Source organism: Lynx canadensis, chromosome B1, assembly GCF_007474595.2.
Source record: "Lynx canadensis isolate LIC74 chromosome B1, mLynCan4.pri.v2, whole genome shotgun sequence".
Taxonomy (NCBI): domain Eukaryota; kingdom Metazoa; phylum Chordata; class Mammalia; order Carnivora; family Felidae; genus Lynx; species Lynx canadensis.
In genome coordinates, this window is record NC_044306.2 from 4817387 (window position 1) to 4889475 (window position 72089).

Below are 72089 nucleotides of genomic sequence, written 5' to 3' on the forward strand. Positions count from 1 at the left end.
CAAAAATCCTTGGCCTAGGCTCTGCTCCCTGGAGAAGGTGACTTCAGTTGATGTCATAACTGTCACCTCATTTGTCATACTGTTTTATCCCTTGTACTGTTGTTTTCCAATTTCTTGTATAAAAAATACACTTTCTTAGGTTTATCGTCAGCACATAAAAGATTTCACATTGAAAAAAAATCTAAATATTTCTTACGTGTTTCTGAAACTATGTTGATTTCCTTTATTATTATTAAATTCACAAAGAATGGTGTTTCTCTTTCCATCACAGATTAGAAGAGGGTTCTCTTTCTCCCTTAGCCGAATGTCCTGTACCCATGAGGATGAATGGTGGTGACGTTCATCTGTTGACATCTTTCTTGTATGAAGTCATACACTGTAAAATGTTTGAGGCCATATCTTTTGCATATCATTTTATCCTCGGCATTCAACACTAGCTTAATGTACAGTAGCTACTCAATATATATGAATGCCAACATCAGTGAGACTCAGGGTTTCATCAAACTTGATTATTAAATATACACATAAATGCATACTTTACTGGATCACAATAATGTCTATTTTCCAATTCTATTGGAATAACAACTATTTTTGCCTTCAAATATCACTTTGATAATGATATGAAGTACAACTTACCAAGTATGACTGATTCAGAAACCTCACTGATCTAACAAGTGGCACGGTACATGTGGAAAGTCATGTCCACTACAAGTATGTGCAATGTTTTCCACACTCCATATCCATAACTCTTACCCTGCATCTTGAGTTGCATTGGATGACCTATCCTATGACACCTGCCCCCTTCTAGTTCTGATCCTGCTGCCCAGAGGAGTCCTATCCTCTGAATGGATAGAGAGACTGCTTCTTACAGGAGTTTCTTGCTATCTTGAGTAGCATTTTTCATGCCATGAAGGTTGTGTCTGTTCAGTTTTTCTGGTTGGTATGGTTTATGTCATTTTGAAATCAAAACAAAACGAATGACAGATGGGGTGGAGAGGTCCAGTGTGGTTCTATTAGTCCAGATGTAATACAGGTCAAAGCAATTCGTCTGTTATTCCTAATAGCGTTGGAAATTCCAATGCTCATCCATATCTGATTCTTTTCTCCAGTGGAACACATAGGAAGGTTAAAAGTCTTTAACCCTGTTACAAATGGGCAGAGCCATGAGAACAATTCTGGATGATGGGTTTTGGATGAAAACGATATGCTCCCATATGTACTGTAATCTCTCTCTCTTTTGTCCTTGTATGGAAGATCTAGGATCCTAGTGTTGAAACAGTAGAGGCCCAATAGGCCGCAACCAATGGCAAAAACTTATCTAACCCCATGCTCATCCAACATACACTGGAAAAGTAGAATAAGTGAGAAATAAGTTTCTAATTTTTTTAAATTGAGGTATAATTTACACATAACACGATATAGAGCTATATCACATAAAGATCACCTCAATAATCTAGTTAGCATCTGTATCCATATAAAGTCACATTCTTTTCCTATGATGAGAATCTTTAAGATTTATAATTTTAGTACCTTTCAAATGTGCAATATAATATTATTGACTATAATCACCATGATATACATTACATCACTATGATTTTATTATCTTATAACTGAAGTTTGTACCTCTTGACCTCCTTCATCTATTTGGCCCAGCCCAATGTCTCCCCTCTTGCAACCACCTGAATTTTATGTCTACATATATGTGAAATCACATGGTACTTGTCTTTCTCTTTCTGACTTATTTCACTCAGCATAATACCCTCTAAGTCCATCCATGTTGTTACAAATGGCAGGATTTAATTATTATTTTGTGGCTGAGCAGCATTCCATTTGTGTGTAGGTGTGTATATGTGTGTGTGTATGTGTATGCCACAGATTTATACATTCATCCACTGATGGACATTGGAGTTGCTCCCGTATCTTGGCTATTATAAAAAATGCTGCAATAAACATAGGGGTGTCATAGCTTTTCAAATTGGTATTTTTGTTTTCTTTGGGTAAATACCTAACGGTCGAACCACTGCATTGTACAGCAATACTGTCCTATAATCTTGATTTTTTGAGGAAGCTCCATACTTTTACTACAGTGGCTTACAATTTACATTGCCACCAACAGTGCATGAGAATTCTCTTTTCTCGATATCCTTGCCAATAGTTGTTTTCTTTTTGATATTAGCTATTCTGACTCATGGGAGAGGATATCTCATTGTGATTTTGATTTTCATTTTCCTGATGATTAGTGATGTTGAGCTTTTGTTCGTGGGTCAGTTGGCCATCTATATGTTTTGTTTGGAAAACCTGTCTACTCAGATCTATCCATTTTTAAATCAGGTTGTTTGGGGTTTTTGATATTCAGTTGCATGAGTTATTTATACATTTTGGATTTTAAGGCCTTAATGGATATACAATTTGCAAATATCTCTCCCATTTAGTAGGCTGTCTTTTCATTCTGTTGATTGTTTCCCTTGTTTTGCAGAAGCTTTGTAGTTGGATGTAGTCCTACTTGTTTATTTCCACTTTTCTTGACTTTGTTTTTAGAGTCAGATCCAAAATATCATTGCCAAGATTGAATGTCAAGGAGCTTACCCGCTGTTTTCCTCTAACAGTTTTGTGGTTTCAGGTCTTACATTCAAATCTTTAAACGGTGACTTAATGTTTGTGCATGGTATAAGAGAGTGGCCCAGTTTCATTCTTTCGCATGTAGCTTCCCTGTTTTCCCAATGCCATTAATTAAAAAGACCCTCTTTTCCCCATTGTATACTCACATCTCTGTCTTAAATTAATTGACCGATTGTGTTCCATTGATATATGTGTATTTTGTGTGTGTGTGTGTGTGTGCCAACACCATACTGTACTGATTGCCATAGCTTTATAATATAGTTTGAAATCAGGTAGTGTGAGGCTCCCAGCTTTGTTCTTTCATAAGATGCCATTGGTTATTTGGTGTCTTTTGTGGTTTCATACAAATTTTAGGATTTTTGTTCTATTTCTGTGAGAAATGTCATTGGAATGTTGAAAAGGATTTCACTGAATCTCCAGAATATTTTGGGCCCTATGGACATTTTAACAATATTAATTCTTCTAATACATGAGCAAAGAATACTTTCCATTTGTGCCTTCGTCAATTTCTTTCACTACTGTCATAATTTTCAGTGTACAGGTATTTCACCTCTTTGGTTAAATTTGTAAGTGTTTTATTCTTTTTGATGCAATTTATTTTTTTCCTTTTTTTATTATATGAAATTTATTGTCAAATTAGTTCCATACAACACCCAGTGCTCATCCCAAAAGATGCCCTCTTCAATGCCCATCACCTGCCCTCCCCTCCCTCCCACCCCCCATCAACCCTCAGTTTGTTCTCAGTTTTTAAGAGTCTCTTATGCTTTGGCTCTCTCTTCCACTCTAACCTCTTTTTTTTTCTTTTTCTTTCCCTTCCCCTCCCCAATGGGTTTCTGTTAAGTTTCTCAGGATCCATATAAGAGTGAAAACATATGGTATCTGTCTTTCTCTGTATGGCTTATTTCACTTAGCATAACACGTTGCTACAAAGGGCCATCCACGTTGCTACACGTTCCATCCACGTTGCTACAAAGGGCCATATTTCATTCTTTCTCATTGCCACGTAGTATTCCATTGTGTATATAAACCACAATTTCTTTATCCATTCATCAGTTGATGGACATTTAGGCTTTCCATAATTTGGCTATTGTTGAGAGTGCTGCTATAAACATCGGGGTACCAGTGCCCCTATGCATCAGTACTCCTGTATCCCTTGGGTAAATTCCTAGCAGTGCTACTCTTGGGTCATAGGGTAGTTCCATTTTTAATTTTTTGAGGAACCTCCACACTGTTTTCCAGAGTGGCTGCACCAGTTTGCGTTCCCACCAACAGTGCAAAAGGGTTCCTGTTTCTCCACATCCTCTCCAGCATCTATAGTCTCCTGATTTGTTCATTTTGGCCACTCTGACTGGTGTGAGGTCATATCTGAGTGTGGTTTTGATGTGTATTTCCCTGATGAGGAGCGACATTGAGCATCTTTTCATGTGCTTGTTGGCCATCTGGATGTCTTCTTTAGAGAAGTGTCTATTCATGTTTTCTGCCCATTTCTTCACTGTATTATTTGTTTTTCGGGTGTGGAATTTGGTGAGCTCTTTATAGATTTTGGATACTAGGCCTTTGTCCAATATGTCATTTGCAAATATCTTCCCATTCCGTTGGTTGCCTTTCAGTTTTGTTGATTGTTTCCTTTGCTGTGCAGAAGCTTTTATCTACAAGAGGTCCCAATAGTTCATTTTTGCTTTTAATTTCCTTGCCTTTGGGGATGTGTCAAGTAAGAAATTTCTGCGGCTGAGGTCAGAGAGATCTTTTCCTGCTTTCTCCTCTAGTGTTTTGATGGTTTCCTGTCTCACATTCAAGTCCTTTATCAATTTTGAGTTAATTTTTGTGAATGGTGTAAGAAAGTGGTCTAGTTTCATTCTTCTGCATGTTGCTGTCCAGTTCTCCCAGCACCATTTGTTAAAGAGACTGTCTTTTTTCCATTGGATGTTCTTTCTTGCTTTGTCAAAGATGAGTTGGCCATACGTTTGTGGGTCTAGTTCTGGGGTTTCTATTCTATTCCATTGGTCTATGTGTCTGTGTTTGTGCCAATACCATGCTGTCTTGATGATTACAGCTTTGTGGTAAAGGGTAAAGTCTGGGATTGTGATGCCTCCTGATTTGGTCTTCTTCTTCAAAATTACTTTGCCTATTCGGGGCCTTTTGTGGTTCCATATGAATTTTAGGATTGCTTGTTCTAGCTTCAAGATGAATGCTGGTGCAATTTTGATTGGGATTGCATTGAATGTGTAGATTGCTTTGGATAGTATTGACATTTTGACAATATTTATTCTTCCAACCCATGAGCACGGAATGTTTTTCCATTTCTTTATATCTTCTTCAATTTCCTTCATAAGCTTTGTATAGTTTTCAGCATACAGATCTTTGACATCTTTGGTTAGATTTATTCCTAGGTATTTTATGCTTCTTGGTGCAATTGTGAATGGGATCAGTTTCTTTATTTGTCTTTCTGTTGCTTCATTATTAGTGTATAAGAATGCAACTGATTTCTGTACATTGATTTTGTATTCTACAACTTTGCTGAATTCATGTATCAGTTCTAGCAGACTTTTGGTGGAGTCTATCGGATTTTCCATGTATAATATCATGTCATCTGCAAAAAGCGAAAGGTTGACTTCATCTTTACCAATTTGGATGCCTTTGATTTCCTTTTGTTGTCTGATTGCTGATGCTAGCACTTCCAACACTATGTGAAACAACAGCGGGGAGAGTGGACATCCCTGTCGTGTTCCTGATGTCAGGGGGAAAGCTCTCAGTTTTTCCCCATTGAGGATGGTATTAGCTGTGGGCTTTTATAAATGGCTTTTATGATGTTTAAGTATGTTCCTTCTATCCAGACTTTCTCCAGGGTTTTTATTAAGAAACGATGCTGAATTTTGTCAAATACTTTTTCTGCATCGATTGACAGGATCATGTGGTTCTTTCCTTTTCTTTTATTAATGTGATATACATGTTGATTGATTTGTGAATGTTGAACCAGCCCTGCAGCCCAGGAATGAATCCCACTTGATCATGGTGAATAATTATTTTTATAAGCTGTTGAATTCTATTTGCTAGTATCTTATTGAGAATTTTTGCATCCATATTCATCAGGGATATTGGCCTGTAGTTCTCTTTTTTTACTGGGTCTCTGTCTGATTTAGGAATCAAAATAATACTGGCTTCATAGAATGAGTCTGGAAGTTTTCCTTCCCCTTCTATTTTTTGGAATAGCTTGAGAAGGATGGGTATTATCTCTGCTTTAAACGTCTGCTAGAACTCTCCTGGGAAGCATCTGGTCCTGGACTCTTATTTGTTGGGAGATTTTTGATAACTGATTCAATTTCTTTGCTGGTTATGGGTCTGTTCAAGCTTTCTATTTCCTCCTGTTTGAGTTTTGGAAGTGTGTGGGTGTTTAAAAATTTGTCCATTTCTTCCAGGTTGTCCAGTTTGTTGGCATATAATTTTTCATAGTATTCCCTGATAATTGCTTGTATCTCTGAGCGATTGGTTGTAATAATTCCATTTTCATTCATGATTTTATCTATTTGGGTCATCTATTTTCTTTTTGAGAAGCATGGCTAGAGGTTTATCAATTTTGGTTTTTTTTTTTTTTTTTTTTTTTTCAAAAAACCAACTCTTGGTTTCATTGATCTGCTCTACAGTTTTTTTAGATTCTATATTGTTTATTTCTGCTCTGATCTTTATTATTTCTCTTCTTCTGCTGGGGTTGGGGTGTCTTTGTTGCTCTGCTTCTATTTCCTTTAGGTGTGCTGTTAGATTTTGTATTTGGGATTTTTCTTGTTCTGGAGATAGGCCTGGAATGCAATCCTCTCAGGATTTCCTCTCAGGACTGCCTTCGCTGCATCCCAAAGCATTTGGATTGTTATATTTTCATTTTCGTTTGTTTCCATATATTTTTTAATTTCTTCTCTAATTGCCCGGTTGACCCTTTCATTCTTTAGTAGGGTGTTCTTTAACCTCCATGCTTTTGGAGGTTTTCCAGACTTTTCCCTGTGGTTGATTTCAAGCTTCACAGCATTGTGGTCTGAAAGTATGCATGGTATGATCTCAATTCTTGTATATTTATGAAGGGCTGTTTTGTGACCCAGTATGTGATCGATCTTGGAGAATTTTCCATGTGCACTCGAGAAGAAAGTATATTCTGTTGCTTTGGGATGCAGAGTTCTAAATATATCTGTCAAGTTCATCTCATCCAATGTATCATTCAGGGCCCTTGTTTCTTTATTGACTGTGTGCCTAGATGATCTGTCCATTGCTGTGAGTGGGGTGTTAAAGTCCCCTGCAATTACCACATTCTTAGCAATAAGGTTGCTTATGTTTGTAATTGTTTTATATATTTGGGGGCTCCCATATTCGGTGCATAGACATTTATAATTGTTAGTTCTTCTTGATGGATAGACCCTGTAATTATTATATAATGCCCTTCTTCATCTCTTATTACAGCGTTTAATTTAAGGTCTAGTTTGTTTGATATAAGTATGGCTACTCCAGCTTTCTTTTGACTTCCAGGAGCATGATAAATAGCTCTCCATCCTCTCACTTTCAATCTGAAGGTGTCTTCAGGTCTAAAATGAGTCTCTTGTAGATAGCAAATAGATGGGTCTTGTTTTCTTATCCATTCTGATACCCTATGTCTTTTGGTTGGCACATTTAGTCCATTTACATTCAGTGTTATTATAGAAAGGTATGGGTTTAGAGTCATTGTGATGTCTGTAGGTTTCACGCTTGTAGCGATGTCTCTGGTACTTTGTCTCACAGGATCCCCCTTAGGATCTCTTATAGGGCTGGTTTAGTGGTGACTAATTCCTTCAGTTTTTGTTTGTTTGGGAAGACCTTTATCTCTCCTTCTATTCTAAATGACAGACTTGTCGGATAAAGGATTCTTGGCTCATATTTTTTTTCTGCTCATCACATTGAAGATCTCCTGCCATTCCTTTCTGGCCTGCCAAGTTTCAGTAGAGAGATCGGTCACGAGTCTTATAGGTCTCCCTTTATATGTTAGAGCACGTTTATCCCTAGCTGCTTTCAGAATTTTCTCTTTATCCTTATATTTTGCCAGTTTCACTATGATATGTTGTGCAGAAGATCGATTCAAGTTACGTCTGAAGGGAGTTCTCTGTGCCTCTTGGATTTCAATGCCTTTTTCCTTCCCTAGATCAGGAAGTTCTCAGCTATTATTTCTTCAAGTACACCTTCACCACCTTTCCCTCTCTCTTCCTCCTCTGGAATACCAATTATGCGTAGGTTATTTCTCTTTAGTGCATTACTTAGTTCTCTAATTTTCCCCTCATACTCCTGGATTTTTTATCTCTCTCTTTCTCAGCTTCTTCTTTTTCCATAATTTTATCTTCTAGTTCACCTATTTTCTCCTTTCCCTCTTCAATCCGAGCTGTGGTCATCTCCATTTTATTTTGCAGCTCATTAATAGCATTTTTTAGCTCATCCTGGCTGTTCCTTAGTCCCTTGATCTCTGTAGCAATAGATTCTCTGCTGTCCTTTATACTGTTTTCAAGCCCAGCGATTAATTTTATGACTATTTTTCTAAATTCACTTTCTGTTATATTGTTTAAATCCTTTTTGATCAGTTCGTTAGCTGTCGTTATTTCCTGGAGGTATTTTTGAGGGGAATTCTTCCGCTTGGTCATTTTGGATAGTCCCTGGAGTGGTGTGGAACTGCAGGGCACTTCCCCTGTGCTGACTTGAATAACTTGCGTTGGTGGGCGGGGCTGCAGTCCGACCTGATGTCTGTCCCCAGCCCACCGCTGGGGCCACAGTCAGACTGGTGTTTGCTTTCTCTTCCCCTCTCCTAGGGGCGGGATTCACTGTGGGGTGGGGTGGCATGGCCCGTCTGGGCTACTTGCACATTGCCAGGCTTGTGGTGCTGGGGATCTGGCATATTAGCTGGGGTGGATCGGCAAGGTGCACAGGGGTGGGAGGGGCAGACTCAGCTCTTCTCCTTCGGTGATCTGCTTTGGGAGGGGCCCTGCAGCACTGGGAGGGAGTCAGACCTGCTGCCAGAGGGATGGATCCACAGAAGCACTGCGTTGGGTGCTTGCAAGGTGCAAGCAAGTTCCCTGGCAGGAACCGGTTCCCTTTGGGATTTTGGCTGGGGGATGGGTGAGGGAGATGGCGCTGGCCAGTGCCTTTGTTCCCTGCCAAGCTGTGCTCTGTCGTCCGGGGCTCAACAACTCTCCCTCCCATTGTCCTCCAGCCCTCCCGCTCTCTGAGCAGAGCTGTTAACTTATAACCTTCCAGGTGTTAAGTCCCGCTTGCTGTCCGAACACACTCCGTCCAGCCCCTCCGCTTTTACAAGCCAAACTCAGGGGCTCTGCTTGGCCGGTGGGCTGCCCCTTTGCCCCGGCTCCCTCTTGCCAGTCCGTGTAGCCTGCACTGCCTCGTTGCCCTTCGTACCCTCTTCCGTGGGCCTCTCGTCTGCGCTTGGCTCCAGAGAATCCGTTCTGCTAGTCTTCTGGTGGTTTTCTGGGTTATTTAGGCAGGTGTGGGTGGAATCTAAGTGATCCGCAGGATGCAGTGAGCCCAGCGTCCTCCTACCCCGCCATCTTCCCAGAAGCCTTTGATGCAATTTAAAATGGGATCATTTTCTTAATTTCTCTTTCTGATAGATCATTGTTAGTTTATACATACACAGATTATTTTTATATATTGATTTTGTACCCTGCAACATTTCAAAATTCATTGATTAGTTCTAACAGGATTTTTCTGATGGTATCTTTAGAGTTTTATAAACTTAAATCTTGTCATGTGCAAATCTTGACAGTTGTACTTCTTCGTTTCCAATTTGGATGCCTTTTATCTCATCTTCTTGACTAACTGCTCTGGCTATGACTTCCAATACTACATTGAATAAAAGCAGCAAGAATGTGTGCCCGTCTTCTCCCCGATTTTAGAAAAAAAGCTTTCAGCTTTCCATTATTGAGGATGAGGTTAGCTGTGGTCATGTCACACACAAAACCATATGTGACCTTTATTACATTGAGCTCCATTTCGTATATGCCCCTGTGTTGAGAATATTTGTCATATATGGATGTTGAATTCTGTGAAATGCATTTAGTGTATCTGTTGAGATAACCATATGATTTGTCATTAACTCGTTTTGTTAATGTCATTGATCATATTGCCCGACTGGTGGATGTTCCGCCATCCTCACTTCCTTGTAATAAATCCCAATTTCTTATTGTATATGATCCTTTTAGTGTATTGTTGCAATCAGATTCCTAGTATTTTGTTGAGGATTTTTGCAAGTATATTCATCAAGTATATAGAGATATTGGCCTATGATATGTGTGTATGTGTGTGCGTGTGTGTGTGTGTGTGTGTGTGTGTGTGTGTGTGTGAGAGAGAGAGAGAGAGAGAGAGAGAGAGAGAGACAGAGAGAGAAAGATTTGTGTTTGGTTTTGGTATTGGGATAATGCTGCCCACCACCTCCCAAAATAAGTTTAGATGTGTTCCTTCCTCTTCAAGTTTTTGGAAAAGTTTGAGAAGCATAGGTATTAAATTTTCCTTGAATGTTTAGTATAATTCACTAGTTAAACCATCTGGTCCTGGACTTTTGTTTGTTGGAAGACTCTGATTACTGATTCAACCTCCTGACTAGTAATCAATCTATTCAAATTTTCTATTTCTTCATGCCTCAGTCTTAGAAGATTATTTATCTCTAGGAATTTATCCATTTCTTCTAAGTTGTCTGATTTATTGGCATATAATTTTTTCACAGTAGTCTCTTATTATCCTTTGTATTTCTTCAGTATCCTCTGGAATCTTTCATTTCTTGCTTTATTTGACCCCTCTCTAATTTTCTTAGAGAGTGTGGCAAAAATGTATATATTGTGTTTATTTTTAAAAAATAGTTAGATTTTAATTTATTTGATCTTTTCTATAGTCTTTTTAGTCTGTATTTCATTTATTTCTACTGTGATCTTTATACTTCTCTCCCTTTTCCCAACTTTGGACTTTGTTTCTTCTTCTTCTTCTCCACCTCTTCCCCCACCTCCTCCTCCTTGTCCTTCCTTTTTTAGTTCCTTTAGGTATAAACTTAATTGAGATTATTCTTGTTTCTTGAGGTAGTCCTGTATTGCTCTGACCTTCCCTTTTAGAATTACTTTTGCTGCATCTCCCAGATTTTGGTATGTTGCATTTCCATTTTCATTTATCTTCAAGGTATTTTTTGATTTCTCATTTGACTTTTTCAATGACTCATTGATTTCTGAATAGCATCCTGTTTTCTCCTTGTAACTGATTTCTAGTTTCATACCATCACGGTTGGAAAAGACGCTTGATGTGATTTCAATCTTCTTAAATTTTTTGAGACTTGTTTTGTGCTCTAACATGTGATCTGTTCCAGAGAATAATCCATGTGCATTTAAGAAGAATATGTATTCTGCTGCTCTGAGATGGAAGTTTTTGCATATACTAAATCCATCTGGTCCAATGTGTCATGAAAGGCCGGTCCAGTGTGTCAGTAAAGGTTACTTTGTTGATTTCCTGCCTGGATGCCCATTGATGTAAGTGTGGTGTTAAATTTCTTTATTATTATTGTGTTGCTATCAATCTCTCCCTTTAAGTCTGCTAATATTTCCTTTATATATTTAGGTCCTCCTATGTTGGATGCATAAATATTTACAAATATTACATCTTCTTGTTGGATTGACCCTTTTTCAGGGTCATGTAATGTCTTCTTTTTGGGATATTTTATTATAGTCTTACAGTCTTTTTTTCTTTTCTATAATTATAGCTACCCAAGATTTCTTTGGGTTTCCATTTCATGAAATGTTTTTTCCATCCCTTCACTTTCAGTCTGTGTGTGTTCATATATCTGAAGTGAGTTTCCCGTAGACAGCAAATAAATGGACCTTCTTTCATTCACTCAGTCACTCTATGTCTTTTGATTGAAGAATTTAATCCATTTACATTTAAAATAATTATTAATAGTTATGTACTTACTGCCTCTTTGTTCATTGTTTTCTGGGTGTTTTTTACTTCCTCTCTGTTCCTTTCCTTTTTTCTTGCTCTCTTCCTTGTGGTTTCAATACTTTCTTTAGTGTTATGCTTAAATTACTTTCTCATTATCTTTTGTGTATTTACTATCAGTTCTTGTTTTGTGGTTACAATGTGAGTCATATATAAAAGCCTATATATATATAAAACAGTCTATCTCAAGTATACAGAAAATTAAGTTTGAATGTATTCTAAAACTATACATTTTTACCACCCGCAGTCACATTTTATGTTTTTGACATCACATTCTACATCTTTTTATTTTGTGTAGCCCTTAACTAACAGTTGTAGTTATACTTATTTTTACTACTTTTGTCTCTTAATCTACATACTCACTGTACATGTGATTAATATATGACATTTATTATATATTTAGCTTAACCAGAGAGGTTCTTATTTTGACATGTTTTCTTATTAATAATTTACATGTTTTCTTTTCCACTTAAAGAAGCCTCTATAACATTCCTTATAAATCTGGTTTAGTGATGATGAACTCCATTAGCTTTTGCTTGTCTAGAGAACTCTTTATCTCTCTTTCAATTCTGAATGAATCCCTGGCTGGGTAGTTGGAATATTTTTTACATTCAGCACTTTGAATATATCATGCCACTCCCTTCTGGTCTGCAAAGTTTCTGCTGAAAAAAATCTCCTTGTACTCTTGTAAGGGTTCCCTTGTATTTAAAAGTTATATTTCTCTTACTTTTTAAAGATTCTCAACTTATATTTAATTTTTGACATTTTAATTATAATGTGTCTTGGTGTGGATTTCTTTGGGTTCATCTTCTTTGTAACTGTCCAGGCTTTCTGATCCTGGATATCCATTTCTTTCCCCAGGTTAGAAAAGTTTTGGCCATTATTTCTTCAAGTAAGTTTTCTGCCTTTTTTTTTTCTATTTTCTTTCTTGGGCCCCTATAAGGTGGATGTTATTCTGCTTGATATTGTCCTATAGGTCTCTTAAACCAAACTGGCCTTTTAAAATTCTTTATTCTTTTTGCTACTCTGACTGGGTCATTTCCATTGCCCTGTGCTCCAGTTTACTGACCTTTTCTTTTGCTTCATCCAGTCATCTAGTTGGCTAATGGACCACCCAAATGTGTTTTTCAGTTCAAGTACTGTATTCTTCATCTCTGTAACTTTTTATACAGTAGTTTCTTATACTTTTATCTCTTTGTGGAAGTTCTCACATTCTTCCCTCAAGTTTGGTGTGCATTTTTTGGACCATCACTTATCTCTTTATAAGGTAGATTACCTCTCTCTCTTTCCTTAAAGTATTTTTCTGAGATTTTATCTTATTATTTTGTTTGGAACTTGTTCCTCTGTTTCCTTATTTTGCTTGGCTCTCTGTGTGTTGATTTCTACGCATTAGATGAAACAGCTACTTCCTTTCCTGGTGTTTAGGAAGTGGCATTGTGTAGGAGATTAACCTTATCATTCAACCTTACCCTAGATTTAGGTTGTCTTACAAACATTTGTGATTGTGTCAACAGTCTGATTTGTTCTTATTAAGTCCTAGCTGGAGGGTGTGTCAACACCTGTCAGTGTTTCAAAGGGGGGAACTTAGAACCTAGTTTAAGGCTGCTTGGAAGTCTTATGCTCAACACCTTTACAGTATGCAAATATATGCAATCCTGTAGGACTGCAATCATAAACCCTGTGGTCCTTCAGACCAGGCAATCTAAAGGTGTTCCCTAGCTGACAGATGAAAAACTCGGGGCTACAGACTATATTAGCTCCATTCATGGTGAGGTATAATGAGGTAATAAAGGGAGCAAAGATGCTGTGCACTGAGTATGTTCCATGAAAGAACTTCTGGAGCCTCTAGACGTGTGGCAAACCTGAAGATTCCCCTCTCAGAATGAAGCCCCAGGACAAGTACATAGGGCTTTTTCAAGTGCACACTGGGAGTGTGTTTCAGTAGGCCATCTGTACAGTGCCCTGGGGAGGTAGCTGCCAAGAACTGTCTTTTTGATTGTTACAGTCTCCTGGAGCCCATGAACACAAGCCCTCCTGGCCACCAGAATCAGCTGATCAAGAGACATCCCCTGTGTAGACTGCATGAATATGCCACCTTCAGGAAGATCTGCTGGAGAGCCTGGAGGGGCACATCCACCTGTGTTAATGAGGCAGTGGGAGAGCCAGGACCAGGGTGAACATTCTCTTTAGCAGGACATTTGGAGACTGCTGTTACTATGAATGCCCACCTGCACCAGCAAGGCAGAAAAAAAGAGTCGAAGTTGCACCCATCAGCACGTCCATCCCCAGAGAAATCCCAACCCGCCCAGCCCCTTTGCCAGATGCTCTAAGATTAGCAACTCAATCTCCTTGACATGCTGTCTAGGCACTTTTCAAACTGCTGCTCTTATGTTGGGCTTCAGGGCAAATGAGTCTGCCTGCAGACCTTTTAAAAGGAGAATCTCAGTTCCTTGCAGTTTTGTGGGTATTGGGGACACAAGCCGTATTTATTTTCAAAGCCAGGCATTTTGGAAGTTTGTCTCTGGGGTGCACATCCATAGGGTACATGTGCCTGATATAGGATATGAATCCACTGCTCCTCAAGGAGAAGCTCCCTATTTGTGAGTTTCCTCCCAACTGTGGGTTAACAGTGAGAGGACTTCTCTGTCTCTCTTCTCCATCTTGACATGGTCCTTTTATCTTTTTCTCTGGAGAAACGGTTTAGTTTTCTCAACTTTTTCAAAGGGAATTGTTGCATGTGTAGCTATAGATTTGGTGCATCCTTGAGAGGAGGTGAGCTCAGAATCTTCCTACAAAACCACTCATAGATACCTTCTGTTTTACAAGCCCCTCAGATTTCAGGTTAATTTTTCTGCACAGCATAAATGGACTTATATAATCTAAGTAAAATAGGGCTTTTCCAATTTCTTTAAAATAAAAAATATCAATTTCTTTATATTTGATAAGATATAAACAAATTTATAAATAAGAAATAAATAATATACAAGACAAGAAAGAAATGGAAATTGTGGTAAGGCTTAGAGAAATCATAGCTATCCAAATTCCAATCAAAACACCGAAGTTGTGACCCAGGGCAGACTAGATAAATCCTTACTAGCTGAGAAAACCATCACTGTTGATAAGCCTCTTGGGGTAGTGTTTTTCCCTCTTTTGATGTGGAGATAGGCAGGTTGGGGCAAGTGTCTTATATTGTGAGGACTGTCACACACTGACTTTCCTTCCTTCAGGGCCATCTGATTTGATATCTATCAGAGTGAACTAGTAATTTTGAATTTACTCATTTTGTCTTAAGGCTTTCACTGTGGTACAACATGTGCAACATTAGGGTTCTTGTGGGAAAGTCAAGGACAGGGAAGGACAATAGGCATCTTATAGGCAATGCACACATGAGGCAGAGAAGGGGTTTAGAGACAAAATGTGTGCTGAAAATAGAAAACAGCTGGGTAACATTTAGATAAGGTCTTACAAAATGGCCTTATGCTAACAATGACCATAGCAGATATCAATATTTATGTGTAAAATTTTAAGGAGATGGTGGAATTTTGTGTCTATTTTATAAACATAAACTGTAATGTAAGTTTCTTTAAATTCTTTTCATGTGTTTGCATACATTTAAAACTTCCAGTACAGGGGCGCCTGGGTGGCGCAGTTGGTTAAGCGTCCAACTTCAGCCAGGTCACGATCTCGCGGTCCGTGAGTTCGAGCCCCGCGTCAGGCTCTGGGCTGATGGCTCAGAGCCTGGAGCCTGTTTCTGATTCTGTGTCTCCCTCTCTCTCTGCCCCTCCCCCGTTCATGTTGTGTCTCTCTCTGTCCCAAAAATAAATAAACGTTGAAAAAAAAATTAAAAAAAAAAAAAACTTCCAGTACATTTTTAATAATCCTATGAGATTTAATCACAAGATATTACTCACAAGGAGGATAATTGCAGGGTAATTGCAACTGATTTGATATATATTATTTTAGATTTATTTTCCACAACTATATTTGAATCTGCAGAGCAACTGAATTTATTAATTTATTAAACAGTATACATACTCTCCAATTCTCAACAGTGTACTAAAGTTAATGAATTTATATAAAGACAGACCTGCTGGAAATGAAAATATAAAATTGGATAAAGTCTAAAAATAGCAAATACATTATGGCTTATTTCAAAAATGTCAGTTTTTATCAAGCAGAGATGGTCATAGACAAAATAAAATCTATTTAAAAATGGCCAGTCATGATTGGTAAGACATGGAAAAAATAAAATTGTACCAAGACTAAAAATAGTAATAAATTTATTTATTTGAAAATGTCAGTTTTTATCTAGCTGAGCTCTTCAGGCAAGGAAAATTACAATTTCCTAAGTAGTTTGTGCTTCAAAAACAACTTAGCACCCTTTGAATCTATACCAAATTAAATAATCCAAACCAAGATATTTCCTCTTTAGCACAATTGCCCATCACTACTTACACTATCTAGTTAGATCTTAGGCAAATGAAAATTTGACCAAATCATCCCCAACTCTGCAATCTACAATAAAGTAGCAAAACAAACAAACAACCCAGACTTTCTGCTTACTATGAAACAGTAAAACTTCTGACGAAAATCATTTGTAAAAATACTTTTTAGCATAGTGATTATAAAATAACAGTATGGTGATGATGTCAAAGCTCTGTATCTTGGATTTGCGGCACGATCTCTGGATACTCGAGGTTTATTCCAACATTGTAAATGAAAAAAGACATCCTGATTTTCTCATATTTGTGGGCAATGCAGACCTTCCTTGCTTGGAAGTCAAAGGAAAGGTACTCTGTGTCCTAAACATATGCTACCTGACTTTTGAAAGTATCGCTAGTGTTTCTAAGATGGGAAGTGATAGACAGTACACACCCAGTTTTGGAGTGTGGGTTTTTGATTTTCTTGTTTTGGTTGAGAGTGAAGGCACTTTATATTTGTGACAGATACAAATATGTACCATTTACACATGACTAATAAAGTCACTAAATGGAGTAAGCAGACGTTGGATGAAATTTCCAACATTCTTAATCTCTCTCTTAAAACACTGGTGGAACATCTGTTTCTGAGGATATACAAGTATATGTGTTCAGAGGTTTAATTCCTGAAACAGGAGTTCAAGCAACAAATGTACTTTTTAAATTTTTTTAATTTAAATCCAAGTTAGTTAACATATAGCATAATAATAATTTCAGGAATAGATTTTAGTGATTCACCACTTACATATAATACCCAGGGCTCATCCCAACAAGTGCCCTCCTGAATGCCCATCACCCATTTAACACATCCCTGCACCCAACACCCCAACAGCAACCATCAGTTTGTTCTCTGTATTTAAGAGTCTCCTATGGTTTGTTTCCCTCTCTGTTTTTATCTTATTTTTGCTTCCCTTCCCTATGTTCATCTGTTTTGTATCTTAAATTCCACATATGAGTGAAATCATATATTTGTCTTCCTCTGACTGACTTACGTCACTTATTAGTATAATACATTCTAGTTCCATCCATGTTGCTGCAAAGGGCAACATTTCATTCTTTTTGATCACTGAGTAATATTCCATTGTGTATGTATTTACATCATCTTTATCCATCAGTCAATGGACATTTGGGCTCTTTCGATACTTTGGCTATTGTCGATAGTGCTGCTATAAACATTGGGGTGCATATGCCCCTTTGATTCAGCATTCCTGTATGCTTTGAATAAATACCTAATAGTACAATTGCTGAGTCATAGGGTAGTTCTATTCTTTATTCTCTGAAGAACCTCCATACTGCTTTTCAGAGTGGCTGCACCAGTTTGCATTACCACCAGAAGTGCAAAAGGGTTCCTCTTTCTCTGCATCCTCACCAACATCTGTTGTTGCCTGGGTTGTTAATGTTAGCCATTCTGACAGGTGTGAGGTGGTATCTCATTGTGGTTTTGATTTGTATTTCCCTGATGATGAGTGATGTTGAGCATTTTTTCATGTGTCAGTTGGCCATCTGGATGTCTTCTATGGAGAAGACTATTCATGTCTTTTGCCCATTTCTTCGCTGGATTATTTGTTTTTTGGGTGTTGAGTTTGATAAGTTCTTTCTAGATTTTGTATACTAATCCTTTATCTAATATGTCGTTTGCAAATATCTTCTCACATTCTATCAGTTGCCTTTTAGTTTTGCCGACTGTTTCCTTTGCTGTGCAATTTTTATCTTGATGAGGTCCCAGTCATTTTTGCTTTTGTTTCCCTTGCCTCCAGAGACAACATATCAAGTAAAAAGTTGCTTCAGCCAAGGTCAAAGAAGTTGTTACCTGTTTTCTCCTCTAGGATTTTGATGGCTTCCTGTCTTATGTTTAGGTCATTCATACATTTTGAGCTTATTTTTGTGTATGGTATAAGAAAGTGGTACAGGTTCATTCTTCTGCATGTCGCTGTCCAGTTTTCCCAGCACCATTTGCTGATGAGATTGTCTTTCTTCCATTGGATATTTTTTCCTGCTTTGTCAAAGATTAGTTGGCCATACGTTTGTGGGTCCATTTCTGGGTTCTCTATTCTGTTCCACTGATCTGAGTGTCTGTTCTTGTGCCAGTACCACACTGTCTTGATGATGACAGCTTTGTAATACAAATTGAAGTCCGGAATTGTGATGCCTCCTGCTTTGGTTTTCTTTTTCAGGATTGTTTTGGCTATTCAGGGTCTTTTCTGGTTCCATAGAAATTTTAGGATTGTTCTAGCTCTGTGAAGAATGCTAGTGTTATTTTGATAGGGATTGCATTGAGTGTGTAGATTGCTTTGGGTAGCATTGACATTTTAACAATATTTGTTCTTCCAGTCCATGTGCATGGGATGTTTCTCCAGTTTTTCGTGTCTTCAATTTATTTCATAAGCTCTCTATACTTTTCAGTGTATAGATTTTTAATCTCTGTGGTTAGTTTTATTCCTAGGTATTTTATGTTTTTCAGTACAACTGTAAATGGGATTGATTCTCTGATTTCTCTTTCTGCTGCTTCGTTACTGGTGTACAGAAATGCAACCTATTTCTATACAACAAACAACCAATATGCTTTTAAATAAATAGTTCAAGAAAAATCCTTTAAACAATCTATGGTCTAAGCACAAAAAGGAGCTGGATATTCAATGTTAGCAGGGTCCTGAGGAAGGAGATGGGGACCCAACTAGTCATGACTCTAGAGGGAATGCTCTTGCCTACGGTGGGAGACAAAGCCTTGGGCTCACCCATGTCGTGGAGTTTGAACTCCAAAGAAATCCAGAAGTGCAAGAATGATACTGTGAGTGCAGACATGGAATACAAAAACATAAGGTATGCCCACTAACCATACGCATATGGGAGAAATGTCTTGGCTCAAGAGCTCTGGCAAGATATTTTTTAAACTTAAAACATTAAAATAAGTCTCTTGCCCTCATATGAAACTATGGGTCCAATGTATCTACAGTGTGGTCTGGCAAAATATTAATCTGAGAAAGTAATTTAGATTATGATTTTTTAGTGTTCTGTAGCACTGAATGAATTTTCATAGGGAAGCCCATCCAGGCCCCTCAGGATTTTCACAGGTATAGCCCGACCACATATGAGTTCACAATGCAAATCTACAAAACACAAAAGGAAATAAGCTACTACAGGTGAATACAGAAATTTAACAATAAGTAAATAAACAAACAAATAAATAAATAAAGATGGCCATAAAAGCCCAGGCATTAAAATTATGGAAATCAGACTCTAAAAAGAGAATAGTACTTTATTTTCTCAGTTTTAAAAGTTCTTATAAGCTCTTTCCTAAATATATCCTTCATTAGGTTTTGAAATCGTCTTGTTCCTTTCTTGTGTATTACAGTTGTTCCTTGTACAACATAGGCTTGAACTGCACAGATCCACTTACATGTACATTTTTTAAATAAATGAACCACAGGCATAAGGAGAGAGGAAGATGGTGGCATAGGAGAATGCTGGGGTCACCTAGCGATGCTGATCACTTAGATTCCACCCACATCTGCCTAAATAACCCAGAAAACTGACAGAAGACTAGCAGAATGGACTCTGTGGAGCCAAGCATAGACAAGAGGCCCATGGAAGAGGATAGGAAGACGGGAGGGAGCCAGGGCGGTGGAGGGGCAGCCCACCAGGCAAGACAGAGTCTCCTAAGTCTGGCTTGCAAAAGCCCAGGGGCCAGACTGCATGAGTTCTGACAGCCAGCGGGACTTAACATCTGGAATATTAAAAATCAGCAGCTCTGCTCTCTGACAGCGGGGAGGGCTAGAGCACATCAAGTCCTCCCTCTAACAAGACTGTGGGACAAAAAGCCCACAGGGTTACCAGCTGGAACCACAGTTTGAAAAACACCTGGGGCCTATAGGAGGGAGAGGTGTTGAGTCCTGGAAGGATAGAGTTCATGGGGATGAGGGAATACTATAAAAAATTCTATGCCAACAAACTAGACAACCTGGAAGAAACGGACAAATTCCTAAGCACCCACACACTGCCAAAACTCAAACAGGAAGAAATAGAAAACTTGAACAGACCCATAACCAGCAAAGAAATTGAATCAGTTATCAAAAATCTCCCAACAAATAAGAGTCTAGGACCAGATGGCTTCCCAGGGGAATTCTACCAGACATTTAAAGCAGATAGTACCTATCCTTTTCAAGCTGTACCAAAAAATTTAAAGGGAAGGAAAACTTCCAGACTCATTCTATGAAGCCAGCATTACTTTGATTCCCAAACCAGACAGAGATCCAGCAAAAAAAGAGAACTACAGGCCAATATCCCTGATGAGTATAGATGCAAAAATTCTCAACAAGGTACTAGCAAATTGAATTCAACAGCATATAAAAAGAATTATTCACCATGATCAAGTGGGATTCATTCCTGGGCTGCAGGGCTGGTTCAACATTCACAAATCAATCAATGTGATACATCACATTAATAAAAGAAAAGAACCATATGATCCTGTCAATCGATGCAGAAAAAGCATTTGACAAAATTCAGCATCGTTTCTTAATAAAAACCCTGGAGAAAGTCTGGATAGAAGGAACATACTTAAACATCATAAAAGCCATTTATGAAAAGCCCACAGCTAATATCATCCTCAATGCAGAAAAACTGAGAGTTTTCCCACTGAGATCAGGAACACGACAGGGATGTCCACTCTCCCCGCTGTTGTTTCACATAGTGTTGGAAGTGCTAGCATCAGCAATCAGACAACAAAAGGAAATCAAAGGCATCCAAATTGGCAAAGATGAAGTCAAGCTTTCACTTTTTGCAGATGACATGATATTATACATGGAAAATCCGATAGACTCCACCAAAAGTCTGCTAGAACTGATACATGAATTCAGCAAAGTTGCAGAATACAAAATCAATGTACAGAAATCAGTTGCATTCTTATACACTAATAATGAAGCAACAGAAAGACAAATAAAGAAACTGATCCCATTCACAATTGCACCAAGAAGCATAAAATACTTAGGAATAAACCTAACCAAAGATGTCAAAGATCTGTATGCTGAAAACTATACAAAGCTTATGAAGGAAATTGAAGAAGATATAAAGAAATGGAAAAACATTCCGTGCTCATGGATTGGAAGAATAAACATTGTTAAAATGTCAATACTATCCAAAGCAATCTACACATTCAATGCAATCCCAATCAAAATTGCACCAGTATTCTTCTTGAAGCTAGAACAAGCAATCCTAAAATTTGCATGGAACCACAAAAGATCCCAGTAGCCAAATAATATTGAAGAAGACCAAAGTGGAAGGCATCACAATCCCAGACTTTACCCTTTACCACAAAGCTGTAATCATCAAGACAGCATGGTATTGGCACAAAAACAGACACATAGACCAATGGAATAGAATAGAGACTCCAGAACTGGACCCACAAAAGTATGGCTAACTAATCATTGACAAAGCAGGAAAGAATATCCAATGGAAAAGAAGACAGTCTCTTTAACAAATGGTGCTGGGAGAACTGGATAGCAACATGGAGAAGAATGAAACTAGACCACTTTCTTAGATAATTCACAAAAATAAACTCAAAATGGATGAAGGACCTGAATGTGAGACAGGAATCCATCAAAACCCGAGAGGAGAAAGCAGGAAAAAACCTCTCTGACCTCAGCAGTTTCTTGCTTGACACATCTCCAAAGGCAAGGGAATTAAAAGCAAAAATGAACTATTGGGACCTCATGAAGATAAAAAGCTTCTGCACAGCAAAGGAAACAATCAACAAAACTAAAAACCAACTGACAGAATGGGAAAAGATATTTGCAAATGACATATCGGATAAAGGGCTAGTACCCAAAATCTATAAAGAACTCACCAAACTCCACACCTGAAAACCAAATAACCCAGTGAAGAAATGGGCAGAAAACATGAATAGACACTTCTCTAAAGAAGACATCCGGATGGCCAACAAGCACATGAAAAGATGCTCAATGTCGCTCCTCATCAGGGAAATACACATCAAAACCACACTGAGATACCACCTCACGCCAGCCAGAGTGGATAAAATGAACAAATCAGGAGACTATAGATGCTGGCGAGGATGTGGAGAAACGGGAACCCTCTTGTACTGTTGGTGGCAATGCAAACTGGTGCAGCCACTCTGGAAAACAGTGTGAAGGTTCCTCAAAAAATTAAAAATACATCTACCATATGACCCAGCAATAGCACTGCTAGCAATTTACCCAAGGGATACAGGAGTGCTGATGCATAGGGGCACTTGTGCCCCAATGTTTATAGCAGCACTTTCAACAATAGCCAAATTATGGAAAGAGCCTAAATATCCATGAATTGACGAATGGATAAAGAAGTTGTGGTTTGTATATACAATAGAATACTACGTGGCAATGAGAAAGAATGAAATATGGCCTTTTGTAGCAACATGGATGGAACCGGAGAGTGTTATCCTACATGAAATAAGTCATATGGAGAAAGACAGATACCATATGTTTTCACTCTTATGTGGATCCTGAGAAACTTAACAGAAGACCATCAGGGAGGGGAAGGGGTAAAAAAAACGTTAGAGAGGGAGAGAGGCAAACCATAAGAAACTCTTAAAAACTGAGAATAAACTGAGGGTTGATGGGGGGTGGGTGATAGGCCTTGAGGAGGGAACCTGTTGCGAGGAGCACTGGGTGTTGTATGGAAACCAATTTGACAAATTTCATATTACAATAAATAAATAAATAAATAAATAAATAAATAAATAAATGTGCTACAGTACTCTAAATGTATTTTCTCTTCATTATAATTTTCTTGGTAACATTTTATTTTCTCTAGCTTAATTTATTGTAGAAACACTGTGTATAATACATATAACATACAAAATACGTGTTCATGGATTCTTTATTATTGTGAAGGCCTCCAGTCAATAGTAATCTATTAGTAGTTAAATTTAGGGAAGACAAAAGTTCTGCATAGATTTTGGACCACGCAGAGGGTCAATGTGCCAACTCCACATTGTTCAAGGGTCACCTGTATTTCTCAATTTTATCTTACCTGGCATTTCATTTATTGAAATCAAAAACTCATGAATATGTTAGGAGCATTTTAGATACAGCTAAAAAGGAAAATTCAACTCACCAAAGATAGTTTTAAAGAACTTATTTAGGCTGTTGCACAGAGTTTAGTACAGAATTAAATAAAAAAATTATTGCAGAAGTGGAAGAAAGAATGAAAGAATTTGACATATGATTAATTAGAGTGGCAGAAGAATGTGCTGAGAAATTCTTAGGATTGACGGAAACATAAATCTTCAGATTCAAAACCGGTAACAGAGCAAGTGGAACAAAGGTTTAAAAACATACATGTAACTATAGTTGAATAATAGATTAAAAACTAATAAAGAGCTAAAACCCACTAACGGGATTAAAAAAAAAAACCCAGATAATCTATAAAAGAATAAAAATAAGACTAAAGAATAAATTCACCAGGCACACTAAAAGCAAAAACCACAATTTGAACAGACAAGGAGGGCATCAGATCCAGAAAGGACAGGAATGTTACAATTATCAGAACAGGAATTTAAACAGCCATGAGTAATATGTTAAAGGTTAGAATGCATGAAGTATACCATATTTCAAGAACAGATAGGCAACAGTAGCAGAGAGATGAAAATCCTAAGAAAGAACCAGAAATAAATGCCAGATCGTAAAAACTGTAACAGGAATGAAGCATGCCTTTCATTGGACTTCTGAGTAAACTGGACATGACTGAGAAAGAATCTCTGAGCTTGAGGATATCTCAACAGCAACTTCTAAAACTGAAAAAGTAAAGAGAAAAAATACTGGAAAAATGAAACAAGAGTATCCAAGGACTGTGGGACAACTATAAAAGGTGTAACACGTATATAAAGGGAATATTAGAAGAGGAAAGAAAGAAAGAAACAGAGGAAGTACAATAAACACTAGTGGCTGAGAATTTCTTCAAATTAATGTCAGATGCCAAACCACAGATGCACTAAGCTTAGAGAAAACCAAGCAGAATAAAGGCAAAAAAAATAAAAAAAGAAAAAAGAAAAAAGAAAAAGAAAAAGAAAAAAGAAAAAGTCACCTAAGCATATCATCTTCAGAAAAATCAAAGATAAGAAAAAAAATCCTGGAAGCCAGAAATAAAAAAAAACCTTTCCTACGTAAGAACAAAGATAAGAATCTATCTTCTCAGAAACCATACAAGCAAGAAGAAACTGGGGCATAGTATTTTAAAAATTGTCAAAAAAACACCAACCGAGAATTTTGTACACTGTGAAATTATCCTTCAAAAGCGAAGGAGAATTAAGACCTTTATCAGACAACTATAACCACAAATTTAAGGAATTTCGTGCCAAAGACTTGACTTACAAGAAATGTCAAAAGTTCTTTAGAGAGAAGGAAAATAACATAAGTCAGAAATTTGAGTTCACATAAAGAAAGGCAGAGCATTAAAGTAGGAATAAGTGAAGTTAAAATAAAAACTTTTATTTCTCTTATTTTTAATTGATCTGAAAGGTAACAGTTTATTCAAAATAACACCAACGATTTATTCTTTTATGTATGCTGGGGTATGTATATATCACATATGTGTATGTATATGTATGCTTATATAAGCTTACATATAATATAAATAACAGCAATGATAGTAAACACAGAAGGGAGGAATTTGGGTTATTTTGTTAATATACGATACACTACCTGTTCAGTGGAACAGTGTTATTTGAAAGCTGACTTGGATTAGCTGCAAACATATATTGTAACCTCGAATGACACCACTAATTTTTTTAAAAAAAAGAGGTATGACCAATATACTAAGAAAGATGACAAAAATGGAATCATACAAATGCTTCACAAAAACCACAAAAGGCAGCAAAGGAGAAGACAAGAAAAGAAATAACTACAATAAACAGAAAACAGTAACGAATATGGTAGGTATCAATCCAATTACGACAATAATCGCTTCGAATATCAATGGCCTGAGTGCACAAATTTAAAGATTAAGACTGCCAGGGTAGTTTACAAAACAAGGATAAAAATGTGTTGTCTACAAGAAATACTCTCTAAGTGTGAAGACATACAAACTTAAAAAATGAAGTGGAAACATACAGCAGAATAATATTAATCAAAACAAAGCAAGAGTAGCTATGTTAATTTCAGACAGAGCAAACTTCACAGCTGAAAAAAAAATTACCAGAGATGACTAAGCGCATTACATAAAGATAAGGGGTTAATCTCCAAGAAGATATAGCAATGCTTCCCACATAGGTGCCTAATAAGAGAACAGTGAACTATGTGAGGCAAAACTAATACGATTGCAGAGAAATAAATCAATCTGTTATCATAGTTGGAGACTTCAACACCCATCTATCAGAAATTGACAGATCCAGTAGGCAGAAAATCAGTAAGGACATAGTTGAACTTGAAGAAGTCATCAATCAGCTTGATATAATAGGCACCTGTAGACAACTTCACTCAAAAACAGTAGAGTACATATTCTTCTCAAGCTCACATGGAACATTCATCAAGACAGGCCACTTTAGGGGCAATAAACACATCTCACCAAATCAGAAAACACAGAAGTTATACATCTGTTCTCAGAACACGATTGAAGTTAACTAGGAATAAATGACAGAAAAGTAACCGGAAAGCCTCCAAAATACATGGAGACGAAGACAACAAACTTAGAAATAACAAACGGCAGTAGAAGAAATGTCCAGTGAAATGTAACATTTTCACTTTCAATAAATAAAAATGAAATACGTACGTTAAAATCTGTGGGGTGTAGCAAAAGCAGTGCTTAGAGAGAAATGTACGGCTTCGTTTCCATTTGCAGGCATCCTCTACTTTTTTGAAAGTCTGTGTTATGCTGCTTCTCTTTTGCAAAAGACTGTATTAGTACGTGTGTTTGCTAACTGAAAGTTTCAAAGAGGATTTTGCTGTTATTAAAAAAAAAAAGATGAAAACTGAAAATAGCGCTCAGTATTTGTTTTTCCATGAGCTGTTACAGGGGTGGCACGTACCATGACCACACAGAGTGGCACCGTGAAACCCCTTCCCTGGGAAATATACTCGCTGTCTCAGCATCAAGCGGCCATAGCTTTGAACTGTGTCTGTGAGCATCTGTGTTTCACCTCAATTTATTTTGTGCAACCATTAAGTATCAGAAGAGTCCAAGAGAGGTTATTTTGGGGACCTGGGAACACTCAAAAATTTTTCCATGGAAATTAGTGGTAACTGCTTCTTCACTTTATGCCATTTGGGCTCACTAGAGATTCCATGGGGATTCTCTAGTTTAGGACAGAAGGGGAAACCTGCAATAGAAAAGAAGATCTGATATCAATACTATAAGTTTCCACCTTAAGAAACTAAAAAAAAAACAAAACAAAACAGAAAACAAAAATCAAAAAACAAAACCAAAATCAAAGTAAAGCCAAAGAAAGAAAAAAGAAAAACTAAAAAGGAGAGCAGAAATAAATAGAATTGAAAACGCAAACTCAATAGACAAACTAATGAAACCAAAAGCTGGTTCTTCGAAAAGATCAATAAAATTGGTAAGTCACTAATCAGATTACTTGAGGAAAACTAACATGGGACACAAATTACTAACACTGGAAATGCAATAAGGGGCATCACTATAAATGCTATGGCATTTAAGAGATAATAAAAGAATACTACAAAGAACTCTATTTCCATAAAGTTCATAGCCCAGATAAAATGGGGCAAATCCTTGAAAGATACAATTTGCCATAACTAACACAAGAAGAAATATGCAATCTAAATAGGCCCAAGTAAATAATTATGAATCAATAATTAATCACTTTCTGCAATAGAAAGAACCATGCCCAGATGGGTTCATTGATGAATTCTACCAAACATTTAGGATAGAAATTATACCAATTTTATACAACCTCTTTCAGAGAAAGGCCACAGAGGAAATATTCCCTGACTCATTCTATGAGGCCAGCATTAGCCTGATACCAAAACCAGGAAAAGCCATTATAAGAAATGAAAACTAAATACTAATATCTGTTATAAATATGGATGCAAAAATACTGTTTAAAACGTTAGCAAATTAAATCCAGCAATGTATAAAAAGAATTATACACTACAACTAGGTGGAATTTATCCAAGGTATGCAAGCCTGTTTCAATATTCTAAAATCAATTAATGTAATCCATCATGTAAATAGGAATAGAAAAGTCACATGATCATATCAATTGATACAGGAAAGGTATTTGACGAAATCTGAAACCTACTCATATTAAAAATCTTTGTAAGCTAACATTAGAAGGTAAACTGAGGCATACTCAATTTTTTTTTCCAAGGATTTACTTGAGAATACGTTGATTCAAACTGATAATGCAAAAGCAAATGTGGTCAGGTGTGATCCAGTGACAGAAGCAGGAGACAAGGCACTAGAGACAACACACTGAAGTAAAGCAAATAATCATAATCATAATCATGATAACAATAACTAGTTTTGATTGTTTATACTCTAAACAGGTACCTTATTCGGCAAAGCCTTGCTGGCTGTTTATGATTGGTTGCTCTTATGGTTCACTTCTCATATTCTAGTGGGGTGGCCTGATTTATATTTTGGTTTGTTTCCATAGGCAATAGGGCCATCCCAGTATAATGACCTCCTTATTTAAATATTTTTCACACTCATAACAGAGGAAAAATTCTTCAATTTGATGAAGAAAATTTATAAAAACTGACAGCTAACCCAGTGAAGAAATGGGCAGAAAACATGAATAGACACTTCTCTAAAGAAGACATCCAGATGGCCAACAGGCACATGAAAAGATGTTCAGCGTCGCTCCTTATCAGGGAAATACAAATCCAAACCACACTCAGGTATCACCTCACGCCAGTCAGAGTGGCCAAAATGAACAAATCAGGAGACTATAGATGCTGGAGAGGATGTGGAGAAACGGGAACCCTCTTGCACTGTTGGTGGGAATGCAAATTGGTGCAGCCGCTCTGGAAAGCAGTGTGGAGGTTCCTCAGAAAATTAAAAATAGACCTACCCTATGACCCAGCAATAGCACTGCTAGGAATTTATCCAAGGGATACAGGAGTACTGATGCATAGGGGCACTTGTACCCCAATGTTCATAGCAGCACTCTCAACAATAGCCAAATTATGGAAAGAGCCTAAATGTCCATCAACTGATGAATGGATAAAGAAATTGTGGTTTATATACACAATGGAATACTATGTGGCAATGAGAAAAAATGAAATATGGCCCTTTGTAGCAACGTGGATGGAACTGGAGAGTGTAATGCTAAGTGAAATAAGCCATACAGAGAAAGACAGATACCATATGGTTTCACTCTTATGTGGATCCTGAGAAACTTAACAGGAACCCATGGGGGAGGGGAAGGAAAAAAAAAAAAAGAGGTTAGAGTGGGAGAGAGCCAAAGCATAAGAGACTGTTAAAAACTGAGAACAAACTGAGGGTTGATGGGGGGTGGGAGGGAGGGGGGGGTGGGTGATGGGTATTGAGGAGGGCACCTTTTGGGATGAGCACTGGGTGTTGTATGGAAACCAATTTGTCAATAAATTTCATAAAAAAAAAAACAAAAAAAAAAAACTGACAGCTAACATAATACTTGATGGGAAGAAACCTTTACCTCTGAAATGAGGCACAGGTAAGGGTGTTTCCTCTCACCATTCTTTTTCAACATGACATTGGAAGAACTAGCTAATGCAGTAAGATAAGACAAAAAAATTAAAGTGGTACAGAGTGGGAAGGAAGAAATAAAACTAACTTTATTTGCTGATCACATGATCATGTATGCAGAAAGAATCAACAACAATAGAAAATGTCTGGAAATAATAAACAATTATAGCAAGGTTGGAGGATAAAAGATTAATATAGAAAAGTTAATGTCATTCCAAAACCAGCAATGAATAAGTGGAATTCAAAATCAGAAATTCAATACCATTTACATTAGCACCAAAACCCTGAAATACTTAGTTATAAACCTAACAAAATTTGTATAAGCTCTATATGAGGAAAACTTTAATGAACAAAATCAATAAAAACTAAATAAATGAAGTTCATGTTCTCGGACAAAAGAACTCAATATGTTAAGATGTCCGTTCTTTCTAAATTGATCTAGAGGTTAAATGAAATCCCAGTAAAAGTCCCAGATAATCATTTTGTGGATACTGACAAACAGATTCTAAAGTTTACAAAGAGAGGCAAAATACTCAGGAAAACCAACAAAATATTAAAGGAGAAAAAGAAGTTTGGATGACTACCTGTACCTGACTTTAAGACTTACTATAAAGCCACAGTAGTCAAGGTTGTGTGTAATTGGTGAAAGAATAAACAAATAGATGAAAGGAACACAATAAAAGCTCAGAAATAGACCCCAATAAATATAATCATTTGACTTTGACAAAGGAGCAAAGGCAATACATATAAGCAAAGATGCTTTGCTTCCAACAAATGATGCTATAACGACTGCATATCACATGCAAAAAGAAAGAAAGAAAGAAAGAAAGAAAGAAAGAAAGAAAGAAAGAGTAAAAAGAAAGAATGTAGACACAGACCTTAACACTCTTCACAGAAATTAATTCAAAATTAATCAAAGTGTTTACTGTAAAATGCAAAAGTATAAAATTACAAAAAGATAATATAGGAGAAAACCTAGAGATAACCCTGCATATAGCAATGAGTTCTTAGATATAATACCAAAGACATTACCCATGAAAGGAATAATTGATAAGTTCAATTTTATTTAAAGAAAAACTTAATAGTCTGAAAAAAAGACAACGTGAAGGAAATGAGAAGACAAGCCAGAAACTGGAATATATTATTTGCAAAAGACATATCTGATAAAAAAAAAAAAACTCTATCAAAAATAAATAAGGGGCGCCTGGGTGGCGCAGTCGGTTAAGCGTCCGACTTCAGCCAGGTCACGATCTCGCGGTCCGTGAGTTCGAGCCCCGCGTCGGGCTCTGGGCTGATGGCTCAGAGCCTGGAGCCTGTTTCCGATTCTGTGTCTCCCTCTCTCTCTGCCCCTCCCCCGTTCATGCTCTGTCTCTCTCTGTCCCAAAAATAAATAAAAAACGTTGAAAAAAATTTAAAAAAACAAAAAATAAATAAATAAGAAATTCTTAAAACTCAATAACAAAATAATTTTTAAAGTAGGACAAAAATCTTAACAATACCTTACTAAAGAAGACATATAGATGGCAAATAAGAAACAGAGGAAAAGCTGGTAGGAGTCAGAGAGGAGGGAGCTAATGGGGTGGGCAAAATAGGTGAAAGGATGAAGAGGCAAAACTTTGATTTATAAAATAAGTCACAGGGAGGAAAAGGACACATAGGGAATGTAGTCAATAATATTGTAATAACAGTGTATAGTGACAGATGGTAAGTACACTTTCATGGTGAGCACTGTGTAATGTATAGAATTGTCAAATCACTATGTTGTATACCCAAAACTGATGTAACATTGAATGTCAACTATGTAATAATAATAATAATAATAATAATAATAATATACACAACATACACCATCAGGGGGATGAAAATTAAAACAACGAAATACCATTACATGCTTATTATACTGGCCAAAATCTAGAACACTGGCAACAGCAAACACAGATGAAGACTTGTGGCAATAAGACCTCATTCATTACTGGTAGAATACAAAATGGCACAGTCACTTTGAAGATAGTTTGGTAGTTTCTTAGAAAACGAAATCTACGTTCACCATAATGACCCACCAAGTGCCCTCCTTGGTTTTTATCCAAAGGAATGGAAACCTTATGTCCACAAAACTCTCTGTGCATGGATGTTTATAGCAGTTTTAATCATAATTGCCAAAACTTGGAAGCCACCAAAATTGACTTCAGCAAATGAATGGGTAAATAAACTAAAAAGAAATAGGTATTGAACCATGAAAAAACATGGGGGTACCGTAAATGCATATTACTCAATGAGAGAAGCCAAACTAAAATGGGTACAAATTTGTAATTCCAACTACATGATATTCTGGAAACAGGCAAAAGTATGGAGAAAGTTCAAAAGAAAATCCATGGCTGGCAGAAATTAAAGGGGAGAGAGGGATAAATATGGAGAACAGAAGATTTAGGGGCTGTAAAATACTCTGACACCATAATGATGGAACACATCATTATACATTTGTTCAAACTCATACAATGTACCAAGGTCACCAAGAGTGACCTTGATACATAGTATGGACTCTGAGTGATAATGATGTGTCACTGTGTGTTCATTGATTGTAACACATGTCCCACTCTGGTAGGGATGTCGATAATGGGAGAGGCTGTGCCTATGTAGGGGCAGGGAATCTATGGGAAATCTCTGGACTTTTCTCTCAGTTTTGCTGTTACCTGAAAATGTCTCTAAAAAATAAAGTCAAAAGGTTTTTAAAAATTAGGCTGACAGCAGCCTTCTCAACATCACACAATTATGGAATATATGAAATAAGAATTATATCTAAATAAGAATTCTATAATGTGTAAGAGTCCAAATAAAGACAGAAGTAAAGGTGATTCAGAAAATAGATTATTGCCAACATATTTCTGTTAGATAAACTTTTAAAGTAATAAGTGGAAAAAGACAAAGAAATATTGAGTAGAGAAAGGATGGTTATCTAATATACGGGGATGGGAAAAATAAGAGAGAAGCAAATCATTGGACAAAAATAACATATGGGATGAAAGTCAGTGATCAGAATTAATATATTCTCAATTCATTTTATGGGTTGCGATTGTAAAAGAGGTACTAAATAACTTTGGATTTTTACATTAGTCATTCTTAAATAATATTAAAATATTAAATTTGAATAGGATTATAACTTCAATGAGAACTAAGACATTTGAAATGAACAACACTTAAATTTCCAGATATTGTTATCTCGAACAATATTTCTATTGAAATCTGCTAGAAAATTTACATTTCTGTATAAATATTGTATTTTAAGTTGCATTACTAAGTTGGTCAAAATTGAGTGACTAAAAATAAAGCAGAAATGTAGAGTAGGTAGATGTAACTATGTGCTGGGTTTTTGGTTTATTTTGTATGCATTGTTTAATTGTCGTGGGAGTACTGATGTGTCCCTGTGATCACCAGGTATTCCTTTGAAAACTGAGTGGGATTGGGGCGCCTGGGTGGCGCAGTCGGTTAAGCGTCCGACTTCAGCCAGGTCACGATCTCGCGGTCCGTGAGTTCGAGCCCCGCGTCGGGCTCTGGGCTGATGGCTCAGAGCCTGGAGCCTGTTTCCGATTCTGTGTCTCCCTCTCTCTCTGCCCCTCCCCCGTTCATGCTCTGTCTCTCTCTGTCTCAAAAATAAATAAAAAAACGTTGAAAAAAAATTAAAATCAGTTATTATAAAAAAAAAAAAGAAAACTGAGTGGGATGGAAGGACCTCAAAGGCAAAGTCTATGCTCTGTGAATATGGTAATTCTAATTAAAGACTCTCTATATGGTTGGGAGTGTATAAGTTAGCCAATGGAAGTTTGAAGCTAACACACAGAAGAAAGCAGGAAAAAAATGCATTTTGACCTTGGTTACTTGTAAAGCTATAATTTTTTGGTGAGAGAATCTGTACTCACAGGAGAATCCTGTATGGATTTGCAGGTATAAAGCATACTACCAGTATAGAAGGAAAACCATAGGCCATGAATATTTTAAGTGGTGCCTCACAGAAGCAAGTGTATATCCTCCCTCTAGAATATACCTACAATCCTGGATTCAGAGATTGCAACAAATAAACTTCACACATGCGTGCGCGCACACACACACACACACACACACACACACACACGCTCTGTACCAGAATGGGAATAAGTGTCAGTTCTTATATGTTTTAAAATCAAAGAAGAAGTGAAAAATATGAACAGGAAAATAAGAGTTTTAAAGTTTTTGGGAAAAAAAATAACCATGCTCCTTGCACAAATGAAAATATCTGCAATCAATAGCATTAGATATTAAGGGGTAAAATTTTTACTTCTGCTCTGGACAAAGAGACCCTAATAAAGAGTTTCTCCTGAAAATGACTGCTCTAAATATTGTACATAAGCAACAACAACATAATCTGAGGATGTTGGAAGCTGAAAACTGTATGTATATTTTAGATAAGATGTGGAAGAGGAAATGGCATGGAGTGAATGCCCCATTTTTAGTGGCTTTTCCACAAAAAGACAAAGAGGTGGCAATTGAGAGTAAAATTAATCTCTTTCCCCAAGACTGAGGGTTCTATGCAGGCAGGATTTACGTCTGCGTCCTACATTCTCTTATGTCCACTACTCAAAACAGTACCTGGTACATGGTAGTTGTCCAATAAATCATTTTGGATGGACATATGAATTAATTAACTAGGAGGAAAATAATACTAATTATGCAGGCTATCAATTGGATTTATAGTGAGTACAGTAGCTAACAAATATCTGTTGTGTACTATATGCACTTTCAATGTGATGGCATTGAATCCCCCTAACCCTACGAGTCAGACAGTCCTTAAGTCCATTTTACAGATAAGGATACTAAGGTAAAATAACTTCCTGCAAATGGCATATCATAGACAGGAGTGGGTTTTGAATCCATGTAGAGTCTGTGTTCTTCACCAATATACCATATGATACTTCACTTATATATATATCCACATAGATAATCCATTGTCCAAAACCATTGCCTGATTGGACCATCCTCTCCACATTGATTTGAAAACCCACCTCTGTTTCCTAGGATGCATGAGTTTATTCCTGGGCTTCCCTTTCTGTTTCACTAGTCAGCTTGTCTTTCTCAGCAAGGAGTCTCAGAGTCTGAAGTCCTAGTATCTGGTAGAGTAAGTTTTCAACCATATTTTTCTTCTAATATATCTTTAGTATCATTGATCCTTTGGTTTCTAACTCGAATTTTAAGATCTAATTGTTGAGACAACCAAAGTAAAGAAAAAATGTAAAAACCCGCATTGACATTTGTGTTTGCAGTAACAACGAACATACAGGTTCAATGAAGTAATTAAGAATTTCCATTACTGGGTTTTCTGAACTGAATCCTTTCATAACAAAAAAAATAAAGAACATCTCCTCTTTTCTCTGCTCTTATTTAAGTGGCCATCAATAGAAAGCACACATATGCGTATGTAAACACATACCTATATATTATATTAATACATGTATGTGTGTTTATCCTTAGGTACTTTAGAGTCTTGGTCAATATTGCAATTGAAACCATTTTAAAATTAGTTTTAGTTGGATTCAATGGGACAGAATTTTTATTTCCTTTTTTTCTCTTTGATCTCATATACTAAGGTGGGAATAAATCTTACTCAGTTCACAGTACATTAGTATTTATCCATGCCAGGCCCCTTTCTATGTCATTTATTTATTGCTTTTTGTCACATTCTCTATCATAGATCTTTTCTCTCTCATTATAGACCACTGTATTAGTCAGGATTCTCTACAGAAATAGAACCAATAGAAGGTAGGTGTGTGTGTGTGTGTGTGTGTGTGTGTGTGTGTGTGTGTGTGTGTAAAGAGATTCATTATAAGGAATTGGGTCATGTAGTTATGATTCATTCCATGATTAGTTGTCTCCAAGGTAGACACCCAAGAGAGTCAGTGGTTGAACTCCATCCAAAGTCAAAAGCCTGACAACCAGGGGAGCTGAAGATAGAGATTATAGTCAGGATCTGAAGGCCTGAGAGAGATTGAGAAGCATTGAGAAGCACTGAGAGCATTGAGAAGATCCACATCGCAGCTCAAGCAACCTGACAGGAAGAATAAAGGAAGAATTCCTCCTTCCTCCACATTTTGTTCTATTCAGGCCCTCAAAGGATGGGATGACACTGACCCACACTGGGGAGGGTGCTTTACTGTGCCCACCCATTCAAATGCTAATCTCACCCAAATATATCCTCAGACACACAAATAATGTTTAGTGTGGACACCCTATGGCCCAGTGAAGTTGACCCACAAGATCAACTGTCATAACTCCTACATTCATGAGAACGGGAGATGGGAGTCTGTTCCCCATCCTCCTGGTGACAATTGCACTATCCCCTTGCCAATGGGCACTGTGGCGGTGTCTCTTGCAGACTTCTGTGAGAATTTTTTGGGACTTAGATCTAAGAACAGATCATTTAATAAACGTGGCAGAGAGGTGGCTTCTACACCCCCAACAGTCACACGGAGGGCTCAGCCTTCCCAAATCCTCTCCAACACTCGATGTTGTCAAGCTTTGTAGGTTTTTGCCAGATGAATAGGTATAGTATGATATAGTACTTTTGTTGTATTTTTTTTTTATCTGAAAGCAAATAATTTTGAGTTTCATTAATATGTTTTCATGTTTTTGAATTTCAAACTCTGCAAATTCCTTGTTGATATCCTTTTCCTATTTTTTTTTTTGTTTTATATTGTTCCCATGCATTTCCCTCTCCTAGCTCTCTTGCTTACCATTTTACATGTATTACTTTATACACGTATTAGCTACTTGTCAGTTTTCAATAATGAGAATGACATTCATTACTGCATCTCCATTATTGCATAATACATTATTGCATATAGTAGGTACTCACTAAGGGTTGTTAATAAATAACAAATGGATGAAAATACATACTTGATGTTCAGTGTTTGCTGAACTAAACTGAAATCAAAGGATGAACAATTAACGATATTTGGGGTTGTATTCCATGTGACTCAAATCGTAATACAGATTTCTGAGCAGAGAAGTCTCAGATGACTCATTCTCTCACCTTGATACATAAAACTGGGAATTATCCAACACATTTCAAAAATCTGATTAAATACTTTCTTCCTGGTTTTCAGAAACGTCGACTAATTTATCACAGAAAGTTTTACAAAATGTCATAATATTCACGTCTAGCAGAGTGACAGTGGACACTCTTTGATTCTCAGTTCTCTGATCCACAAAATGAAAATAATATTCATCTCAAAGAGTTTTGGAGATATCACATAGTAATATGTGAACTGCCTATCACTGTGCTGGACACAAAATAACTACTTAAAATTGTTGCATCCGTTTTCCCCTTGGATGTACATAACAGGGAAACACTTTACACCTTAGCTTCGTTTACTGATGTCTGAATTTAACCGTAAAATAAGAAACGTAGTTTCTTCAACATTTCAACTCTCTAAATAGGAATTGAATGTGTTAGTTTTCTGGGGAGAAAATCCAGTCCACAGAGATTTCTTATTCAATTATTTAAATTGTGCTTGGTTTCTTGGAATCTCAGGTTTAGGATCCTGAGGAAAGTTCTTTGCTCACCTGATTACCCCTCTTTTATTATCAAATAAATCCCAGGGACAGTGGGAAATCACTGCAAGCACAGTGCTGAGATTTAGCCAGCACCTACTGTAAAAAACCATGTGCCCAAGTCCTTCAGCAGGATGACAGAATAACCAGCGATGAATAACACAGATATAAATGTAGCCATCATCTTCAATTATTAGAGAGAGACATTGGTGCCAAGCCTACTTTTATTTTTTTTAACTAGATTTTGTGCTTGGTATTTTTCAGTCATAAACTACCCTCTATTGTGGGACCCAGTTTGGGGTAATGGTTGAGAATTATATTTGGGTTCAGATCCTGGCTCTATTAAAGGATGCATTGTTTTAAAAATTTTTTACAGGGGCGCCTGGGTGGTTCAGTCGGTTGAGCGTCCAGCTTCGGCTCAGGTCATGATCTCGCAGTTGGTGGGTTCAAGCCCCGCGTCAGGCTCTGTGTTGACAGCTCAGAGCCTGGAGCCTGCTTCAGATTCTGTGTCTCCCTCTCTCTCTCTCTCTCTGCCCCTCTCCACTCATGCTCTGTCTCTCTCTCTCTGTGTCAAAAATAAATAAACATTAAATTTTTTTTTAAATTTTTATAGAGCCCTGGATACTCACTCATAAAACATGTAACAGGTCCAACATAAAATGAGTAGCTAGAAGGTAGATGTAGTTATGTTGGGGTAATATTCAGTTCACACTTACCCCGTTAGGGTGAGTCACAGAGCAACCTCTCAGAGATAGCCTCATCCCAGTTGATTCCCTCAGCAATAAATATTCTGATCACATGTATCCCAACTCCTATGTAATTCTACTTGTCCTAGGACTTCCTAGAGAGCCCTACACTGTATGCCTCATCTTGCACGTCCATACTTACAATGAAGCCTCTGACTCAACTGTCTTCTTCCATTCCCGGGGGGGTGGGCAGCAGAACAGATATGGTGGCTGTCCCAATCCTTATCCCACACCTACTATATCAAGGATTTTTTTTTTTTTACTTTTAAAGACTGTTATTTTAGAGGAACTGAAGTTAATGGCAAAATTAACGAGATGCTGCAAAGATTTCCCATATATTCCCTGCTCCCCACCATGCATAGCTTTCTCCATCAACAACGTCCCCTCTGGGATGATGCATTTTTTATAATAATGAATGTACGTGGACACATCACTGTCACCCAGAGTTCAAGTTTACATTAGCATTCACTCTTGGTGTTTTATATTCTATGGGTTAGGTGAATGGATAACAACCTGCATCCATCATTATGATGTCACAAATAGTTTCACTGCCCTAAAAATCCACTGTGTTCTGCCCCACTCCAACCCCCCGCCCACCATCCACAGCCTCTGGAGACTATTGATCTTTTCATTGTCTCCACGGTTTCACCTTTTCCAGAACATCATACAGTTGGAACCATATAGAATGTAGCCTTTTCAGATTGACTTCTTCCACTTAGTATATGCATTTAAAGTTCCCCTATGTCTTTTCATGGCTTGGTAGCTCATTACTTTTTAGGGTTGAATATATGCCATCATCCGGATATAATAAAGCTTGTCTATCCATTCACTTACTGGTGGTTTCCAACTTCAGGAAATTATGAATAAAGCTGCTATAAACATCCACGTACAGGTTTTTGTGTGGACATGAATTTTCAATTCCTTTAGGTAAATACCAAGAAGTATGATTACTTTATCATAGAGTAAGAATATTTGTATTTTTGTGAAAAACCACCCAAGTGTCTTCCAAAGTGGCTGGAGTGTTTTGCATTCTCGCCAGCAATGAGGGAGAGCTCCTGCTGCTCTGCAGTCTCACCAGTATTTGATGTTGTCAGTGTTCTTTATTCTGGCCTTTCCAATAGATGTGCAGGGGCATCTCGTCAGCTTGCCAAGCCTCTTTGTAGGCATCGCTGGCAACCTTATGTCTTCTGACATCTGTGTACCAGAGTGGGCACCTGTCTCTTGTGCACACACCCACTCATGCCTCCGGAGATTAGGCCTGGCTGTCTCAAAACCTCCTTAATCCTTGTTACCACGGGAGCAGCGCCAGGTTGGGAATGTGAACATCACCTGCGTGACAAGCTGCATAAGATTCCAGCCACCCCTTGCATGTGTGTCCAATCCTGACTGAGGATTCTTTGTGGCCTCTTAAGGTTACGTGGTTGAGTGTGTCTTTTGCAAAGGACAGGGAGTAACCTACAGGTCACATGGCTGTCCCTCACAGCTCTGTTTTCATTGCTGTATATATTGGGAAGGAGATAGAAATGGAGACCATTTCCACTACCTCTCAGCTCTTACTCCAGGGGACTGTTTGGTAGCTTGAATGTTTTTCCTTAGAAAATGAGTGTTTTAAGTTCTTATTGTTTTTAGCTTGGGATCTTAGGCTCAATACTGTAAGAAATAGGAAAACTCTTATTTAATATTTGCATATACACACACACACACACACACACACACACACGTCAGTTTTTCTCTCCAGCTCGTAGCCTAGGGCTCAGTATATTATGGCTTTATTCATCCATTAAATTGCAACATGTATACTCACATATATTCAGTATCTACTACATACTTAGCCCTATTATATTTGTCATCTCATTTAGTCCTTATATTACCACGCTGACAAATAGGAATTATTACTTCAAAGAATGTGCATGAAGCAAGGAGGTTGAAATTTTCCTTTTATGAATTGTCTTTGATTTGTCATGCTTCTCAACCGATCAGGTTACAGAGAATTAAACGAGGCTGAAGGAGATTAAGGAATTGCTCAGTGAACACAGCCTGACTCGTAACTGGAACCTATTTTTTTTTTAATTTTTTTTTTCAACGTTTATTTATTTTTTTTGGAACAGAGAGAGACAGAGCATGAACGGGGGAGGGGCAGAGAGAGAGGGAGACACAGAATCGGAAACAGGCTCCAGGCTCTGAGCCATCAGCCCAGAGCCCGACGCAGGGCTCGAACTCACGGACCGCGAGATCGTGACCTGGCTGAAGTCGGACGCTTAACCGACTGCGCCACCCAGGCGCCCCATAACTGGAACCTATTAAGAAATAGGACGAGTGTGAGACACACCCCTCCTGACGGAACGGCCAGCTCGTAATGAAAATTCTCCTACGCTGCTCTCCTTTATCACTGACTTCAGGTGGCCAAGAGGATGCTTAGCAGAAGTCGGTGGCAGCTGTCACTCCTGCAGCTTAAGGGATGTGTTTTGGTCTTCTGAACAACCTACCTGAGCTAGCTCATCAAGATTCCACCCACCAGCTGCTAGGGGAAAAAACAGCACGCAAATGGCTGTTTGTGGCATCAGGTTCATCAGAATGACGCTAGAACTCTTGAGCATCATAGGGGAGTGGTGGAAGGAGGCTTCGTCCTTAAAAGAGAAGTCTTTCTTTTCTTATCAGAGCACACAGGAGCTCATGGTCTCACGTGAGGCATCTGTGATCATTCTTTCATCTTTTAGAGTTGGCCTTTAAAAATATCTGTCTATGCCTAGACAGGACGGACACCCATTGACATTTAAACGTCAGAAAACGACGCAGTATGAGGAAATAATTACTGATACATTAGTGGCTCTGCTCAATGGCTAACGAAACAGCTTCTATCACAGCCTGCTAGGGAGCCGCCCACCACTGTTTCTGAAGGCTCGAAACACTTTCACACTAAGGTACGTTCTGTATGTTTAATTCTCCTTTACTGGAAGCCTCCCTCTTTACATATGTAGGTATGTGAGTGTATATACACATAGACACATTTTTGCATCTGTATGGATAAATATATGTATATGTGTTTATATATAATTTACATATATACACTTATATATATCATATATATTTAGTATGATATATGTATACATAATGCATGTTGCATATACCATATACATGTATAATTTATATTCTATATGTTATACTAGGATACTGTTTAAAAGAAAAGGAAAAGCTTATCATTCGAGATCCTTTTCACAGACACAACAAATCCCAAATGAGGATTTTAAAGAAAATTAATACAGAGGCCATTTTCAGAGGTGGGGAATCATAACATACCGGTCAGGTTGTCGGGGACCAGCGGCAGTGGGAAGACATTACTACCCTCTGTCACGGGATCAAGTGGACTGAAAGGTTGCACTGGGGACAAAGGTCAGGTGGAATTCTGGAAGGAGAATATTCAGAGTGAAGGTAATACTTGAGGAAAACGAAGGAAAGAGAAGGTCCCGAACTCTCCCTTCACCGACCATCTGTGCTTCTGATACTATTTCCCATGGGGTGACGTCAACAGAACGTCTGACGGCAAAGGAGCCCAACGGAAGCAGGATGTGCAGCAGCCCTACCCCTGAATCGGGGCACAAGGCAGCGTGCAGAACAGCAGAACAAGACAGGGCTGGAAAGTGATGAATAATCACATCTGCTTCATACAGTTAACCAGTACGAACCCTTTCCTACCAAATCAGACAGGGGTATTAATATATGCTTCCTAGGGAAGCTGTCAGGATGAACTATGGCAAGCTATGTTTTCCGAAGTCACAGAAAAAAAAATGGATGGAAAAGTAAGAATGTGAAACCAAGAGCTGTGTGAAATCCCACATCCCCGCTTCCTGAACAGGAGCACCACACACGATGGCTGCATCACCGCCGCCTGTCTGGTACGTGAGGAGGAGAAGTGTGAGAAGCCCTATACTCTGGGATGTCCATACCCAAGGGATGTCCCGACCCAGGCCTGATTTAGGTGAAAATGTTACAGACTTTGACCTGATATTGTATACAGGATGAGACTTCTGAGGGTCATGAGAAGGAACAAGTCTTCTAGTGGGAGGGACATGAAACATTAGAAGACAGAAGACAGACAAGACAGTGTAACTAGCCTCCAAGATGTCCCCTAATGGTCACTGACACCTGGTATTCAAGCCAAATTATGCTCCCCTCCCAGAGTGGACCAAGAATAGTCTGTGTGACCAATAGAATGTGGCCGATACAGTGGTTTACAATTACAGACGTTAGGATGCAAAACCAAACCAACAAGCAAAACTTCTTTCAGGTTTTTTCTCTCATTTGGATCTCTAGCTCTGTGGAAAGCTAGCTGCCATCATGAGTATTCCTTATGGAAAGAAACCATGAAGAGTTTGTGGTTGAGCCTGGAGGTAGGTGCTAATCCCGGTCGAATCTCGGATTATCACAGACCCAGTTGGCGGCCCCATTAAGAGACTCTAATCCAGAATCATACAATGAAGTTACTCTGAGATTCCTGCCCTGCACACTATGTGAGTTACTGTTTGTTGTTTCTAGCTGCTAAGTACTGGGATAATATGTTATGCAGCAATTTATAACTAATATATTAATAGATATACATACATGAGTGCTCTTCCAAAGGTAAGGTAACTGAAAGGAAATTTCAGCTGCCATGCAACACAGATAATCCAGAATTTGCTATTTGAACGTAATCAAGGTAACCACCAGCTAAAATATCAGTACTCATAAGAAACACACGATATAAGTAAAAGTATAATATATCATTCACAATATGAAGAATACAACCCAAAATTATACAACATAGGAAGGAATAGGAAACTCTATTCCATTCTCAGAACAACCCCCCAAAAGTTTAGATATTGGAATACACAGAAAAGGATTTTTAAGTAGTTATTATTATCATAGTTATATATAAAGAAAACATAATGAATGAAACTCATAATGAATAAAAAAGGAACTTTCAGCAGTACAAGGAAAACTATAAGAAACAACACAATCGAAATTCTAGAATAAAAATGAATTTAAAATAAAAAATTAATAGCAAATGAGACATAGAAGAATTGATATACTTGAAAATAGCTTATCAGAAAAACCTAAATTGAAGAACATAAAGAACAATGATTTTAAGACATAACAGAGTGTCAAGGACATCTGTGACAATATCCAAAGGTCTAAAACAACAGTTGGAGCCTGAGGAGGAGAGGAAAATGGGAAAGTGGCTGACAGTATGGAAGAAATAATGTCTATCACCCATATCGGGGGAATGACATAAACCCTAAAGTTCAAAAAGATAACTCAGCCACAAGGACGATAAATAGAAAGAAAACCTGACTCAGGCATCTCGCCGTCAAAGTGCTGAAAGCCAAGTACGAAATGAAAATCATGGCTGCCGCCAGAGACAAACAACATGTTATGTAGAGGGGAACAATCTGAATGCGTGCTGATTTCTCATCAGAAACAATAGAACACTAACTTTAAAGTCCTGAAAGAAATACAAAATAAAGAGCTGCCAACACAGAATTCTATTTACATGGAAAATATCATTGCAGAATGAAGGCAAAATAAAGCATATTCAGTAAATGAAAACGCAGAGAATTCACTGCCAGCAGCCCTTTGATGTAAGGAGCTCTAAAGGATGTTCTAGCTGAAGGGAAAGAATATTGGATGGGCTACAAGTGACGAGCACTGGGTATATAAATATAAGGGCAGATGCATAAGACTGTGTTTTTTCTCATTAAGTTCTCTAGCATACAAATTATTATCTATTTTTTATCTATTTATTTATTTAAGTTTATTTATTTTGAGACAGAGATGGGGGAAGGCAGAGAGAGAGAGGGAGAAAGAGAGAAAGATGATCCCAAGCACGCTCCACGCTATCAGCACAGAGCCCGATGCGAGGCTTGAACTCACCAACTGTGAGATCATGACCTGAGCTGAAGTCAAGAGTCAGATGCTTAACGGACTGAGCCACCCAGGCGCCCTCAAATGATTATTAAACAGACATTCTAACACAGCTTTATGACGATTACAACATATGTAGATGCACCACATACTGCATTGCTACAGTAAAGGCCACAACAGGGTGTACACAAACCTCCAGTGTTGAAAAGCCTCCTACTTTATGCACAGCAGTGAAATGTTAACTCCAAGCATTCTGGAAAAAGTTCATGTGTATCGTAATCCCTACAGTGACTACCAAAATTCTGTAAGGAGTGCTAGTTATAAAGCTAATGGATAAAACAGATATCGAAAAAATAACAAAATAATTGTTTTTAAAGATTTTATTTTTTTGGTAACCTGCACACCCAGTGTGGGGCTCGAACTTACACCCTCGGGATCAAAAGTCGCATGCTCTAGCAACTAATAAGCCAGCCAGGCACCCCCAAAGTACTGTTTGAAAGGCAGGAAAGCAGGAACAGGAATGACAAGAGACAAGGATATGTTTGATTTCAGTATTTTAGCTTGCTATCTGTCTGTATGAGCTTATGTGACTGGCCTGTCATTGTCGCCCTGGATGTAATGGCACATATCTTCAGGAGATTCCTAAGGATTCATGAGTGCCGGGCTCCCCATGGGAAAGTCCTGGCAAACTCCACAAAGGCACCTGAAGGGATTCTGAGAGACTGAGGAAGATGTGGGCAGGGTTGAGACGTAGCACCTGGGGACTCAAAACAACAGAAGCGTGTTCCTCCTCTGGGCCTGCAGGAGAGGGGTGCCGCACAGAAGGAAGCATGCGGAAACTACCAAACCGAGTTCAGCATGGAGGGAATGGACACCCCTGCCTCTCTGTTCTCTTGCCCTGCATTCCAGGGCTTCTCCACAGGGCGTGCAATGATGCACTCTGGGGGCCGATATTTCCAGGGCACAGAGCCGGGCAGCGAAAGCGTGAGCACAGATGTGGAGGAGAAAATGGAACAGACGTCCATACTGCCCGGAGGACTCCTGGCTTGCATTTGGATTCACAGCAAAAGGCTACCGAGAAGGAAGCTGATGGACATACGTGTCTCTGTTGTTTGATGTAGAGAAGTAGTTGATTTTTCTAATCCTGGCAGGTCCTGAATTGCTGGACATTTAAATATCTTAGATTGAAAGCCGAGATGAACTGGAACACAGCTCTATTAAAGAATTTTCTCTGCCTACAGTCTACAAACTGGCTAACATTTCTCTAATTTTAATTTTCTTTCAGTTCCAGGCTGGGAACATCAAAGAGCAGTCCGCATGCAGCAATGTTCTATAGTTTTTGTTTGATTGTTTTTGTTTTGTTTTGTTTTGTTTTGTTTTTGATTTCTATCCCAAAGCCAAAAGCTTGGATGGGAAGGAATTTACTGTGGCTGGCAATTTTACCAAATATTTGCTAGAGCAATCAGTCCCAACACTGCTCTTTACCTTCTGATTCCTTCCCTTTCCAGTTGCTTCAGTAATTACCCCACCGGACATTAAGCCATCCATCCTTGGTGCTAAAGACCTCACACGAGAGACCGCTCAGCGCAATCTTTATGGCTATTAAGGATGAACTGAGCTAATGTATCTGAAGCAAGTATAAAAGTGAAAATGGATGTATCTGCACAATCCACAATCTCTTTTGATAAAAAAAAAAAGAGAGGAAATTCAAATCCCTTATATAAAGCAATTTCAAGCCTACAGAACGAACAGAAATAAACACATGCGATTCCTGAAGGAGAGATAAGAAAGATGCTTATTTCCAGAGCACAGTCCTGTCCTAATGGAGCCTTTATGAAGATCAATGTTGGAATTTAATCTTGGTTTGTCTTACCTTCCGTAAGTGAAATAAAATTGGATTGTCATTGGAGGCTTACACAATTATTTCATTATGAAAAATGATTTGACTGTATATTTTCAGCAGACCTATATCTGCCCCGCTACGTGCCATGCCTTATGATAGGCACTGTCTTGTATATATGAGCCAGAGACAGTCTCTGTAGGTTGGTCCCTGAATTACTTATATTTCACAGCAGGCAAAGACCCTTGAAGCTCAAAACCCTGATCACACCGAATTTAATTTTTTTTTTAAATTTAATGTTTATTTATTTTTGAGAGAGAGAAAGAGCGCGGGGGTGGGGGGCAGGAGGGATGGGGCAGACGGAGAGGGAGACACAGAATCCGAAGCAGGCTCCGGGCTCTGAGCTGTCAGCACAGAGCCTGACATGGAGCTCAAACCCATGAGTCCACGACCCGAGCTGAAGCTGGACGCTTAACCAACTGAGCCACCCAACTGGGCGTCCCCCAAGTGAAAATTTTATATGTCCAGTTGTGTTAAACATATCCCAGATAAACAGATATTTAGCCATTTATAACTATTTTGCATACTTTACAAAACTGCAGCCTGTATCTATGGGGCATAAATAAGATAGTCTGTGGTTGTGTAGGTTCCCAGCCAGTGTTGTCATTCAGACCCTGACACAGAGCTCTGCCATGAAGGTGAGAGTCATCTCCAGCACTCCTCTTCTCCAGGAGTGCCCTTGCCCTCCTCCTTTTCTGGATGTTGGCCTCTGAGCATATAGCCTCGGGACAGACACAGCCTGTGAGGGATGTCCCTTCTCGGCAAACCTGTCAAAGCAACGTTCAACACCGCTGGTGTGTACTACCGTCACCTAGCGGGGGATTTCAATCCCCCCTGAAATCCTTGAATCGCCTCGCACACTGGGGATATGAAGACAAGTATTACAGGGCCCTTGCCCTCAAGTATCCTACAGCCTGATGAGAGGGTAAGACTGATCTTCATTTAAATATGACTTTTAGGGGCGCCTGGGTGGCGCAGTCGGTTAAAGCATCCGACTTCAGCCAGGTCACGATCTCGCGGTCCGTGAGTTCGAGCCCCGCGTCAGGCTCTGGGCTGATGGCTCAGAGCCTGGAGCCTGTTTCCGATTCTGTGTCTCCCTCTCTCTCTGCCCCTCCCCTGTTCATGCTCTGTCTCTCTCTGTCCCAAAAAAAAAAAAAAAAACAAAAAAAAAAACGTTGAAAAAAATAAATATGACTATAAAAAGTCAAGAAAAAGAAAATGCAAGTCACTTACGAAACCAATGTGAATTACATTAGAGCTCTTTCCAATTCTCTTTAACTTGTACATACGACAGCTTTGGAGACAATTTCTCATCTCACACAGAAAACATCCATGATCTTACATAAGATCAAATACATTTCAGGCACGAGGCTGGTGGGTCAGTAACATCTGTGTAATTCCAAAGTATAGATTCAGAGATTAGGACTACAGATACTAATACTCAAAAATATTCTAAAAATCATTTAACTTTTACAGAACAGATTCCTGATTTTATGACACTATGGGTTGAGAAAATTTGGATAACTGCACAGGTTATATTTTTTCCCCATATAGATGATTATGTTTACTTTCATATCAAAAATCCCCTATTCAAAAATATATTTGGATTGACTTTTACCAGTTGTCGTCTTAAAAAACTCACATTTAAGACAGTCTAAAAACGATCTTAATTTTACTCTTTACAAAGAATGCATACTGATTTAACTTTCACTTTACTGTATTCATTTGTAGGGAAAATAAGATCCGGATGCATTTTTCTTTTGGGAGAAATGGCTGCAATTATAAGCAGCGAGAAGAGCTAATGGCATGTTGGTTAATTGCATGCATGTTATTTAACTTTTTCAACATGTATATCTGAGAAGTACTTTGCTTCTAGATTAAAATAAAACATAATTTTACTACCACCTGAAATGTTATTATAGGTGTACAATATTTTAAGAATTCTACAACTAACACAGCTTTAATAAGTGCTGATTCCACTACTTGTTCATGTGACTGTATTCAATTATACAGACGTCCAGAAGCAGACTCTTTCTGCCCCATGTTCTTTACCTGAAGCTTTGAGAAGGGTCTCGTTATGGCAAAGGTCTTGCAGACAAATGCCAGTTCTTCCCCACTTGCTGTAGCTTGGATGTAACAGCTCAGGGTATTATGTGAGTGGTTCTTCTAAATCACTAGAGCCCCCAAAGATTCACAGCCTTTGTGTATTCTACAGAATGCCGTTGTGCTGTGCTAACATTCACGAAGATTTTCATCCGAAAGAATGCGCCCACACCACTCGTTATTAATTAGATCTCACGAAATGTTGAAAATACACCATGGAGAGTCCTCAGATCCCCATAAAATTTCAAGAAATATATCAGAATTGGGATATTAATGTATCTAAATGAATTTATAAAGGAAGACAAAAATACATGACATAAATAATACTTTGCACCTAACCGATAAAAATGCCACCTCCAAAAATCAGTGTAATTTCAACTGAAAAAGTACCGTTCAGAAGCAAATATTTATTGAACTTAACGTATAAAATTCGTAAGTGTTTTATTATCCTTAAATATAATAAAACAAACAACCCCAGAAGAGGAGAAACCTGGATGTACTACTGTTTAAATAGAGAGGGTGTCACAAATGGATGAAGGCAGTATGACTTTCAAAAATAACAAAGCATTTAAAAGGAATTCACACCTTAGTAATTGTACCCATGTACAATTGTACCCATGTAACTGACCCATGACCTAATATGAGTTTTGCCCCCAAAATACTATGGAATTTTTCTGATGAAAACACTAAGCCTCCTGAATATTTATCAAATTTTAGCAACAATTAGAACTTGAAATAGCAAGTTGAGCCAATAACCAATGAAGAGGAAAGATGTTTGGAGCACTAGAGGAGGGCAAGCTAGTCTCCAGTAGGCGACTAGAGAAAGGTGTCATGGAACAGCCGGCAAGAGCACGCTTTGCTGCCAGTTAAGTGAGATCGGTTATTTGGATTTGAGAGAACAGGTTCAGAGGGCACACGAACGGGTAGAGGTGGACAAGGCAGTAAAGTGAAGCAACTCGGGATTGAAACTAGGAACGCTTGACTTCATCTTTGCCAATTTTGATGCCTTTGATTTCCTTTTGTTGTCTGATTGCTGATGCTAGAACTTCCAGCACTATGTTAAACAACAGCGGTGAGAGTGGGCATCCCTGTCGTGTTCCTGATCTCAGGGAAAAAGCTCTCAGTTTTTCCCCGTTGAGGATGATGTTAGCTGTGGGCTTTTCATAAATGGCTTTTATGATCTTTAAGTATGTTCCTTCTATCCCGACTTTGAGAAACTTAACAGGAACCCATGGGGGAGGGGAAGGAAAAAAAAAAAAAAAGAGGTTAGAGTGGGAGAGAGCCAAAGCATAAGAGACTGTTAAAAACTGAGAACAAACTGAGGGTTGATGGGGGGTGGGAGGGAGGGGAGGGTGGGTGATGGGTATTGAGGAGGGCACCTTTTGGGATGAGCACTGGGTGTTGTATGGAAACCAATTTGTCAATAAATTTCATAAAAAAAAAATCATTAAAAAAAAAATAAGAATATCACTCACAAAAAAAAAAAAAAAAAAAAAAAAAAGAAACTAGGAACGCGTGCACTGAACCCATCTAGAGGACACCTGAAAAGCCACTATCAGGTCTGGGCTTTCTTTAATGAGAAATCAAAGTGTGCTTTGCTTTGCCTTTTTTTTTTTTTAACTTAAATAAGGAAGCTGCACTATAACATTGGTGCTTTAGAAAGTTTATTGCTGGGCACATAGAGAATTAAAGAAGAAAGACTTAACTTCAGGGAGATCAGCTAGAGAAGTTTGTGTGCTATTTGATGCCGTAAGTAACGATAGCCTGCACTTCGATTCTGAGAAGACAACTGTGGACAATAGTGCGGAGACACCGCGGGGAGCTCTGATACTGGATGCGGCAGGAGAGAGGCAAAACAAAAGGCTGGACCATGAGGAATCCACAAGTCTGTGGAGAGACACCATGTGTCTACTGCTGTGCTGAGGCTAAAAGTTATTTCTTTCTGATTCAGAAGTCTCAGGTCTTCCTGCTAGACCCATGGTATTCAGGCAGACTAAATTATTAACTTTGCAAAAATGGCGAATTATCAGACTCTTCAGAGCTCCCGACTCCCAAAGGTGCAGAGATTTTAAATTCATCAGAGAGACATCACTTAAAAATATTTATCAGCTATCTTAAGATGTTGGTTCTTTGAGTAATAATGTATAAGCACAAAAACTGGCTCTCTGTCCTTCATGAGCCTAAGCGCGACATCCTTTTTTAACATAACACAGGTTTCGGATAATATACAAGCACGCATAAGTATTAGACCGTGTTGGACTGCGTTTTGTGGTTTTGCTTATAAATCTAGAACTGAGTCTAACACTCTGGTCCATTGGGTTAGCTGCTTGGTTGGATTGGAGCATTTAGGAAAGCTGAACATGTATTTAAAGTGATAGGAGAAGGAAGACATTCAGGAAATAGGATGACTCAAGGAAAACCACAATATTGCAATGATTTTGGTGAGTCTACAGGATGCAGAGACACGAAGTGACTAAAGCATAGAGCACTTTTTGGGAAACAGTGACAAATAAGTGAAGAGACACAGCTCAATTCAAGAGCGAAGGCATAATACTTCTTAAGAATGTTGCCCCTGATCCAATTAAAAACACTGTAGTTTGAAATATTATTGTGAAAAAAATACCAGCAGGATTGAGATGCAGAGAGATTGTAGTCATTTAAATATTCAACCTACAACCAGGAATTTTGGTGTTTTGTATCCTATGTTATCAACAAGCAGCCATGCAGAAAAGACCTCTTGAATACTTCAAAACTTATTTATACATAATTAGAGAACTTTTGTCATATTATAATTCATCTGATTAGCTTGCCTGCCCAAAGAAACAAGACCCCCATTGGCTGAGACATTCTGCCATTCTTCTATGGATACTTGCATATGTCCAACAGATTCCTAGGCTGATCAATAAATAGACATATTCGGTCCTCGGTGTGTACCTCTAAAATACTTCTGTAAGGTTTAGTCTCTCCCCAGCTTCCCTCAACTTCAACAAAACAGGTCAATTACTCTTAGGCAGAAACTCATTTGAAGCCTCACTGAAAGCCATATACTCTTATATCTAAATACTCACTTATTTTCCTCTCTAAACATTTCACAAGCTTCAAGCATTTTTTTACACAAAAATACCAACCAGTTTGATGAAACTGGAAAAAAAATCCTGAAAATATTTAGTTAGTTAGTTGAGAGAGAGAGAGAGAGAGAGGGAGATAGAACATGAGCAGGGGTGGGGCAGAGAGAGAGGGGAGACACAGAATCTGAAGCAGGCTCCAGGCTCCGAGCTGTCAGCATAGAGTCCCACGTGGGGCTCAAACTCACAAACCATGAGATCACGACCTGAGCCGAAGTAAGCCTCTCAACCAACTGAGCCACCCAGGTGCCGCCTATTTTATTTTATTTTTTAATGTTTATTTATTTTGAGAGAGAGAGAGGAAGGAAGCAAGCAAGCAAGCAAACAAGCAGGGGCGGGGCAGAGAGACAGAGAGAGAGAGAATCCCAAACGGGCTCCACACCATCAGCGCAGAGCCCGATGTGGGACCAAACTCACGAACGGCGAGGTCATGACCTGAGCCCAAATCGAGAGTCAGGTGCTTAACCAATGGAACCACACAGGCGCCCCCTGAAAATGTTTATATAAATTCAGTACTCACATGCCACGATGCTGTTGAGGAGGTCAGGGACAAGCAGGAAGAGCATGTTGCTCCGGGGTTCACAAAGGCGCTGCTCATGGGAAATCTGCACACAAGGGGAAAATCAATACCGCTGATGAGGCATTGCAAATGACTACTGAACACAATTACCAGGAATGCTTATAAATCCAACAGCAAGCCTAAGGAAAGTAATGGCAGACACAACATCCATTTGTGTACAATGGGAATCACACTAAAGAAAAGAAAACAAAACAAACCAGAAGACGAGGGTGATACTGGGGATTTTGTGTAAAAGGATAAAACCTGAAAAGAATCCAGAACTACTCCAAAACAAAATTTATAAGGGGAATTAAAAATGGATTGCTTAGATGTATGTTAGATCTACATAGCAGAAAAACAATCACACAAAACACATAGCTTTTCAAAAGCCTGGAAAGAATTAGGAATGGTTTAGTATATAATGTCTTTACAGATCAACTATGTCCTTCGGATTATTCTCAATAGGGGTTTATATTTAATCATTTTCCAGCTTGACACAGTACTTAAATAGGCTGAAATTAAGATCAACACATGCTGATTTATTTATGTCTTTTTGCTTTGTGTTTGCATATTTTCTTTTATTTTGTGACTTCATTCCACTTAAAAATATATGCAATATTACTGTCAAGTTTTATGGGAAATAATGACTATATGAAGATGAATCATTGGATAAATTACAGCCATTTTTTTTATTATTAGATCCCTTCTAGAGCTCAGTAAACTAACCGTAGTGATCAAGATGTGAAAAAGTACTAACTTATGCTAGATATAATCAGTCAGTGATTACTCTCAAGTACAATGGCAAAAAGAATCATTAAAAAGTTCATCCATAAGAGATTCTTCCATAGAGAACAAACTGAGGGTTGCTGGAGCGGGGGATGGGTGGGCAGATGGGCTAGATGGGTGACGGGCCTTGAGGAGGGCACCTGTTGGGATGAGCACTGTGTGTTGTATGGAAGCGATGAATCACTGGGTTCTACTCCTGAAATCAATACTACACTGTATACTAACTGACTTCAATTTAAGTAAATAACTTTTTTTAAAGTGAATATATAACAAAGAGGTAAAATACTTGACAAATGCAGAAGGAGCCAATAATCAAAAGAAAAGAGAAACAGGCAGAACAAATATCAAACACTATTTCAATGATGTACGTAAACCCAAATATATCAATAATTACATTAAAAGTAAATTAACTCAGTACACTAAATGATAAAGACTTTAATATTGATTTAAACAACATGCTCCACTTCATGCCTTTTTAAAGTGACGTATCTTAAATACAAAGACACAGAAATGGTGAAAATGAAGAAAAATGCAAGACAGAAAAAGATATTCATTGCAATCTCCAATCATAACAAAGCTGGTGGGGCTATGCAAACCAGACTATAAAACACAAAGCATTAACAGAAATAAATAGGGACATTTTAGACAACACAAAGGAAATACACCAAACATAATATTTCTATAATTACAAGCAACTGTAATATAGTATTACATAAAGCAAAAAATGACAAACTAAAAAGAAAAAATACAAATACAAAATCACAATGAGATAAGAACAAATTAACATCCTTCTCTTTGTAATAGAAGGAAAAACTAGGGAGAAAATAGAGCTAGAATTTTGAATTCATTAAAAAACACATTTGACTTGATTGACTTAAAGCTGCACTCAACTGAACTCAATACAAGTAGAACGTAGTTTGAAATGAATATGCATAATTTTCCCAAATGAATCATATCTTGGGGAAATAAATCAAGTCCCAGAAAGTTTCCAATAATGGATTAAAACATAGCATGCTATCTGACCACAGCACAAATAAACTAGAAATCGGTAATAAAAATGTAATTAGCAATCATCAATTTAGAAATTAAGTCATATACCCCTAAATAATACAGTGGTTTACAAAGAAGTCAGGCTAGATCAGGATAGATATAGAGAGCATTTTAAATAAAATGATAATGAGAATATGGCCTGAGTTTACTGGTGGAATGTAGCTAAAGTTATGCTTAAAGAAAAGATTTAGTGTTGAAAGGATATTTTGGATCGCTAACAGTTTCCCCAGGAACTTGGAAAAAATAGTAACTTAAATTTGAGGACAGGAGAATGAGGTAAGTAACATGTATGAGAATAAACTATTAAATAGAAAAAAATGCAAAAACGAAAGGTAAGATAGCAAAAGATAATTTCTTAAAAGTAACAAAATATATAATAATCAAGAAAAAACAAGAAAAGTCATCAAAAAAACAGAAGAAAACAATCAGTGAACATGTGTCTTGCAGACATTGAAAATAAGAGGAGATTATCAATTATATTTACGCCACAAGGTTTTCAAATTTAGTTGTAGACATATTCCTAGAAAAAGCACAAATGAAGAAAACAGACAAAGTAATAAATACAACTGAGGAGCCCAATAATCTGTGAAATGGACAACGCAGTTTAACCTCCTCTACAGGTGTTGCGACTTCACTGGTGAATTCTTTAAATATTTTAGGAAGACATAATATTCCTTTTACACAAACTTTTCTAGAACCTAGCAGAGGGATAATTATTTTTCAACTTGCTTTATGAGAACAACCCAATTCTCCTGCCAAAATCTAACAATTACCTTATAGAAATGAAAATTATAGGCCAGGTTGCTGATGAACATAGGTATGAAAAGCACAAAGAAATATTAGCAAAACATTTCAACTACATATAAAAAATAATTCATTAATACCAACTGGGTTTCAGTCACAGAAGAGAGAACACTATTGAAAGAAAGAAAAGGCCACTGAAACATAGAACATATCTTTAGTGAACATAAGGAAAAAGGATAGTATGTAGAATATAAATATCACTCTTGTAAAACAACAACAATAAAACAGTCAATCTACCAGAAAAGTGGGTTAAAGACGCAGATATCACACGTACATATGCATGTGTGTGGGTACATACACAACATCCAAATGATCAAGAAGACATAAAAAGTGCTTCAAATCATTAATAATCGAGCACATACAATTAAAATCCAAATTGGATATCACTACAAACTCACCAGAACTGTGACATTTAACAAAAAGAACGTGGTAACACGTCTCAGTAAGGATGTGGAGAAACCAGAAGAGTCATGTAATGTCAGTGGACGTGTAAACTGGCAAAACTACTACTTAGGGAAATTTTAGACAGTGTGTCCTCGTTCTGAATATATGATCATGGATGCCCAGTAGAAATGTGTGAGTAAATGCACCAAAGGCAATTACATGAACGTTCAGTACAGCATTGTTCAAAATAACCATAAACCATAAATCAGATGTTCATCGTTGTCATACCGGCAACAAAGAATTGTGGGATATTCATGCAAAAGTGTAATGGCTTTCACAAGTACATTTTTTCATAGAAGAAGCCAGAATAAACAAGAAAAACATAACAAAACAAATGGATGGAGTTAGAAGTTAATTGCATTGTTATCCTTTGGAAGGTGGATGGGATAATGGGAGGGAAGAGATGTATGTAAATGGGTCACAGGATAATGTTCTGGTAATTTATTTTACATTCTGGGTGTTGGTCATATGGGTGTGTTTGTTTCATGAATATTTATAAGACATGCTCTTGGGGGCGCCTGGGTGGCGCAGTCGGTTAAGCGTCCGACTTCAGCCAGGTCACGATCTCGCGGTCCGTGAGTTCGAGCCCCGCGTCAGGCTCCGGGCTGATGGCTCGGAGCCTGTTTCCAATTCTGTGTCTCCCTCTCACTCTGCCCCTCCCCCGTTCATGCTCTGTCTCTCTCTGTCCCAAAAATAAATAAACATTGAAAAAAAAATTAAAAAAAAAAAAAGACATGCTCTTGTAATTCACGAACTTTTCTGTATATATTTCCACAGATGTATGTATTTCACATGTATATGTATATATTTAGAGACATGCCGTTAACACGAGAACATAAGCACTGAGAAGGCAGAAGTCAAAAAAGCGTTTGCTGTTACTTTTCATACACAAAATAACAATATTTCAACAACACTGTCTACAAAACACTTTTCCACGCTTTATATGAACCACACAGATATATTTCTCCCAGGTGCATCCTTTCGCTATAATTTTGAGGTAAAATTTATGAGAACAAAAGGTGGTGATGTATTGTTGATGCAAACAAAAAACACAACAAATAGATAGCCTGTGCTCATAACTAGTATAGTTTGATGCTCGAGAATAGATAATATATTACTTAAATGGGCTATCATTTCAAATGATATTTGAATAAACATACATGTATATGAATATGTATATATTGCGTCTATATGAAACTATCCAATCTTTCTTTGTTTTGTTGTTTTTGTGGAAAGAGATAACATGTTAGCTTTGAGTTCTCCCACCCTATGCCTTTATCCCAAAAGGTTTAAAATATTATCAGGAGCCTCATCTTGAAAACAGCTGGATGTTTGTATATGAATGCTTTATTTCCTTCTGCAATGACTAGATTTCTTAAAAACTGTAAACAAAGGAAATTTTCACACCACCCGCAATCTGCATAAATGAGAAAAAAGCAGATGGTGGTGAGAAATACCTTAGATTGAAACTATGGCCTAGCAATGCACGTTGTATCACGTGAGGTATATATGGCCGCCTGAATTCGTTCTTGATGTCTCTGTGTAACTGAGGAATAGTATAGACCCTATATATGTGCCACGCAAGGGGTTCCCTTCCATTTATACAAATCAGGTATTGTCACTCCACAGTGCTTTGAACATTTGGAGAAGAAAGGGACAGAGAAAAAAGTAATACTTCTTTTTTAATACACATACATTCCAGATGATTGAACTTGGTGCACCTTGATGATGGTGAGCTTTCTGTATTGAATTAAATCTAATAATTGTTATCACGTGTTTTTAAAAAAAATTAACAAATGTGTATCAGGTAGTAAAGAGAACAGGGAAGATACCATATCCTACTAAACTAGAGCAAAGGAATCAAATGTTTTGGTGACTACTCACAACATAATAGACTTGTTACATAGTAGATTTACTTTTTTAAAACATGATAAAGTATGTTTTTCTCCTCCTGGGAAGAGAACATTGGGATCTAGGATTATTAAATATGTCACCTAAGGTTAGAAAACCAATAAGTAGTCAAAGTGGGTTTCAAACTCAGTTTTATTTCAAAGCCGTATTTTCCACTGTATCCCACTGACTTTAAGGTTAATGTATAATTGACTAACTCACTGAATGAATGAATGAATGAATGAATGAAAAGTGAATGAGTTACTCACCTAGTAGTAAGAATATTATGACTGGAAAGTTTTAGCACTTGTCATTTTGAGTCACCATATGAAATGTTTAAACATAATTTTATCCTTACCATTTTCATTATGTGATATGTTGGGTGCCTCTTAGATGTTTATAGTCTAGCTGCCCAGAATAACAAGGCAAAGTAAAGTGACGCTGACTGGAACCTGCGCGAGAACTATAATGTCACTAAGGACACCTATGCCCAAGGGAGAAGAAGAGACCAGAGCTCAAACCATGAAGACAGGTAGGTCAGCCAGTATAATTGCTTCCTGGTCAGTTGTTCTAAAAGAAAAAGATATGGAGAAAGAACGTTCCCCGCCAAGGGTTTGCAAGAAATAATCGACTTCCATGAAAATCACATTCACATATCTTTAACACAAAGAGAGAAATAAACCGTTGTTCATTTGTCAGGCATACGGGATTTGACAGTTCTCCTACCACAGAATTAGGAGGACTGGATTACTCATAAATAATAACATGAAGCAACTTATTACTAAATCTGACCTGAAGAGAGACTGGTTTCTTCAAACACTGAAAAGATAAACATGAATCAACATTGTCAGACACCTAACAAAGTTCTTTCCAAGTATGCTTTTATTGTTCGTAAATAAAGCATTTTCAAAACTGCAACTGATAAAAATTATGTTTGGTTCAATATATTTTATTAAAATGTAAAACAAAAAAATTGCAAATCAAGGACACTGGGAATGTTGACTTCTTTTATGAATAATTATTTTTTTTTCCTTAGAGCACTAATAGAAATATAGTTATATTCCCTGGTTTCACGTTGAATAAACATATGTATTATATATAATATACACAACATGTATATGTTATATATGTTAAATTTATATTTGTATAAACATGTATATGTTTAATTGTTACTATGTACAAAGGTCTTTGTTAAACCTTACTGTGAATTTCAGGATGGGTATGAAAAAATTCATCTCTTTAAGATGCTGAATACCACATTAGGGTATGATAAAATATCTATATGCATGTATTTAGATATATATGTATTAAATATGGGTATATTGAATACAGGTATATAAATTGCTCATGGGTATGATATTATTGTGATTTGTGATTCAGGAAAAATATAAGATGTACAAAATAAGATGTGTTTGAATTGGCTTCCAACACTACCCTCCCATTAATGCTAACTCATATTTCCACGTGTGGTTTCTGAAACGAAATATTTGGAAGTATTAGTTACTAATTGAGAATTCTGTCTTCATCCCATTTTCTAATTGGGCATATCCAGAACAGGAATGATAACCACAATTCTTTTTTTTTATAAATATTTTTTTTAATTTTTTTTTCAACGTTTATTTATTTTTGGGACAGAGAGAGACAGAGCATGAACGGGCAAGGGGCAGAGAGAGAGGGAGACACAGAATCGGAAACAGGCTCCAAGCTCTGAGCCATCAGCCCAGAGCCCGATGCGGGGCTCGAACTCACGGACCGCGAGATCGTGACCTGGCTGAAGTCGGACGCTCAACCGACTGCGCCACCCAGGCGCCCCGAACCACAATTCTTTATAATTCTGCCTCCACTCCTAAGTCATGGATATTGGTATGAGTTATGTGAATTAGGTATGTGGCGATGAAAATGTGGTGTTACAAACAACCCCACAGTCTTTGTGGCTACAACATGCTTACTTCTCATTCACAAGTGTTTAGCTAAATGCCAAAGTTTTCACTAAACGTGGCTGACCCTCAGTTCAAGTTTGCTCTGTGTGTAAATGAATCACACTATCATACTCTATACAAGTTCACATCTATGACTCAGTGCAGAGGTTCTGCAGGGGTTTAAAGAGATGGCTGTTATTTAACTGCTGAACAAACTTTTGGTATATTAAAAAAAAACAGGAGAAATTTTCAGATAATCAAAACCATTATCATCTGCTATAAATGGAGAGTCTAGCCTTTGGGAAAAGAAAAAATAATTCAGAAGTCAAACATGCATCAAATGCCCTCCCTCCCTCCCTGCCCTTGACCTTTTAAATGCATATGTGTACTTTGCATCCAGAGAACAGGTTTCTACAATGAACACAGAAACCCTAGTAGAGATAGGGTACTGAATGTGCTATAAGCAAATATCTTGTCATTTGTAACTGGAAAAACACACTGCAAGGAATGCTGTTTCCATTATTTGGGGAGGGGGGGACTTCATGTACAGTTCACACACAAAGACAGCAGTCAGTAGGAGACTCTATCCTACTCCAGAGGAAGGCAGCTCTGAGAACAGAGGCTGTTACTCCTGCTCCTGGGAGAAAGATTTGGAGGTTAGACTGCATCTTCTAATACACTTTCTAGCTCAAACAGCAAATTACCTATAAAAACTGTCTCCAATCTTCAAGGAAAGTTCAGAATTTAGAATTAGAAAATAATTTACATATAATGAACTCCACTATTTTTTCACCAGATAATTCAATTTGAATCTCAGATTTTTTTTTCCAATGTTTATTTATTTTTGGGACAGAGAGAGACAGAGCATGAACGGGGGAGGGGCAGAGAGAGAGGGAGACACAGAATCGGAAACAGACTCCAGGCTCTGAGCCATCAGCCCAGAGCCTGATGCGGGGCTTGAACTCACAGACCGCGAGATCGTGACCTGGCTGAAGTCGAACGCTTAACCGACTGCGCCACCCAGGCGCCCCTGAATCTCAGATTTTTAAGAAAATGTGCCTATATGTCCCATGCAATACTTATACTAAAAAAGTATTTGTGAAACGCAGAGGGAAAGCTTCATGATATTGGTCTAGGCAATGGTCTCTAGGATATCTATCACACCAAAAGCACAAGCAATTAACAGCAAAATAGACAAGAAGGACTATATCAAAAACTGGAATTCTTCTGCACCGTGAAGGAGACAATCAACAAAATGAAAACACAACCTGCAGAATAGGAAAAACTGTACTGGCAGAACATATATTTGATAAGGAGTTAATATCAATGTGTATGTGGAACTGTTACAACTCAATAGGTAAAAATGACGTAGCCTGTTCAAGAAATGGACAAAGGTCTTGAGTAGACATTTCTCCAAGCAGGACACAAGATGGCCGACATACAGAGATGCTCCACATCACTGATCATCATAGAAATGCAAATCAAAGCCACAGTGAAGAATCCCTTCACACCTCTTAGGACAGTTATTATCGAAAACCCAAAAAGTGCTATTGAAGTGGTAGAAGAATTGGAATCCTGTGCACTGTTAGGGGGAACGTAAAATGGTACAACTCCAGTGGAAAACAGTATGGAGATTCCTCAAAAAAACTAAAAATGGAACAACTAAATGAGCCAGCAACCTCACTGCAGGCTATACATTCAAAAAAAAATTAAAATTAGGATCTCATAGAAGTCTCCGTACCCCATATTCACCACAGAATCATTCATAATAAGCAAAATAGAGAGGGGCACCCGGGTGGCTCTGTTGGTTCAGCGGCTGACTTGGGCTCAGGTCACGATCTCACAGGGTTCTTCGCGGGTTCGAGCCCCGCATCAGGCTTTATGCTGACAGCTCAGAGCCTGGAGCCTGGTTCGGATTCTGTGTCTCCCTCTCTCTCTCTGCCCCTCCCCTGCTCACTCGCTCTCTCTCTCTCAAAAATAAACAAAAAATGTTAAAAAAAAATTAAGCAAGTAAGATAGAGAAACGAGCTAAAGGTCTATCAACAGGAGAGATAAATGGATAAACAAAAGGTATATACACACAGTAGAGTATTATTCAGCCTTAAAAAGATGGAAACTCGTTTACAACGACACGGATGGACGTGGAAGACATTATGCTGAGTGAAATAAGCCAGTCACAGAAAGACTGATACTACACGATTTCCCTCACATGAGCTATCTAGAAGAGTTGAATTCATAAAACCAGAGTGGGATGGTGGCTTCCAGGGGCTGGAGAAGATGGGGAAGGGGAGTTGCTGTTAACCAGCGTGAAGTTTCACTTATGACAGATGAGCACACTTGTACTTTACAGTATGGTACCTCCAGCTAATAAATGTTGAATACCAATCGTTAATTTAAATACTTTAATATTTATTTCATAAATATTTACTTATAAATATTAAATATTTATCAACAGGGGAGACCTTATGTTAAGTATTCTTACCACAATAAACAAGGAATAAAGTAGGCTGAAAAACTGTGCTTACTATGTCATTAGCTACATAGCCAAAAATAAACCAACCCAAACTACATTAAAATATAACGGAAATAAAGTCACCAACCTGTTCCCTGTGATGCAGTTAGGTGAAGAGAATTTAGGAATTCCTTTTTAAGAACTTTTTTCTATGCTTTGATATATTCCCATTATTGACAATAAGCATTTATTACTTTTAGGATTCATCAAAATATTTATGAATAAAAGCAGGTTGAAAAAAAGGCTTTTGTGAAATCACAAATGATCAACTGTTGTAGACCCTTCTTAGTTATATTAATAAAAAGTAAACATTCAGAAATAGTGTTGGTGCTTTCCCTGAGATTCCTCTGTTTTACCTGGCACCTCCTCAGGCTGGACCCCAGGAGTAAGCCAGGGTCACCTGACTTCTAAGTTCTGCAATGTCTTCCCAGTGCTGTCAATATTTCATCTTGACCCCTTTCCCTAGTTTCTCTTCCTCTGCTTTCTTTTCCAGAAATGGCTCCTCCCATTCTGTCCCACCCTCTGTTCTCTTTGCTTCCTTTTACTACAGCCTGTTTGGAGATAGCTTCCTTTCCCAAGTTACAACTGATGCTGGGAGTACTGAGGATTGTGTGGCTAGCACTCAGAGCGTAATGCTTCAGTTCCTTGGCATGTCATCGCAGGAACTTTAAGGTGGGTCTCTCAATTCCCGTTGAGCCGCACCCCCCCCCCCAACATGCACACAAAAATCCTAATTGTGCTGTATTTGTTCCACGCCTGGCTTTAGGCAGGGTCTCTGGAATACTCTGAGTCACAGAATAAGAACACATAACAAGCACTCAACTGAAGCCAATAGGAAATATTTATTGAGCACTTACTTACCATATACTGAATTAACTAACCAGTGACAAAAAGGAAAGAAAATATAATTTTGTTTGGGTATGTCACAATTAATCCTCCTTTTCTGTTCACACAATTGAAACACTGATTTCTTTCTACACTAATAAAGATATTGTTCACATGTCTTTGGCTCATATTTTAATCTAGATGACCTTTTCATATGCTCTTGCTGGGAATAGCTTTGGTGAGATTAACCCTGAATTGCATCCCTATTTCCAAGAGAATTCATTTACTGAATATTGACTGTGTGCTGGAAGTATACACTAGAGACAATATCATGAATAAGACAGAATTGGCCACTGCCTCAGGTTTTATAATTTTAGTATTTCTGGACTGTTATGGGTTTTTTTTAGATTTATTTTTGAGAGACAGAGAGAGACAGAGCATGAGCAGAGAAGGGGCAGAGAGAGAGAGGGAGACACAGAATCCAAAGCAGGCTCCAGGCTCCGAGCTGTCAGCACAGAGCCCGACTCAGGGCTCGAACCCACAAACCGTGAGGTCACGACCTGAGCCAAAGTTGGACGCTCAACCCACTGAGCCACCCAGGCGCCCCTGGACTGTTATGTTTTTGAAATAAGCCCTTAAAAACACATTTATAAAATTACCAAACATATACCTAGGATAACATGGGCAATTAATAATTTAAGAATCCCATAGAAATTCTATCTAAAGATCAAACCTAGGAAAAATCTTCTAATCATGGGATAAATTTCAGAAAAATCACTAAATTATTACACTTCAATTTCAAATGTTAATTAATCAAATGGTTTTAAAAGCACCTTTTGCCATTTAGAGTCAAAACTGAAGATTAATAATTATCTGTTTGAGTTTCATATTGATGCAGTTTTTTTTTTAATTTTCTACAAAAACATCAATCTCAAAATTTTCACATCTTTTTCGTCTGGAATTAAAAATCTCTGTAGTACTCTTAGGTGGATCCTGAGAAACTTAACAGAAGACCATGGGGGAGGGGAAGGGGAAATAAAAACGTTAGAGAGGGAGGGAGGCAAACCATAAGAGACTCTGAAAGACTGAGAATAAACTGAGGGTTGATGGGGGGAGGGAGGGAGGGGAAAGTGAGTGATGGGCATTGAGGAGAGCACCTGCTGGGATGAGCACTGGCTGTTGTATGGAAACCAGTTTGACAATGAATTTCTTATAAAAAAAAATATCTGTAGTAAAGACAAAAGAATGGCCATCTTTCCTGTCTCTCTCCCTCTCTGTCTCTCTCTCTCACGCACACACACGCATCTACATACAAAATTTCTATTTATCATAATTGTAATATGGAGCCAGTTAGGCTAATTTTCTATCAAAAGTCAACTACAAAATTAATCATTTTGTTTCAAATGCTCTGGTTCAAAGTGTTCATTAAACTAATACTTAATATTAATGATATTAATCTATTAATAATTTACTTTCTGCTGAACTCCCCAAGCCACATGTGGAATCTGTGAGCTCACTCGGGGATCTTTGTAGAACTTTTACTTCCTGTTGACTCATCTTCATTATATTTATCCCAAAGAAGTGACTGCGGTCCGCGTGTCACCTCCATTCAAAGGCAGCAGAAACGAATGGGCTGGTCCCGAAAAACAGCCCTTAGGAGAGAGGTGTGCTGCGGTCTGCTGTGCGAGGTGGCACTGGCTTCCCCTTCACACATACAGCACAGTACAACCTTGGATCGTGAGCAACTCGTCTGCCAAGGCTTCCGCAAGATGAGCAAACATTTCTAATAAATTTTAACTTGACAGACAAGCAGTATCTTGCAATACGAGTCTTACCTGCCGCCGAACGTGATCACCACTGAGCCAATGGCTCGTTCTTGCTCTCTCTCTCTCTCTCTCTCTCTCTCTCTCTCTCTCTCTCTGCGGGACTGTGGGTGATCGTCTCCCATACTCGGATGCTCGGTCTCAGGCTGCAGTGTTTGTAGAAATCATTAATTTTTCAGAACGTTGGAAGGTGCCCACAACGGGCACTCGTGTATTTTCTGTCACTTCCAAGCACCTGTGGACAGTCCTTTGCTTTTCCATTCAAGAGGGAGCTTAGGAATGCTCTGTTTCATCTAGGTCAGGCGTCTGCAGGTATAGACCCTTTCCTCTGCTGCCTTATTGCCGGTTCCATTAAACACAGTGTATGATGAGAGTTTATTAATACTGGTCTGTAGTCAACATCCATGAGAGTGTATACAATGGCCCCATGCAGAAAAAGATCCCATGGAGCCAGTAGACAGCAGTGATTCTGTTAGTGAGAGTGCAAGTCGTCCTACCCAATGACCCTCCTCTCTCTGGCCTCCCTCACACCAGCCACGAAGGTTTCCAAAGGGAAGTGCAGGTTCATTTGTTTATTTCTCTTTGTATTTTGTACTTTCTTTATTATTTTGTATTATATTACTGTCTTGTAATCATTTTTATACAAGTAATTTTGGGTTGTGGAACAAATTGTCTGAGTTACCATTATTTCTTATGGGGAGTTTCACTTTGATTTACAAGGGCTTTGGATTACAAGCACGTTTCCAGAACGAATCATGCTCCCAAACCAAGGTTTTCCTTATTTCCTTCGGACTCTGGCTCATCAACAGGAAGCACCTAGGAGCTGCCTGTACAGTTTGAGCATCCTACCTCGTGACTACGTCCTACAGTGATTAGACCCACAAAATACAATTTTTAAAATATGAAGACGTTGATGTGAATGGGGCATAAAAAAATGTAATCATGGCAAAATGGCTAGAAGTAGACAAATGAGAAAAATAGAAAAGTCAGTGTGTTTTATCTTCGCACACCCAGCACCTAGTCAGAGCTTGCAAAATTTAATTTTTTTTCAATAAATAAAAATAAGCTAATAAAAGAAATAAATTATTTTAGAAAGAAGATAATATTTAACAACCAATTATTATGCAAAAGTTGTTTTACATATTTCATCTGAAATTTTTGCTTAAAACATAACAGCAATCATTTTTGAAATTTAAATGCTAGGCAAACCAAGCCTCAAAGCACAGACAGACAGGCACACACACATATACAATTTTTTTTAATTGAAAAAAATAGAAGATGATGGCATAGACTTTTCAACAAGATTTCTCTGATATAGGAGAATACATCCTTTCCCCTATTCTACACTATTTACATCACTATATAGACAAAGAGATTATTAAAATTTAGTAATTTTTTAACTTTAAAAACATCTTTGTGGGGCGCCTGGGTGGCTCAGTCGGTTAAGCAGCCGACTTCGGCTCAGGTCAGTTCGAGCCCCGCGTCAGGCTCTGTGCTGACAGCTCAGAGCCTGGAGCCTGTTTCAGATTCTGTGTATCCCTCTCTCTCTGACCCTCCCCCATTCATGCTCTGTCTCTCTCTGTCTCAAAAATAAATAAACGTTAAAAAAAATTAAAAAAAAATAACATCTTTGCATTTTTGATGCTATCCTTCATAATCTGTAAACTGCAAAAGTGTCAACTTGTCAAGAAAACAAGAAGTTATGCATTTATCCAATATTTGGAGTGCTTACCCCTGGGTTATACTTACGCCTGGACTCATGCATCCCTACAGTACCGACCCTATATCACTCCACTTGAATTTCAAATTTCTAAATCACTGCCAATTAACGTATACATGGCAGGGCTGAATCATTTCAAGTTGCAGAAGGTAAGAAGACCATGAGATCTATAAACAAAAATCATAAAAGGCCAAATTCTAAAGTTGTTGATTTCTAAGCAACCAAAGCCTAAAATTGTTGATTTCTAAGCACTGAGAGATACAACTGCCTCGTGGCCCACACAAGTTTGCAGGTCTACTGTGGCAGCAAGAGAAAAAGTCATGAGCTCAGGTGACTCTTCAGCAATCGCCTTAAATCTTTATCTTTTTAAAATAATCTCTGCATCCAACGTGGGGTTCGAACTCACAACCCCAAGATCAAGAGTTGCACGCTCCACCAACTGTGCCAGTCAGAAGCCTTTCTTAAATTTTTATCTTAACACTTCTATCATGATTGCAATCAGAATTTCATCACGAACCTAATAATTTCCTCTCTGTGCACCATAGTCTAAGGCTTAACAAGTCAAAAGAAATGACAGAATGCCGTGGACGCCTGGGTGGCTCAGTTGGTTAAGCATCCAACTTTGGCTCAGGTCATGATCTCACGGTTCGTGGGTTGAAGCCCTGCATTGGGCTCTGTGCTGACAGCTCAGAGCCTGGAGCCTGCTTCCGATTCTGTGTCTCCCCCTCTCTCTGCCGCCCCCCCTCCCCCATCACGCTCTATCTCTCTCACAAAAATAAATAAACATTAAAAAAAAAAAAAGAAATGACAGAATGCCTGGAAGGATTTGCAAGATAAAAATATCAGGGCTGGTTTTAAGCAAAAATCAACATAATGCAGTATGGAAGGGTTTTGTTTCCCGATTAGAAAAGACCATCCAAATTCAACATTTTGAGGAGATTTGGGAGAAACAGGGACTGAACTATTAAATCATACAAGGTGTGGCTGTACAGAAGAAAGCTCAGTTGCTTAAACCCAGAACCTGAGTCACCGTGCAGTTCTGTAACACTGGTCAAGCTACTTCCTGGTGTTCATTTCCTATTTGGAAAGTGGAAGATTGATTGAGGTGACCTGAAAAACCTCTAGCAACACTGGATGTTTCATATTTAATATAAGGTCAAGAAGTGTCAGAAAAGTAAAGTTAGAATGTGTAATGGCCACACAAATGTCAGAATCTTTATAGTTAAACAGATACTTTGGAATGCTAATTTGTCTCACTGACAATTTAGAAATTTTGGTTGGAAAAACTAAGAAAGAGAGATTACAATAAGGACACAGCGTGCTTCCCTTCAGATCTGCAGAACAGAGGAAAGCCTAGATGAATTTAGTATAGCTGCAAGAGAGAACTTCAATTTAAATGGTTATTAACAAAATAAATGCATTTGACAGTGAAACACTGTTGCCCAAAGTGCTACCCATATGTAATCATACCAGAAGTGATACTAGAGACCAACTGATTGTAAAGCAACTGGACACAATTCAAGATTAAAAAAAAAAAAAAAAACAATGAAAAATAAATACATAAATAATGTAGCAATTAGAGAGGGTTTGCACGCACCCACCTGGATTGGCGAATTTACTGTGCAATCTACTCAAACATTTGAGCAGCTAGAACAAGAATTATACTGAGCTGAGCAACATTAAATATTTGGTCATGGAGCTCACTGAAATTTATACACAATCACCAACCTTCAAGGAAACCAACTCTAATTGGAGAGATAAGATATGAGTGTTAAATTAAAAAATAATAAAAGTAAATAATAGTAAACATGTCCTGGGACATTTTGGTATTGATTTCTTGAGCCACATGCTAAGTGCTTATACTGCCTTTTGGAGAGCGGTCACGTGGCCCACATGCTGCAGACACCAGTGGAGGCCTTAGGAAGCGGACAATCGGTACTCCGTCCCGGTCCCCTTGTTGGGTCCAGGTGTGTTCCACTCGAGGCAGCCAGCCACCAAGTGTTTGCAGGACACTCAGCTCAGACTTGCTGGACCCCACCTGCCTGTATACAAGGAGAGCTGGGAGGGCTCCCCCTGCTGGCTTCTACCAATGATTCCCAGATGCAGAGGCATCACATTCCATTTTCCTTCCTGATGACTTGAATAAGTGCAAGGTATCTCCTAGGTTGTCAGGAGTTCTCGCCAGCATTAAGCCAAGTTTCTGTGGACTGTGCGTAACCTTGTATCCTTGTTTGGCTGTCTCTGCTTCCCTGGTCCACTTGCTCACATCTCTACTGTTTCCTCCTAGGAAATCGTCCTAATGATTCCCTTTCACAAGAAATTTTCTTTTAGGGTTTCCTTCTGGCGACCCTACGACACCTTCTCAATATCCACTGTTTTAGGGGGAGACACACAGGAGAGAACATGCAGCACTAAAACCCATAATTTACTGCTTCTATTAGCTGGACGTGGCCATGTGACAAGGTTCCAGAAAATGAAAGGTAAGAGGGACCCTGTTGGATCCTTGAGGGAAAGTTCTGCTTTCCCGATGTAAAGGTTGTCCCTTTCTCCCTAAAGCAGCCTTCTTTTTCCTGCCCCGTGTATCTGCAGGAGGCTCGAGGCCAAGCAGCCAAGAGGTAATCATCAAGACCAAAGGAACCCATAGACGAGCACAGAGCAGAAGGCGAGAGGAACACAGCCCGGCGCTCGGTGCCACCAAGGATCCTGGAGGACCATCGCCTCCTGTCTAGACAGCCTACCTGCAGACACCTGGTAAGGTAACACAAATACAACTCTTTTTAAGAGCTGCAGACTGTTCTATTTCCATGTCAGTGAATACAATCTCTCAATGACCCTGTGCTGATGGACACAGAGGACTCCACGACACCTGTTGGTTTTTTCAATAAATGAAAACGATTTTTTCAGTTTTTTCAATGGAATAACGAAGACCCACCTCCACTGATGTGGGCTGGGATGGGACCACGCTGAAGTAACCCTCAGGAGATCTGCTTGAGGCTGCAGCCTGGCTTGGTTTCCAGGCCCCTCTTGAACAACTCCCCCTGAAGTAGCAACAGGCATTTTCACCACCTCTGAAAACCCTCAAAGTCAACCCAAATCAGAATGACTAGAAGCGAATCTCAGCTCGACACCTTACTAGGTAACTGATCTTGAGCAACGGTGCTATGTTTCATCAACTCCAAATGGCACAGAGTATCACCTCCACAAAGGTTGGGTGCATGGATTAAATGTACTTAGTCTGTGTCAGGCACATGGTGTTAATTTTAGAAGAAATTAAGTTCATTAATTTGAATTTACTTCAATTCAGGGTTCTGATTAGAGCAAGAAGAGAGGCTTTTCAGATGTAATGAGATTCTATCTCAAGGGAAATTTTAAACCTATAAGATGTCAGAAAATTCAACACGTATTAATGTTTATATACCGATACTTTGGGGTCGTTCAAAGCCTTACATCAAACGGTAAATATTCCAATGAAAAGCAATATTTTAAAGTTTGAGAGAGAGAGAATCCCAAGCAGGCTCTGCACTGTTAGCACAGAACCTGACATGGGGGTTGATCCCACAAACTGTGAGATCATGACCTACGCGGGATGCTTAACTGACAGAGCCACCTAGGCGCCCCAAAAAGCAATATTTAAAAGACATGCACAGACTTCCAGCTGACAGTATGGTCCTGGCCACGGAAGGAGAAACTTCTGATACACCAGGAGATCAGCAATGCTAAGGTACATACACAGAGCCATGCGGGTTGGGCATCTCAGTCGTGAACAATGCATACCTGCAGATTGCTATCAGGAGGATATTTTGAGCCTCCACGTAGGCAATCCGTTGCTATTTGTCTGTGGCAATACTTTTGCTTATCTTGACCCAAAGGTAAAATTGCTTCGTCACTACTTATCTCTTCCATAGGTCCATTTAGTCCTTCACGAGAGAGGGGGAATATTTCTGCAACCCAGATGTTGGTACTGGCCCCAGGGACTAGGAGATTCCTAAACACAGCTCTTGGGACTTTCATCGTGCAGATTTCCAACAAGTCAATGGCTCTGAAATCTTCTCCTGGACGCTCGACACTAAATGTTGGGGCTAAATTATGAAAACAAAAGGGCTTTCTTAGTTACACGTTTCAATAGCTACCCCTAACGTGCTTGGGGTTCTTGGAGATGGAAGGAGACTCATCTCCGGGGAAGAGATTTACAAATTTTGACCTATGGAACCATGGCAGATGATTGTGAGGGATCGTATTTAGGAAGATCTATGCCCATCTCGCTCCCAACTCCCCAAGGGTGAGGTTCTTAAAAGACACATCTTCCTCCTGAAACAGGGTCACAGTGATGAAAAACTAGAGGGCCAGGTGTGAGCCTCTATTCATCAGGTTCATTACCCAAACTTGCTGATTGCAAGTCATCAGCAGACAGGTGATTTACAGAGAAAGCAGAGATGTGATTAACATGATAACGCACAGAAATTTCCCATGCAGCTCCTTGCCTGGCCTATAGTATCAGCTCCATAAAAGCTAAGTAGCAAGATTATGCACGGAGTCCTGATATGTTACTAATATTAAACAGAGTAAAACAAAACAAAACAAAAAACGAAACAAGGCAAACAATAAAAGAAACACACCTGAATTAAGCAAAGATGAAGGGAGGCAGGGGAAAGATTTGACAAAGGAAAGCTGTAAGGAGGAATGAGTTATAAAAACCTACAGTCCTAGAGCGGCTTCCTTTCCTGCAGAGACAGGCGCCCTCTGAAGCATGGGGTCCCTCTTCTCTGCGGCTGGAGGTGGAGGCAGGGTCCCCAGGGGGTCTGCGTTCAGGGACTTCCCTTTATACCCGTGGACTCTCCAGCAGCCTTCCCCAGGTCCCCGAGCCGTTGATGAAGAAGTACGTCAGCACCAACAGCAGGTCATCGACCTGAGCGGCAGTCAGCCGGTTGCCGCAGTCCGGGCAGTGGTTTGTCAGGTACTGGACTCCCTTCTGGGGAACCAAAGACGAGCCCCCTGGAAGGCCCCTCCTGCTTGACACGGAAGCTTCCCAAGTCTGCACTGCAGCCCCTGACCTTTACTTCAGGTGTCAGGTCCGCAGGTTAATTTGCCCCTTACTCCCCACTTCTGCTTTCTTGGAGATAGAAGTTAGGATCATGGCAACGCCTCTCTCACGGGGTGGCCGTGAGTATTAAAAACGGCGGTTTAGGCGGAGCACCTAGCAGGAGGACTGTCCCACGGTAAGCCCTCCACCAACGCTGGCCAGATGTACCCCACTTGCTTGCGTAGACGGCTTTGGAGAGAGAACGCAGGCAGGGGAGAAATGGATGCAGCTGTTCCGGATGGGGCAGGGAAGGTCGGTACTAGAGTGAGAGCTTTCCCACCGGGAAACAGGCCTTGTGGCCAGCTGTGCCCCATCGGCAAGGGAACGCCACCAAATCACAGAACGTGATGGGGCCTCATGAGCACGCGTGGCTGGAGGTAAGGAAAATGGATGCACGGAGCACGAGGCACCTGAGATTTGCCGGTTGAATCTGGCCTCTGGAGACTGCAGGAACCCAGGAAACATTTAATACTGCAAATATCCCCGTCACATCTTGGGAATGTGCTTTCCACTCGGGGACCCAGTGCGTGTAGTATTTCTGCACATTTCTTTTTCTGGTACGTAATCACTTTGCCTTGTAACTTACTTTTATACACTCAAGTTAAAATGGATTCCAAGGACACTACATATTGCCAGTAACAGTCCTGTTGAACTGTTTTATGGGCCAATAATCTGGCATCCTGGTGGTGAAAGCCAGCCACCAACCTCACAGTTAATTCACTGGGGAGGTGTATTATTGCTTCATAAAACATTGCTGGGGTATTATTATGAATAAAAGCTAGGTAAAGCTTTTTGGTATTTCAATTGTTATTTAACAAATATATATATATATATATATATATATACACACACACACACACACACACACACACACACACACACACACATATATAAAGGATATCTGCTACCCTGTCAAACATATATTCTATATATATATATATATATTATGTATATATAATATATATATTTCCCCTCTAGTGGGTTTAAAATACTGAAGCCCCAAATAAACCTGTAGTTTATGCCTCTAGCAAAGGTAATTAAGTTGTAAATGCTGATCTTGCTAATGCTAATGAGTGGTTTACTAGAAATAAATTGCACTTAACTGCATTTAGAAAGCAATCCACACAGTCAGAAATGACTGGCAAATTAGCACCAGTCAAAGCTATCAGCATACAGTAAGGATGGCAAGTAAAAAAAAGAAAAAAAAAAAAAAGCCCTTGTCGAATTCATGCATGTGTATAAGAAAATATCAAATCTGAACCCCTCAAGTGGTACAAGGAGTCTAAGAGACCATTTCCTTCATGCCCCTGCTTCCCTATAAACCACGCAATTTTATGAGCTCTCTTGGCAATGCAGTCTGGTGGCTCAGAGTCTTGATAAAAGAATGTTCTTTTTAATGTGTAATCTAAATCCCCTCTCCTGTAATATAAGCCCATCTCTGATTTGCAGTGTCTCAGCAGAAATGAACTTGAGCTCTTCACCTCCAATCCCGTGCGGCTTCCTGCCGCCTTCCAAACTCTCAATTCCTTATGAATAATATAGAACCATGGAGCATATGCCAAAAGAGGTAAAGCGTAGGTGGCGGAAACGTCAACAGAGAGCTTGTATTTTATTCTATTCTTTGCTCCGATGCCTTCGAGTTTTAACTAGTATTGCTTATTTTTTGAAATAATATCCTTTTGACATAACATCTGGAATGTCCCAGATATGGTTTGGCTTTATTTTGATGCTTATTAAGATCTAGGTTTTTTTTTTTCTTAATTTTTCAGATGCTACACCTTAAGAACGTGGCTGGAACATGTGCAAATGTACTGACAGGCATGTCATTTTCTGTCGATGTAAATAGGACACCTGCCCCTGTGTGTGTGAAGAGGGAGACAGGGCCAAGCAAAAGAAAAAAAAAGGCTGAGGAATCTCCATCTTCCTGCGAAGTACTGGATTATATTTTCAGATGTACACTTAGCATGTCTGAAATTAATTGCAGTGAATTACTATATTTATTTTGCAGCATTCAGATGCAACATGTAACTATTAAAAATTAATCCTTTTGTATTTATTCAAATCTAGATCCTGGTGAAGTTAAACTTATCAGTGATCTATTTCTCTCTGCCATGCACTCATATTCTGTAGAAATGCATGCAGTATCTCCTATGAATCTCATGCTGCTCGGTGACTTCCGTTTAAATACAATTCTCTAGGGGTAGCTGGTGGCTCAGCTGGTTAAGCATCCGACTCCTGGTTCCTGAGTTTGAGCCCTGCATCAGGCCCTGTGCTGACATTGTGGAGCCTTCTTGGGATTCTGTCTCTCCCTCTCTCTGCTTCACCCCTGCTCATGTGCACACACACACACACACACACACACACTCTCTCAAAATACATAAATAAACTTAAATTTTAAAAAATGCATAGAATTCTCTAGACTAGTATCACCTACTAGTACTCATTCTTAGGATCACATGACTTCTGAAACTTTGTTGCTATTTCTTGTGTGTGTGTGGGTATGTTTACCGGTTTTTTTAGGGGTATAAATCGCAAACCATAAAATTTGCACACTGTAAGTGTAC